Source organism: Bos indicus x Bos taurus, chromosome 19 (genome assembly GCF_003369695.1).
Source record: "Bos indicus x Bos taurus breed Angus x Brahman F1 hybrid chromosome 19, Bos_hybrid_MaternalHap_v2.0, whole genome shotgun sequence".
Classification (NCBI taxonomy): Eukaryota; Metazoa; Chordata; class Mammalia; order Artiodactyla; family Bovidae; genus Bos; species Bos indicus x Bos taurus.
Window position 1 is genome coordinate 799,878 of NC_040094.1, and position 63,929 is coordinate 863,806.

At 38.0% G+C, this 63,929-nt stretch overlaps 2 pseudogenes; both read left to right on the forward strand.

Moving 5' to 3' along the window:
* Window positions 1-38,241: 38,241 nt before the first annotated feature.
* LOC113876984 lies at window positions 38,242-39,155 on the forward strand (annotated as a pseudogene).
* Window positions 39,156-48,851: 9,696 nt separating this feature from the next.
* Window positions 48,852-49,808, forward strand: LOC113878553 (annotated as a pseudogene).
* The last annotated feature ends 14,121 nt before the right edge of the window (window positions 49,809-63,929 follow it).

Genomic DNA, 63,929 nt, shown 5'->3' on the forward strand with positions numbered 1-63,929 from the left:
AGTGATATCAGGAACACTTTTGTTCATTTTTTTAAAAATAATAAACCTCCAAACTTTGGTAGGATGGAATAGAGGAAGTGTCACCTGACTAGCAGAAAGTAAAGTGGAAAAATAATCTTTATGTATTTCAATGTATGTTTCAAGACTACTTTTTGTGGAACTTGATGGTCTTACTTATCTCTTTTCTCAGATGGTTGTAACTTCTATTCTGCTAAATTACTTAGTTACCTACCACTCATATCTATGTTTCAAAAAATGTGAAAATCTTTTACCAACTGGTATTTCCTGTCTGATTCTTTCTGTCATGTGCTTTGACACATAATTTTATGATTTTTCCCTTATTTTAATGTGAATTTATAAGGAAAGGGAATATATGTTTAACAGAAACTTCTATTTTTTAAATATTTATTTATTAGTTTTGTTTCATATAATGACATATCAAGAAATCCAAAGGGAATAGAATGTCATAGCATAGATGACTTATTTACTGTAGCAGATGTGGTTAATAAAAACTGTGAAGGATTAGCCTTGAAATTCTCAGAATGTAAAAAAAAAAAAAAAAAAATGTGAATAGAAAGGTGCTAGAGTTCATTGCAGAATTTCCAAGTTTCCATTTCCACAGTGACCTTTTTCTCAAGATAGAGAAAGACTATAAGTTTCTGGGTACAATGAAAGTAAAACAAATTTAGTACTCATAATAATATCATCAACTTGTAAATAGAAATAGAAGTTCCAAATAAACAAAAATACTCATTGAATTTTCTATATGGGTAAAAATACAAATAATAAATCAGACAAATCAGAAAATTTCTTAATGACCATGTAATTAGAGATTTCAGTGATAATGAATGGTGAAAGAGGATATCCATCTCCACTGGATACATTTAATTTTCATCCAAATATCTCAGTCTTTCTTAAGTTACTCTACTTTCTATATTGTCTTAAAACTCACTAAAATAATTCATATACGTGGTATAAGAATGTTTCAAAGCCTAAATAACCTCCTCTGGATTATAATTTTTTTTATTCAATTAACTCTTATTTCTAAATTCCCTACCATTGACTACATGTAGACATTTCTTTAAAGCTCACATAAATATATATCCTTAATTTACAGCTTCTATGCTATAATCATAATAAAGTGATATTTAACATACTATTATAATTGGTATGATTAAAGAGAAAACTTAATAGATCCCTAAAAATAGAAGGAATCATTTTAATAGCAAAAAGTTTCTTTTTTTTTTTTTTAAAGAAAGAATGTCAATATGAGGTCAACCTCAACAGTCAGAACTCCTTAAGGAAAAAATACTACAAAAGGGTGAATTTTCTAATAATTTTCTGTCACTATTCTAGAACAATTATGCAAATATACAAAAACATTTTTTTGAACTATAACCCAAGAAAAAGAAGAGAGGTTTCCTAGATTAAACATTTTGTCTTTATAATATGTATATACTATTATTATTTGAACCCGGTGATTTATGTTGAAGTCAGTAAGAATAACCAAGTTGAAGGTCCATGATCAGACATTTATTCACAGTATTTAAGAAATAAACTCTTAGAGACAAAAATATGTCAGGCTGTAGATAAAACCATATCAGTTCAGTTTAGTTCAGTTCAGTTGCTCACTCGTGTCCAACTCTTTGCAACCCCATGAACTGCAGCACGCCAGGCCTCCCTGTCCATCACCAACTCCCGGAGTTCACTCAGACTCATGTCCATCGAGTCAGTGATGCCATCCAGTCATCTCATCCTCTGTCACCCCCTTCTCCTTCTGCCCCCAATCCCTCCCAGCATCAGTCTTTTCCAGTGAGTCAACTCTTGGCATGAGGTGACCAAAGTACTGGAGTTTCAGCTTTAGCATCATTCTTTCCAAAGAAATCCCTGGGCTGATCTCCTTCAGAATGGACTGGTTGGATCTCCTTGCAGTCCAAGAGACTCTCAAGAGTCTTCTCCAACATCACAGTTCAAAAGCATCAATTCTTCGGCGCTCATGCTTCTTCACAGTCCAACTCTCACATCCATACATGACCACAAGAAAAACCATAGCGTTGACTAGACGAACCTTTGTTGGCAAAGTAATGTCTCTGCTTTTGAATATGCTGTCTAGGTTGCTCATAACTTTCCTTCCAAGGAGTAAGCATCTTTTAATTTCATGGCTGCAGTCACCATCTGCAGTGATTTTGGAGCCCAGAAAAATAAAGTCTGACACTGTTCCCACTGTTTCCCCATCTATTTCCCATGAAGTGATGGGACCAGATACCATGATCTTTGTTTTCTGAATGTTGAACTTTAAGCCAACTTTTTCACTCTCCATTTTCACTTTCATCAAGAGGCTTTTTAGTTCCTCTTCACTTTCTGCCATAAGGGTGGTGTCATCTGCATGTCTGAGGTCATTGATATTTCTCCTGGCAATCTTGATTCCAGCTTGTGTTTCTTCCAGTCCAGCGTTTCTCATGATGTAATCTGCATATAAGTTAAATAAGCAGGATGACAGTATATAGCCTTGACATACTCCTTTTCCTGTTTGGAACCAGTCTGTTGTTCCATGTCCAGTTCTAACTGTTGCTTCCTGACCTGCATATAGGTTTCTCAAGAGGCAGATAAGGTTGTCTGGTATTCTCATCTCTTGAAGAATTTTCCACAGTTTATTGTGATCCACAGAGTCAAAGGCTTTGGCATAGTCCATAAAGCAGAAGTAGACGTTCTTCTGGAACTCTCTCACTGTTTTGATGATCTAGCGGATGTTGGTAATTTGATATCTGGTTCCTCTGCCTTTTTGAAAACATGTGCTCCCAATTTATATGGGGAACACATGTATACCTGTGGCATATTCATTTCGATATTTGGCAAAACCAATACAATATTGTAAAGTTTAAAAATAAAGTAAAATTTAACATAAAAATAAATAAAATTAGATAAATTTTAAATAATTTAATCAGCTCCACAACCTGGAGTAGAACATGTTGTACTCATAACAGCACCACTTGGCCATGTAAGATTTTAAGACTTTGGCATGCCTAAGATGATCAGTGTGATTTTTCTACACTTTCCACATGAATCCTTGGCCCTTCAAGAATACAAGGATAGCCTTGATATTCTTCCTATCCTTCTAACATTGATGGATAGTTTTCTATATGTCTCTCTGTATGACCATATGTCGACTTTTCCCAGAAGTCAGATTCTCAAAGATATCTGACACAAAAATGAGTTGTAATAATCTAGAGACAAAACTGCACTGATAAAACAGCATTACCTTCTACTAACTACTGCAGTTACTTTAAATTTTCAAACAAGTTTAGCCAATTTTAGAATGGTTAAATTTCTCAAAACAGTAATAGAGAGTATGTTGAGCTGGGAGCTAAAAGAGACGAGCTGAAAGAAAGTCACACAGAAAAGGTGATGAAAAAAGAGAGTGAAAGACAAGGTGTCATGTTGATCTTTCTACCTGACAGGGTTGTGTGTGCATGCTTAATTATTCAGTCATGTCTGACTCTTTGCAACCCCGTAGACTGTAGACTGCCAGACTCCTTTATCCACAAGGATTCTCCAGACAGAAATATTGGAGTAAATTGTCATGCCATCCTCCAGGAGATCTTCCCAAACCAGGGATTGAACCCAGGTCTCCCACATTACATGCAAATTCTTTATGGTCTGAGCCACCAGGGAAGCCCTTCTACTTGACAAATCTGTTTTATTGCAGAAGACACAGTGAAAACTTTAGTTTCCTTAGGACTCTCTTAAACTATCTCACCTTCCCTGATGTATTTATCTTTCACTTTTATCTTTAGGAAAATCTCTACATTCATTTAATTTCTATGAAAAATGTACCTTTCTCTGTGAGAAGGTGAACAGATATACCCAAGGTTCTTTATCCCTCAAAAGCCTAAATTAGATAAAGATGGAAATTTCCCTCCCACATATATGGCATATTACCCTTCACCTTCATTATGCAGTTCTTAACCTCCACTTTGTTATGTTTCCTCTGAACCTTCCGTCAGGTGTAGTTATCCGCTGTTTCAAAATAAATCCAGATGCATGTCAACTACAAGTTATATTCTTAAAATATAATTTTAGAAACTTGCAAAGAGTAACACTTTTCATCTGTGATATACAGCTTTCTATTTAAAGCTGTCTCTTGGATATGGAGAAGTTGGCATTCTCCAAGAAGCTTATGCCACAGTCACTATCTGTATGAGTTTCTACTCCCTTCTTAAGGGGAAAAACACTTATGGAAATATACTTTTAAGTTTGCTGAATTATTCTGCATGATGCCTCTTCATTACAATCATGTGAGTAGTCTGACACCTGTTAGAACCCTCTAAATTAGCATCAAGGCTTTCCATCCCATTTTGAAAACAGCCTTCTCATAGAATGCTGAAAAAAATAGTACATTCTAAAGGGAATATTTTAAAACATAATAATGTTAGATATTAGCATCACAGAGAGTAGTATTCCCTAACATTTCCCTTTCTTTGCTCATCAGAAACATCCCCAATGTTGTAATACGTTTAAGTTTTGGTTTGTCCTCTTAGCCAGTAGAAGAGTGAATTGCCCCTCCTTATACTCAGGAACCAAATATGGAAAAGGGTTTGAAGGCATTAGATGCCTCAGACTGACCAAAGATACCAGGGAAAAAAGAGGAAATTTCAGATGGATGGCAGGGAGCGTGACAGAGGAGAGGAAGAAGGAAAAGGAAAAAAAAAAATGACTTTGGTAAAAAAATAAAATAAAAAGTGGATCACCAAGAAGCTACTCTGCTCCACCCAGTGGTCTAGGGTTCCCCTTTGTTCTTATTCTCTATCTCTTGTAAAGACTAGGTTTAATTACAATCTAGGGGAGGCACCATGGTGCTTGAAACAAGATTGCATTCTGTGCGCTAGAGCCTTCCCTCACCTAGAAACCACAGATTTGTAACAAGTAGTCTGAGGATTGATATGTATGTGAGCACTGAGTAGAAATCTCTCTCTTTTATTTTTTTTTTCTAATTCATTTCCATTTGTTTTGCTAATTAATAAAGATACACTTATTAAGGAAAACATCTTATTACAATATTTTTTATTCGCTATTGAAAAAAGTCACTATCTTTTTTTCCTAATAGAATTGCCGAAAATGTAGACTGGGAACTCCTGCCTAATTTTACCATAATGGAGACTCTGATTAAAAATGAAGTCAACAAAAAAGGAAGCAGAACCAACCAATAGAAGAAACCCATTTTTATAATAAGTTCTCAGTTGTAGAATTTATTCATTTCCAAACAATTTTACCATGTTTCATTTATTCTTTTTATGTTATTGCTTTTTGTGTGTGCATGTACGCCAGCTCAGGTGTGTCCACTCAGACATGTCCGATTCTGAAAGGTTGTTGTTGAGTCACACGAAGACACCAGGATTCTTGGCCCCTAGAGGAGAAGAATTCAATCCGGGGCCAGAGACGAGGCTTGATCACTCAGAACTTTTGTGTAATAGAGTTTTATTAAAGTATAAAGGAGATAGAGAAAGCTTCTGACATAGGCATCAGAAGGGGGCAGAAAGAGTACCCGCTTGCTAGTGTTAACAATGAAGTTATATAATCCAAAGAATGTCTGGAGGTTGTAAAGACCTCATCAGACCTACCCCCATAATTTACATTTTAAGATAACACTGTTCTCAGGCAGGATACATTATTGTTATATAATCCTAAGGAATGTAGAGAAGGAAAAAAAGTTTGTCCTTTCTTCCTCCTTGAGAATTCCAGACCCCTCTTTCTTTGGGGACCCCTAGACTCCATATCAACCTGCCTAGGAACTGACTCTCTTAATCCTTTGCAACTCCCATAGACTCTAGCCTGCCAGGCTCTTCCATCCATGGAATTTTCCAAGCAGGAATACTGGAGTGGGTTGCCATTTCCTACTCCACACTGTTTTCGTTTTTGTTTTGCACTTATGTAAATAATAAAATGAATTCTAGTAAACTTATTACCATCTCAATAACTAAAATATTACCCATAATTAAACATTTTAAACACTTTCCTATCTGCTGCCCACCTCTTAAAAGTAAGAAGTATTTTAAATTTGTGCTAAAAATAAAATACTTTTATCAATATATATTTTACCTGGCTTTGAATTTTACAGAACTTTACATCCTTTATGCAGACTTCTTGTAATTGCTTTTATTTTTTCATCCAACAATACTGTGTTTTATTTTGGTTGTTGAATTTAATTGTAAATTCATTTCCACTGGTATATCACACTCCATTGTGGGATTATTTCAAAATGTATTTATTCAATATCCAGTCAATAGATACTTGACTGACTACTATAAACAGTAATTATGAACATAAAAATATATTTCCGGGGAGTGTAATTAATAGGTTTCAGGATATGACAGTATTCAGGTTTACAAACTAATATAAATTTTAGTAAGGAGGCAGGAGATGCAATCTAGTTATGTGACAAAAAGGAAAACAAACAGAATGTTTGTAAACAGAGCTGAAAACTCACATTATTTGCAGAGAATCAAACAGAAGGGTGCTGTCTCTTCTGTGGTTGTTGTCTTAATTAAGAACATAGATAAAATTAAAATCCTCAAACAACCTGAGTCCATAGTTTTCAATGTCAGCCTTAAAAATGTCAATTCTTAACCTCTTTTTCCTTGTCATTTGTAAGATAATTTTTTTCAACACTAACATGATCAAGAGTCCTGTGAAGGAAATATAATTTCTTTGAGGCAGAAAGACTTATTCTTGTTTATTAAACATTTTTTAAATGTGTGATCTATACAATTAGATTAGAGGTTTATGATTATGTTTCTATCACTAAAGAATATATTTATAAAAGCATTTCCATCTTACTGCGTTTTTACATCAGTTAGACACCTTTTAGAATTTAAGAGACGAGGCAGTATAATGAAGGATCTTAATTAGAGTATTGCATAATATGAGTTCTTTGTTCAACTGAATATTGCCTGGATTCAAAACCCTAACCAAGTAGAATAATATATTCTGTTGTTTAAATGATGAAGAGATGTATCATATTTACTTTCCCATTGATTTGTTAAAGAGCTCTATAAATAGACTAACTTCCAGGATCTTGAATCCTAAGTAAGTCTAGTACTTAGTACCATATAACAGCAAGCACTGTCTGCAAGTACTTTAAACTATGACAGATTCCTTACATTGACAGATGGTCTAAAAATATATATTACCTTTATTCTATCTCATAATTTAGAAATTCAACATGAATTGGTGGGAATAGATGAAATTAATAGGTGAATAGATGAAATGCAGAGGTATTTCAGAGCAGTGAAAACACTCTGTATGTATGATAGCATTGATGTAATGATGGACACATATCATTATACTTTTCTCCAAATTCATGAAATATACAACAAGAGAGAACCCTAAGGTAAACTATGGTCTTTGGGTTATTTTGTGTCAATGTAAGTTCATCATTTGTAACAAGTTTGGAACAAATCAACTTTAGGAGAAGCTGATAATGGGAGACACTACATATGTGTAGGGGTAGGCTTACTCCTTGGAAGAAAAGTTATGACCAACCTAGATAGCATATTCAAAAACAGAGACATTACTTTGCCAACAAAAGTCTATCTAGTCAAGGCTATGGTTTTTCCAGTGGTCATGTATGGATGTGAGATTTGGACTATGAAGAAAGCTGAGCACCAAAGAATTGATGCTTTTGAACTGTGGTGTTGGAGAAGACTCTTGAGAGTCCCTTGGACTGCAAGGAGATCCAACCAGTCCATTCTAAAGGAGATCACCCCTGGGTGTTCTTTGGAAGGAAGATGCTAAAGCTGAAACTCCAGTACTTTGGCCACCTCATGTGAAGAGTTGACTCATTGGAAAAGACTCTGATGCTGGGAGGGATTAGGGGCAGGAGGAGAAGGGGACGACAGAGGATGAGATGGCTGGATAGCATCACCGACTCGATGGACATGAGTTTGAGTAAATTCTGGGAGATGGTGATGGACAGGGAGGCCTGGCGTGCTGCGATTCATGGGGTCACAAAGAGTTGGACATGACTGAGCGACTGAACTGAACTGAAATGTGGGGTAAATGAGAAACCTGTACATTCCTTTCAATTAAACTGTGAACCTTAAATTGTTCTTAAAAAAAAAAAAAAAGACTTAATTAAAATGTAATCCAATGTATTTACTCGCTGATGTAGAGGCTTCTACATGAAAATGCCAGGTGTTTCTCTAGAGTGTAATTTCTTGGAGCCATGAGCTATACTGAGGCAAGGACTATGACATATTCTTTAGATCAGCCTTACTTAGAGATGCCTTGGGACTCCATTCCCAGCCTTTGGCCCATGAAGCAGGGCAGGGAAAAGTGCATTCTCAGAGGTATGTGGCAAACCGTGGTCACTGCCTCCTTCCAGGGCAGTCTCTGGTGTCCATGGATGATGCAGTGCTTTAATTAGTCAGAACACTCGGTGTCAAACAGCCACCCACTCTAATAGGCACTTTGGTCTATCAGCTCCCCAGTGACAACTTCTTTTATAAACAGTAACTTCTTGACAAGAAGCTTTTGACTTAATCCTACTATCGAGCTACTGAAAATGGCTCCTATTAGCAGCCTGCAATTCCTCCGAGGTAATGAAAGTTTCTCTGAAGATATTACATCAGCCACCTTGAATGATGCTTCTGTCTCTAGTGCCCTGTGCAGTCAGGGATGGAGACTGAGGCCAGTTTCCTTTCTGCCGATCTATAAGTTCATGCCAACTCTCTGCTTTTACCCAGAGCATCTTCGTAAAATCACTTTTCTCCCACTTCCTGTCACTCAGAGCATGGTCATAGGGCCATCTCAGCATTCAAGACTGTGCATCCCTTTGGGAAGTTTTTGTTTGTTTGTTTGTATACATGGAACCTAATAGTACCTTTTCAATGTGTAGCCAATTATTTCTCAAATTTGAGTATTTTTTAAAAGATTGTTAAATAGGTAAATTCTGAAGTTCAGTTTCATGCCTGGTCTTCACCTAAAATTTTTTATCAACTTAGAATTCAGCATTTGAAAGGTAGAAGAACTAAATGCCGACATTAGAGTCATTTGTGACCTCTCTGCCCCTCTGGGATATGACTGTATAATTTACTGTCATGTACAATCTCCATAATGATGCTATTACAACTCAGTCACAAGATTCAGATTCATGGTTAATACACACATGTATGTGTGCTCAGTCTCTCAGTCATATCTGACTCTTTCTGGCTCCATGGACTCTAGTCCACCAGACTCCTCTGTCCGTGGAATTCTCCAGGCAAAAATACTAGAGTGGGTTGTCATGTCCTACCTCAGGGATTTTCCTGACCCAGGGATTAAAACCATGTCTCTTTTGTCTCCTTCGTAAGCAGACAGATTCTTTATTACTGTGCTCTCAGGAAGCCCTAAGATAACATATTTACTCTCAAATATTGGTGAACATATTAGGTGTGACTAGGAGACAATATCTCTTTATTCATTTCATTTTATTCACTTCAGTTTCTTACTGCAAATTAATTAGCAAAATTACAAAATGGGACTTTACAATTCTGTGATATTTAACTGGGTGTGTGTGATTGTTGAAGAAGCTGAAGTTGAATAGTTCTATGAAGACTTACAAGACCTTTTAGAACTAACACCAAAAAGAGATGTCCTTTTAATCATAAGGGACTGGAATGCAAAAGTAGAAAGTCAAGAAATACCTGGAGTAATAAGCAAATTTGGCCTTGGAGTATAGAATGAAGCAGAGCAAAAGCTAATACAGTTATGCCAAGAGAATGCACTTGTCATAGCAAACAGCCTCCTCCAACAACACAAGAGAAGATTCTACACATGAACATAACCGAAATCAGATTGATTATATTCTTTGCAACCAAAGATGGAGTAGATCTATACAGTCAGCAAAAACAAGACCAGCAGCTGACTGTGGCTCAGATCATGAACTCCTTATTGCCAAACTAGATTTAAATTGAAGAAAGTAAGGAAAACAAATAGACTCTCAGTCCGTAAAGAATTTGCCTGCAGTGCAGTAGACCCGGGTTTGATCCCTGGGTTGGGAAGATCGCCTGGAGAAGGAAATGGCAACCCACTCCAGTAACCTTGCCTGGAATATCTCATGGGTGGAGAAGCCTGGTGGGCTGCAGTCCATGGGGTCGCAAAGAGTCGGGAACAACTGAGCGACTAACACTTACTTACTTATCCAGGTATGATCTAAATCAAATCCCTAACAATTATACAGTGGAAGTGAGAAACAGATTTAAGGGACTAGATCTGATAGACAGAGTGCCTGATGAACTATGGATGAGGTTCGTGACATTGTACAGAAGACAGGGAGCAAGATCATCCCCAAGAAAAAGAAATGCAAAAAAGCAAAATGGCTGTCTGAGGATACCTTACAAATAGCTGTGAAAAGAAGAGAAGCAAAAAGCAAAGGAGAAAAGGAAAGATACACTCATTTCAATGCAGAGTTCCAAAGAATAGCAAGGAGAGATAAGAAAGCCTTCCTCAGCAATCAATGTAAAGAAATAGAGAAAGACAATAGAATGGAAAAGACTAGAGACATCTTCAGGAAAATTAAAGATACCAAGGGAATATTTCATGCAAAAATGGGCTCAAAAAAGGACAGAAATGGTATGGATGTAACAGAAGCAAAAGATATTAAGAAGAGGTGACAAGAATACACAGAAGAACTGTACAAAAAAGATCTTCACGACCCAGATAATCACGGTGATGTGATCACTTACCTAAGCCAGATCCTGGAATGTGAAGTCAAGTGGGCCTTAAAAAGCATCACTACAAACAAAGCTAGTGGAGGTGATCAAATTTTAGTTGAGCTATTTCAAATTCTAAATATAATGCTGTGGAAAATGATGCACTCAATAAGCCAGCAAATTTGGAAAACTGAGCAGTGGCCACAGGACTAGAAAAGGTCTGTTCTTAAGGTCATTCCAATCCTTAAGAAAGGCAATGCCAATGGATGCTCAAACTACCACACAATTGCACTCATCTTACCCACTAACAAAGTAATGCTCAAAATTCTCCAAGCCAGGCTTCAGCAATACATGATCCGTGAACTTCCAGATGTTCAAGCTGGATTTAGAAAAGGCAGAGGAACCTGAGATCAAGTTGCAAGCATCAACTGGATCCTCAAAAAAGCAAGAGAGTTCGAGAAAAACATCTATTTCTGCTTTATTGACTATGCCAAAGCCTTTGACTGTGTGGATCACAATAAACTGTGGAAAATTCTGAAAGAGATGGGAATACAGAACCACCTGACCTGCCTCTTGAGAACTCACCTTGCAGGTGAGAAAACAACAGTTAGAACTAGACATGGAACAACAGACTGGTTCTAAATAGGAAAAGGAGTACATCAAGGCTGTATATTGTCATCTTGCTTATTTAACTTGTATGCGGAGTACATTATGAGAAGTGATGGGCTGAATGAAACACAAGCTGGAATCAAGATTCCTGGGGGAAATATCATTAAGCTCAGATATGCAGGTGACACCACCCTTATGGAAGAAAGTGAAGAAGAACTAAAGAGCCTCTTGATGAAAGTGAAAGAGGAGAGTGAAACAGTTGGCTTAAAGCTCAACATTAAGAAAAGTAAGATCATGGCATCCGGTCCCATCACTTCATGGCAAATAGATGGAGAAACAGTGGAAACAGTGACAGATTTAGTTTCTTGGGCTCCAAAATCATGGCAGATGACTACAGCTAAGAAATTAAAAGGTGCTTATTCCTTGGAAGAAAACTTATGACCAACCTAACCAGCATGTTAAAAAGCAGTGACATTACATTGCCAACAAAGGTCCATCCTGTCAAGGTGATGGGTTTTCTAGTGGTCATGTATGGATGTGAGAGTTGGACTATAAGAAAAGCTGAGTGCAGAAGAATTGATGCTTCTTTTAAAAATTTAAATTTATTTATTTTAATTGGAGGCTAATTACTTTAAAATATTGTATTGGTTTTGCCATACATCAACAAGAATCCTCCATGGGTGTATACGTGTTCCCCATCCTGAACCCCCGTCTCCCACCTCTCTCCCCAAACCATCCCTCTGGGTCATCCCAGTGCACCAGCCCCAAGCATCTTGTATCCTGCATTGAACCTGGACTGGCGATTAGTTTCTTATATGATATTATACATGTTTCAATGTCATTCTCCAAGATCATCCCACCTTCTCCCTCTCCCACAGAGTCCAAAAGACTGTTCTATACATCTGTGTCTCTTTTGCTGTCTCGCATACAGGGTTATCATTATCATCTTTCTAAATTCCATATATATGCGTTAGTATACTTACATTGCCAACAAAGGTCCGTCTGTTCAATGCTATGGTTTTTCCCGTGGTCACGTATGGATGTGAGGGTTGGACTGTGAAGAAAGCTAAGTGCTGAAGAATTGATGCTTTTGAATTGTGGTGTTGGAGAAGAATCTTGAGAGTCCCTTGGACTGCAAGGAGATCCATCCAGTCCATTCTAAAAGAGATCAGCCCTGGGTGTTCTTTGGAAGGAATAATGTTATAGCTGAAATTCCACTACTTTGGCCACCTCATGTGAAGAGTTGACTCATTGGAAAAGACTCTGATGCCGGGAGGGATTGAGGGCAGGAGGACAAGGGGACGACAGAAGATGAGATGGCTGAATGGCATCACTGACTCGATGGACGTGAGTCTGAGTGAACTCCAAGAGTTGGTGATGGACAGGGAGGCCTGGCGTGCTGCAATTCATGGGGTCGCAAAGAGTTGGACACGACTGAGCTGAACTGATACTGTTTTGGTGTTTTTCTTTCTGGCTTACTTCACTCTGTACAATAGGCTCCAGTTTCATAGACTTCATTAGAATTGATTCAAATGTATTCTTTTTGCTGCTACTGCTGCTGCTAAGTTGCATCAGTTGTGTCCGACTCTGTGCGACCCCATAGACGGCAGCTCACCAGGCTCCCCCTTCCCTGGGATTCTCCAGACAAGAACACTGGAGTGGGTTTTCATTTCCTTCTTCAGTGCATGAAAGTGAAAAGTGAAAGTCGTCGCTCATTCATGTCCGACTCCTAGCGACCCCATGGACTGCAGCCTACCAGGCTCCTCCATCCATGGGATTTTCCAGGCAAGAGTACCAAAGTGGGTTGTCATGAGTAATACTCCATTGTGTATATGTGAATTGATGCTTTTGAACTGTGGTGTTGGAGAAGACTCTTGAGTGTCCCTTGGACTGCAAGAAGATCCAATCAGTCCATCCTAAAGGAAATCATTCATGAATATTCATTGGAAGGATTGATTTTGAAGGTGAAACTCAACACTTTGGCCACGTGATGCGAATAACTGACTCAGTGGAAAAGACCCTGATGCCGGGAAAGATTGAGAGCAGGAGGAGAAGGGGACGACGGAGGATGAGATTGTTGGATGGTGTCACCAACTCAGTGGACATGAGTTTGAGTAAACTCTGTGAGTTGGTGATGGACAGGGAGGCCTGGCGTGCTGCAGTCCATGGAGTCGCAAAGAGTCGGACACGACTGAGCAACTGAACTGAACTGAACTGAACTGTGTGCTTGCACACACACACACACACACAGAAAATTCTTTAAAGTATATGACATTTATCTTTAAAAATAAATTTTTTGTTTGTTTTGGAGATATTTATATAATGATGATTATTTGAAGGGGTCTCTGTGGATTCTTATAATAAGGTGCTGGTAATGAGTTAGCACAACAGACAGGAAGAGGAAAAAGAAAACTTAGGATGTAGGATTGATCAGATTAAAAATGCATGGGCTTTTGAAGGAGGGAAGATAAGTTCTTCATGGAACTAACTGAGGATGGCAGATGCTCTGGGTACCGCTTCTGTACCCACAAACGTTTTGAGAATGATCTTTCTGCATTGATTCTCACCAGGGCATTCTGTAACATAATTGGCCAGGTGTTCCCAGCAACTGAAATATGAGTGAGGAACTGGCAACTGCCAGGGTTTTCATTCTTGCTGCATGGTGTCAGAGAAGGATTCTGGCCCATCTGAATATTTAGGGAGATTGCTGTGGTATCAGTGGTGTGTAGTAAAGCTAACTCATCAGGGGTGATCATATGAACCAGATCTGAGGAACATTTTGTGTTACCCCAGCCTTCTGGGAACATGTGAGCAGAGCTCCTTCCCCCGGTTGGCTCATAAAAAATCCGTAGTAAAGTGTGCCCTCAGATTAGAGTGGCTTTAGATTACGTTTGATTGGTCATTTTGATGCTAGCTCTGGTGGACTCTAACCTCAGGGCCTATAAGATCCATGTATGTTGGCATTCCTGTTCCCATCTCAGTTGTCTAAGGCTGGCTGGATGCAAACTGGATCAATGACTTTAGCTACCTTATTTTCTTTAATATATTTTCCTTTATACTCTCTTTATTATTTACTGTGTCTTCATTTTTAAAACTATGATTTACCATGTATGCTATTGTACATTTTGGGAAATTTCCTCCTCCTGATACTTTGAGCTGGCCCAGAAGATATTCTGGTTTTGTTTTTGTTTGTTTGTTTAATTTTCCACTATCTAAGTGAAGAATTTCCAGAGTGCTTTTTCTGTTTTGTTTTTTCTTGAAGGATCCCTGACTTAAATGAATTAAATAATTTTAAATGAATTAAAGTTCTTAAAAGTTACTTATGTTGCTGTTATACATGCTAGAAATCAAACTCTCACATAATTATAATTCTGATATACTCTAACCACTAATATTTTTCCCAATTTTTTTTTTACTTTTTATTTTATTTTTAACTTTACAATATTGTATTGGTTTTGCCATATATCAACATGAATCTATCACAGGTATACACATGTTCCCCATCCTGAACCCTCCTCCCTCCTCCCTCCCTGTACCATTCCTCTGGGTCATCCCAGTGCACCAGCCCCAAGCATCCAGTATCGTGCATTGGACCTGGACTGGTGACTCATTTCATATATGATATTATACATGTTTCAATGTCATTCTCCCAAATCATCCCACCCTCTCCCTCTCCCACAGAATCCAAAATAAGTTACTTGTGTTGCTGTTATACATGCTAGAAATCAAACTCTCACATAATTATAATTTAGACATACTTTAACCATTGATATTTTTCCCAATTTTAAAATGATTTAAATTTTTGAGGACATTTCTTAGTTCAAAAAGGCAAAAACAGACTTCCCCATATATAGCCAATGAACTCCAAATATTCACATAAATTATCAACCTATTTTCCTATTTATTTAATTATTTAAGACATCATAATTTTCTTTGAGCTATTTAATTCTCACAGCTTTCATGACTGACACTCATCTTGGAGAATTTTGCCCTTGCAAAGATAAGTGTATATATATATATATATATATATATATATATATATATATATATATATATATATACACACACACACATACATACATACATACATACTTCAAAGTGAAAGTGGAAGTGTTAGTCCTCAGTCCTGTCTGACTCTTTGCCACCACATGGACTGTAGCCTGCCAAGCTTCTCTGTCCGTGGAACAACCTGGGAGACCCCAACTTGACCCTTGGGTCAGGAAGGTCCCCTGGAGAAGAGAATGGACATTTTAATATTCTTGCCTGGAGAATTCCATGGACAGAGGAGCCTGGCTGGCTACAGTCCCTGAAGTAGCAAAAATTAGGACATAACTGAGTGACTAACACTTTCATTATGTATACCTCAACTTGCATATAAAATGTCAACACACAGAAGATGCATGGAGGCTCAGATTCCCAGAAATTTTCCAGCTACTGTCTTTCTCTACTTGCTGAATGCAACAAACTTAGTGGATAACCAGAGCAGCAACTGCCACAAATGCCCAGGAATCCAACCACCACCCTACCCCATAATCATAGAGTTTTGAATAATCTAAGAAAAGACGAGTTTCTGTGCTCACTGAAATCCTCAAACACATTGGATCATAGGAAACTGAACTCTCCTGAGAACATGAAGCTAGGTTCCTTGATTATCCATGCCTTTGCCTAAATACTCACACAGCTAGAAGCATTTCCAAAATACAAAGCACAGGACCTTCTTCTCGCTATCAGATCAGATCAGTCACTCCGCTGTGTCCAACTCTTGGCGACCCCATGAATCTCAGCACGCCAGGCCTTCCTGTCCATCACCAACTCCCGGAGTTCACTCAGACTCACCTCCATCGAGTCAGTGATGCCATCCAGCCATCTCATCCTCTATCGTCCCCTTCTCCTCCTGCCCCCAATCCCTCCCAGTATCAGAGTCTTTTCCAATGAGTCAACTCTTTGCATGAGGTGGCCAAAGTACTGGAGTTTCAGCTTTAGCATCATTCCCTCCAAAGAAATCCCAGGGCTGATCTCCTTCAGAATGGACTGGTTGGATCTCTTGGCAGTCCAAGGGACTCTCAAGAGCCTTCTCCAACACCACAGTTCAAAAGCATCAATTCTTCGGCGATCAGCCTTCTTCACAATCCAACTCTCACATCCATACATGGCCACAGGAAAAACCATAGCCTTGACTAGATGGACCTTTGTTGACAAAGTAATGTCTCTGCTTTTGAATATGCTATCTAGGTTGGTCATAACCTTCCTTCCAAGGAGTAAGCGTCTTTTAATTTCATGGCTGCAGTCACCATCTGTAGTGATTTTGGAGCCCAGAAAAACAAAATCTGACACTGTTTCCACTGTTTCCCCATCTATTTCCCATGAAGTGGTGGGACCAGATGCCATGATCTTCGTTTTCTGAATGTTGAGCTTTAAGCCAGCTTTTTCACTCTCCATTTTCACTGTCATCAAGAGGCCTTTGAGTTCCTCTTCCCTTTCTGCCATAAGGGTGGTGTCATCTGCATATCTGAGGTTATTGATATTTCTCCCGGCAATCTTGATTACAGTTTGTGTTTCTTCCAGTCCAGTGTTTCTCATGATGTACTCTGCATATAAGTTAAATACACAGGGTGACAATATACAGCCTTGAGGAACTCCTTTTCCTATTTGGAACCAGTCTGTTGTTCCATGTCCAGTTCTAACTGTTGCTTCCTGACCTGCATACAAATTTCTCAAGAGGCAAATCAGGTGGTCTGGTATTCTCATCTCTTTCAGAATTTTCCACAGTTTATTGTGATCCACAGTCAAAGCCTTTGGCATAGTCAATAAAGCAGAAATAGATGTTTTTCTGGAATTCTCTTGCTTTTTCTATGATCCAGCAGATGTTGGCAATTTGATCTCTGGTTCCTCTGCCTTTGCTAAAACCAGCTTGAACATCAGGAAGTTCATGGTTCACATATTGCTGAAGCCTGGTTTGGAGAATTTTGAGCATTGCTTTACTAGTGTGTGAGACGAGTGCAACTGTGTGGTAGTTTGAGCATTCTTTGTCATTGCCTTTCTTTGGGATTGGAATGAAAACTGACCTTTTCCAGTCCTGTGGCCACTGCTGAGTTTTCCAAATTTGCCTACTTTTATCATTCTTATTTCCTTCTTCACTTGTTCTCATTCCTTAAACTTTTCCATTTTTCTGTATCTCCAGATTTTGAAAGAACTTAAATCTGGCAGAAAGCTATTATTACTCCCCTAAGATAAGTCCTCAGAACACTATTTATTCTTGATTTTATTCCAAATATTTGTTGCTAACTATTCTTATAATGAAGGCTCTCCTTGGTGGATCAGACAATAAGGAATCTGCCTGCAATGCAGGATACCAGGGCTCCATCCCTGGGTCTGGAAGAGCCCCTGGAGAAGAGAATGGCAACCCACTCCAGTATTCTTGCCTGGATAATTCCATAGATAGAGGAGCCTCGTGGGCTAAAATCCATGAGGTTGCAAAGAGTCAGATATGACTGAGCAACTAACTCTCTCACTTTCATGCCGATAATAGCCAGATTCTATTGGACTTATAATTGCAAATGTGGTTCAAGTCAGTTTTCCTGGTATAGGTTGTTAAAAGTGCTTATCTTTATAGGTTCAATTCAGTCGCTCAGCCATATCTGACTCTTTGTGACCCCATGGACTGCAGCATGCCAGGCACCCCTGTCAATCACCAACACCCAGAGCTTGCTCAAACTCATGTCCATCAAGTTGGTGATGCCATCCAACCATCTCATCCTCTGTTGTCCCCTTTTCCTCCTGCCTTCAATTTTTCCCAGCATCAGAGTCTTTTCCAATGAGTAAGTTCTTCTCACCAGGTGGCCAAAGTATTGGAGTTTCAGCTTCTACATCAGTCCTTCCAATGAATATTCAGGACTGATTTCCTTGAGGATTGACTGGTTTGATCTCCTTGCAGTCCAAGGGACTCTCCAGAGTCTTTTCCAACACCGCAGTTCAAAAGTATCAATCTTGGTAAGTAACCCTTCCAATTCCATGTTCCTTTTCACCATTATTAAGAAAACTTTCTATACTGCACAGTCATAAAATAGTTTTGCCATAGTATTCTCTGCTACTTTGACAGGTACTTTCCATTTAAAGTTATCTACTTTTATTCACCATGGTAAAAAGAATGTGTTTCAGATCGTTACATATTTTCCTAGCAACATTTTTGAATGGTTTATATTTTTTCCAGTAACTTGAGATACTGCTTTAACCTTATTAAAAAATCTCTTATCCACTGTCTTTTTTTAAAAAAAGCTTTTTTGTTTGTTTGTTTGATGCAGACCATTTTCTAAAGTTTTTATTGAACTTTGTTCCAATATTTCTTGTTTTATGTTTGGGGTTTTTGGCTCTAAGGTATGTGGGATCTCAGCTCTCCAACTAGGGGGAGCTGGTTAGACTCACACCCCATGCAGGGGAAAATGAAGCCTTAACCTCAGAGCCATCAGGTAAGTCGTTTATCCATTATGTTCAATTTCAGGGGTCTGTTTTCAGTTTAAATGATATGTCTATTCTATGGTTAATACCACATTTTTATAGTCATTGTAGCTGTCTGCTATATTTTTGGTATCTGGTAGGGTTTCCCCTCATTTTTGTCCAGAGTTACTAGCCCATATTTTGGATATTTATTTTTCAACATGAATAAACTTGTTTAACTAAAAAATGTATTATTAATGATTTTACTGGAGAACAACTTTTTAATATGTAAGTAACAGAGGAGAGTGAAAAAGTTGGGTTAAAGCTCAACATTCAGAAAACGAAGATCATGGCATCCGGTCCCATCATTTCATGGGAAATAGATGGGGAAACAGTGGAAACAGTTGCAGACTTTATTTTTTGGGGCTCCAAAATTACTGCAGATGGTGACTACAGCCATGAAATTAAAAGATGCTTACTCCTTGGAAGGAAAGTTATGTCCAACCTAGATACAATATTGAAAAGCAGAGACATTACTTTGCCCATAAAGGTCTGTCTAGTCAAGGCTATGGTTTTTCCTGTGATCATGTATGGATGTGAGAGTTGGACTGTGAAGAAGGCTGATCGCCGAAGAATTGATGCTTTTGAACTGTGGTGTTGGAGAAGACTCTTGAGAGTCCCTTGGACTGCAAGGAGTTCCAACCAGTCCATTCTGAAGGAGATCGGCTCTGGGATTTCTTTGGAAGAAATTATTCTAAAACTTAAACTCCAGTACTTTGGCCACATCATGCAACGAGTTGACTCATTGGAAAAGACTCTGATGCTGGGAGGGATTGGGGGCAGGAGGAGAAGGGGATGACAGAGGATGAGATGGCTGGATGGCATCACTGACTCGATGGATGTGAGTCTGAGTGAAGTCTGGGAGTTGGTGATGGACAGCGAGTCCTGGCGTGCTGCGATTCATGGGGTTGCAAAGAGTGAGACATGACTGATTGACTGAACTGAACTGAATTGAACATTACTAGTAGTATATTTGTCAAAACTGTAGAATGAACATTGATTATATTACTCTTAAAGAAGCACAAGATTTTAATCATGTTTCACTAACATTTCCACTTCTATCATTTTTCTGTTCTAGGGGTCAATCAGGACAGCACAGAATGTTTAATTACCTTTTAAATAATTTCTAATCATAGACCTTGTGATCATAAACTCTGAGGAAACTGTCCTCTCCATTACCTAAGTATTAACAGTAATTTTGGAAATTCCTTTTATCTAAAAAAAAAAAAAAACAAAAAAAGGCAGTTTGATTTGTTCATAGTTAATGAGCATTTGATTCTAAAATAGTATTTCTTAGAAACTTCCCAGACTAGGGAAATACAGAGCCTAAGAATTACTTGCTAGATTAATACAGAGCCTTGCTCTTTCTCTCTACTGTTTGTGTTATTTGATTTTCTTTGTACAATGACACTACCTGAAAAAGATTTGGACTCTGAGCATCTGGGCTTCCTAAGTGGCATTAATGGTAAAGAACCTGCCTGCCAACCCAGGAGATAGAAGAGGTGAAGGTTTGATCCTTGGGTAGGGATCAAAGTACCCTGGAGAAGGGCATGGCAGTCATTTCCAATATTCTTGCCTGGAGAATCCCATGGACAGAGGGGCCTGGCAGGCTACAGTCCATAAAGCCACAAAGAATTGGACACACTGAAGCAACTTAGCACCCACACATGCACACATAAGGGTCTGAAGACTATAAAATTGTATTCAGGGATTATTAAAGACTTAAAAGTGTTTCAAATTTAAATGATACCATATCTTCATTATGGTAACCAAAAAACTATTTTATATTCTTGAATATGTAAAAGGATGAGTAAAGATATTTGTAAGCCTAGATCATGGTAAAACGTAAATTAGGAGTAAAAGGATTGTCATTTCTGCTCTTTGTCAAAGGCCCTGGGAGTCTGTTCACACTTATGGCACTTTTCTCCAGTGCATCTAACTGCATTAATGGTTTCATCAATATCAATATTGCCTTATCTGATTCTTCCAAGATGTTATCAATAGGTATTTTTATTATACAGAATTACAGAATAGAATCTGAGCTCCTGAGAATTTTAAGTAACTTTTCTAATCACATAATATAACTTAGTACAAGAGCTTTGATTTGAACATAGGTCTCTATGAATCTCGACCTGATGTCTTTATTTCATTTAATTGTCTCTGTATATATTGATAGTCTTTACTCTTTAATACAGTCATTAACTGATCCAATGATCTTATAAGGTTTGTTTCATGTTATTGTTTTCTTGATGACATAGCTAATATGGAGTTCAGAGTTCAGGCACTGTTTAGGAATGACTAGTACCTGGAAACAATTTGATTTAAAGTAAAAAGACATGTTGTATATACATGTGTATATTTGCTGCTTTTATTCATATTTTCAATAATTTTTGTTAGCAGTCAGTGTCATTTATAAAAATCAATCCCACTGCTGGGCATACACACTGAGGAAACAAGAATTGAAAGAGACACGTGTACCCCAATGCTCATCGCAGCACTGTTTCTAATAGCCAGGACATGGAAGCAACCTAGATGTCCATCAGCAGATGAATGGATAAGAAAGCTGTGGTACATATACACAATGGAGTATTACTCAGCCATTAAAAAGAATACATTTGAATCAGTTCTAACGAGATGGATGAAACTGGAGCCTATTATACAGAGTGAAGTAAGCCAAAAGAAAAACACCAATACAGTATATTAACACATATATATGGAATTTAGAAAGATGGTAACAATAACCCTGTATCAGATCAGATCAGTCACTCAGTTGTGTCCAACTCTTTGCGACCCCATGAATCGCGCATGCCAGGCCTCCCTGTCCATCACCAACTCCCGGAGTTCACTCAGACTCACCTCCATCGAGTCAGTGATGCCATCCAGCCATCTCATCCTCTGTCGTCCCCTTCTCCTCCTGCCCCCAATCCCTCCCAGCATCAGAGTCTTTTCCAATGAGTCAACTCTTCGCATGAGGTGGCCAAAGTACTGGAGTTTCAGCTTTAGCATCATTCCTTCCAAAGAAATCCCAGGGCTGATCTCCTTCAGAATGGACTGGTTGGATCTCCTTGCAGTCCAAGAGACTCTCAAGAGCCTTCTCCAACACCACAGATCAAAGGCATCAATTCTTCGGCGCTCAGCCTTCTTCACAGTCCAACTCCCACATCCATACATGACCACAGGAAAAACCATAGCGTTGACTAGACGAACCTTTGTTGGCAAAGTAATGTCTCTGCTTTTGAATATGCTATCTAGGTTGGTCATAACTTTCCTTCCAAGGAGTAAGCGTCTTTTAATTTCATGGCTGCAGTCACCATCTGTAGTGATTTTGGATAAACAGCAAAAGAGACACTGATGTATAGAACAGTCTTTTGGACTCTGTGGGAGAGGGAGAGGGTGGGATGATTTGGGAGAATGTCATTGAAATACGTATCATATCATATATGAAGCAAGTCACCAGTCCAGGTTTGATGCACGATACTGGATGCTTGGGGCTGGTGCACTGGGACGACCCAGAGGGGTGGTTTGCGGAGGGAGGAGGGTTCAGGATGGGGAATACATGTATACCTGTGTCGGATTCATTTTGATATTTGGCCAAACCAATACAATATTGTAAAGTTTAAAAATAAAATAAAAATTTAAAAAATCAACACAGTTTTCATTTTTCAAGAAAGCCCAATTATTCTTTTACTTCCCTATTTAACAAGCATAGATAATATGTGTATGCACACACACACACACACACACACAATCACTTCCCACTTGACTGATGAATTTCTCATATGTACAAGGAAGGACACAATCATATTTCCCTGGTTGTTTAGCAGTAAATAATCCACTTGCCAATGCAAGAGACTTGGGTTCAAACCCTGCATCAGGAAGATCCCCTAGAGAAGGAAATGACAACCCACTCCAGTGTTCTTGTCTGGGAAATCCTATGAAGAGAGGAGCCTGACATGCTACAGTCTATGGGGTCACAAAGAGTCAGACATAACTGAGCTACTAAATAACAACAAAGGACAGTCATTCTTCAAAGCTGTGTCTTGCTATAAGAAATGAAATCAAAAGTTGAAGTAATATCTGGATGATAATGGTAAAGCTTTCTATGAGTAAGCTGTTTGGCTTTTTAAGTGAGAGAAGAGTCACTAAAATCAATAAGGGCATTTTATAAGAAGCAGCAATTTCACATTTTCCAACTTGACCTTCATTATAATTGTAGGACACAACTGAGCCACTGAACTGAACTAAACTGAACTGTAGGCCAGCTTGGCAGAAGTTTCTCTCTTGGGGAGCTCCTGGTTCAAAGTCTATGTTCAGAGCTGATGCTTCTGGGACAGAGTATGACATTGGGCTCCACTTTCTACACAGCTGGGTTTTCAGGATCCTTGACAATCCTTGCTGCTGCTGCTGCTAAGTCACTTCAGTCGTATCCAACTCTGTGTGACCCCATGGACTGCAGCCCACCAGGCTCCCCTGTCCCCGGAATTCCCCAGGCAATCCTTGTGATGTAACAAAACAGAAGTCTCTCTTTAATTGGGGTAAACGATGGTGTGGTTGTTCAGAAAGAAAGAAGCTGAACTCTAGGATGAAATATCTGATAAAACAACTCTCTCTAGGGTGTTTGCTCTCCTTTCCACTCTTTGTCTTTCTATATCCCATCCCCGACTCTTCTTTCCCTGATAAATGCTCACTCCTCTCTCCTGTTCTGACTGCATTAGTCTGCTTCTTTCCTCCTCTTCACAATTATCCAGTCAGATCTTTATTTATTTATTTATTTATTGCTTTAATATTAGTCTCAGCATGAAGTTTAATGCTCTTGGTTTTGGAGTCTGGACAGACATTTAAGATATCAATTTCTATCCTTCTCTCATGACTCATGATTTTTCTTTTCTAAGATGCAATCTATGTGATGATTAGAATTTGATATTTTATATGAGATGAGGGTGAATGCTGAGAAAGAGACTATGTAGTAACATCCTTTTCTAGTTCTAGCCTAAGTACCTTAATTAAAACACTCTATATCACAGGTCATACTTTGTAACTAGAAATGGGTGAATCACATGGCCAGTTCAGTTACCTTGCAAAAAAAAGTGTATGTCAAATGAAATAGCACAAGCAAAAACTTGTTTGAATGATAAGGTTATGAAAAAAAAAATATTCAATTATATATATATATATATATATATATATATATATATATATATAACATAGGAGATAGAGGCAGATGGTTATTCAGTTTAAGAAGAATGGAAAAAATTTGGCACCAAATAGATTTTAATCAGTTAACAATGCAGTAGGTAAAAGTAAAATGTAAGGATCAAGGAAGGAAAAAGACCTTCTACTACCATAATGCCCTCCCAAATCAAATAGGCAGGTTGGTCCAGAAAAGTTTGGAGATAATAGCTGAATTCAACAATAAAATTCTCAGGTAGTATTGATTTAAACTAACGTATCAGTTCAGTTCAGTTCAGTCACTCAGTCGTTTCTGACTCTTTGTGACCCCATGAATCGCAGCACGCCAGGCATCCCTGTCCATCACCAACTCCCGGAGTTCACTCAGACTCACATCAATCGAGTCAGTGATGCCATCCAGCCATCTCATCCTCTGTCGTCCCCTTCTCCTCCTGCCTCCAATCCCTCCCAGCATCAGAGTCTTTCCCAATGAGTGTGTTGCATCCTCTATGAGCAGAGGTGCCTTTGAGAAGTAGTGCAGCTATTTGCTGGGTCCAGGGAAGGCCTAGGAAGCCTGAACCACCATAATTCTTCATTGGTAGAAACACTCCCCAGGAGCTTTGTGGTTTGTTAGAAGACACACTGAGAAGGGAGGAGCTAAGATGGCAGAGGAATAGGATGGGGATACCACTTTCTCCCCCATAAATTCATCAAAAGAACATTTAAACGCTGAGTAAATTCCACAAAACAACATCCGAATGCCAGCAGAGGACATCAGGCACCCAGAAAAGCAACCCATTGTCTTCGAAAGGAGGTAGGAAAAAATATAAAACACAAAAAAAGAGACAAAAGAGGGAGGGACGGAGCTCCATCCTGGGAATGGAGTCTTAAAAAGAGAGAAGTTTCCAAACACCAGGAAACACTCTCACTGCCGAGTCTGTGCTGAGCCTTGGAAGCACAGAGGGCAAGATAACAGGGAGGAAAAATAAATAAACAATTAAAACCCACAGATTACAAGCCCAGCGGTAACTCCCCCAGTGGAGAAGCAGCGCAGATGCCTGCACCCGCCACTAGCAAGCGGGGGCTGTGCAGGGAGGTGCAGCACAGGCTGCATTGCTTAGAGTAAGGATCTGGCCTGAATGCCCTGAGTGCTAGCTGAGCGAACTTATTTGGGCTAGCAAACCAAACTGTGGGATATCTACCACGCAAAAAGCCAGCCCTAACCTAAGACACCACCAGGCCCGTGCACAAAACAAAGGACTGAACAGAGATAGCCGACTGCAGACTACCCACCTCCGGTGACAGGCAGCCAGAGCCAGAAGGGGTCAATCGCAGCCCCAGAGAGACATTATCTACAAAAGTGTAAGCAGGCTTCTTTGCTAACTAAGACTTCTTGGGGTTCTGGACGGTCAACATCTGCCTGAGAAGGTGTGCCGGTTGTACACCCAGAAAACCAAGCGGTGGGGAGGCGATAAGTCGCAGCAACTGCGCTCACCAAACACCTCATCACCTGAGCTGCTTGGACCTGGGAAGGGCACAAAATGCAGGCCCAACCGAGTCTGCGCCTCTGAGGACTACCCGAGTGCCTGAACCTGAGTAGCTTAGACCTAGGAGATGCAAGCAGCCAAGGGCCGGCCTCGGATGGTTCCCGGGAGAGCAACCTAGAGCCTGAGCAGTGTGGGCAGGGAGGTTACACGTGCCATGAGCAGGGCCAGGCCCAGTGTGGCTGAGGCACTGCAAGCACACACCAATGTTATTTGTTTGCAGCGTCCCTCCCTCCCCACAGCATGACTGAACAAGTGAGCCTAAAAAAAAAAAAAAAAGTGTCCACCACTGCCCCCTTTGTATCAGGGTGGAAATCAGACCCTGAAGAGACCAGCAAACAGAAGAAGCTATAACAGAGGGAAAAAACCATGTTGTTAGTACCAACTACATAGGAAGGGGCCTATAGCTCTTGAGAAATATAAGCCAGACCAAGGAACTAACCGAAAATGAACTGACCCGACAATAACCACAACAACACCAGAGAAAGTCCTAGATATATTTTTACTATTTTTACGATCATTCCTTCTTTCTTTTTTTTTTTAATTTTTAAAAGTTTTTAAGTCCTCTATTACTCCTTCAATTTTCACTTTTATAACCTACTATTACTTTGCAAAAAAAGACCCTATTTTTTAAAAAGAAGCAAACTTCATATATATATATTTTATAATTTTTGTGACCTTGTATTTTTTTTCTTTTTCTCTTTCTTTCTTTTTCTTTCTTCTTTTCTTTAACATTGTAGTTTTGAAATTCCAAACTCTACTCTAGATTTTTAATTTTTGCTTTTAGGTATTTGTTACCAATTTTGTACCTTTAAGAACCCAATCTTCAGTACCCATTTTTTACTTGGAAGCGAGATTACTGGCTTGACTGCCCTCTCCCCCTTTGGACTCTCCTTCTTCTCCACCAGGTTGCCTGTGTCTCCTCCCTAACCCCTCTCTACTCTACCCAAATCTGTGAATTTCTGTGTGTTCCAGATGGTGGAGAACACTTAGGGAACTGATTACTGGCTGGATCTGTCTCTCTCCTTTTCATTCCCTCCTTTTATCCTCCTGGCCACCTCTGTCTCCTTCCTCCCTCTTCTCTTCTCTTTATAACTCCGTGAACATCTCTGAGTGGTCCAGTTGTGGAGTGCACATAAGGAAGTGATTACTGGATAGCCCTCTCTCTCCTCTATTGATTCCACCTCATCTCATTTGGGTCACCTCTAACTCCCTCCTCCCTCTTCTCTTCTCCATGTAATTCTGTGAACCTCTCTGGGTGACACTCACAGTGGAAAAAATTTTTCATCTTTAACCTAGATGTTTCATCCATGATGCTATATGGAAGGAGAAGTTTTGAGACTACTGTAAAAATAAGACCAATAACTGGAAGCAGGAGGCTTAAGTCCAAACCCTGACTCCAGGGAACTCCTGACTCCAGGAAATTAATTGACAGGAGCTCATCAAACGCCTCCATACCTACACTGAAACCAAGCACCACACAAGGGCCAACAAGTTCCAGGGCAATACATACCAAGCGAATTCTCCAGCAACACAGGAACACAGCGCTGAGCTCCAATATACAGGCTGCCCAAAGTTACTCCAAAACCATAGACATCTCATAACTCATTAGTGAACACTTCATTGCACTCCAGAGAGAAGAAATCCAGCTCCACCCACCAGAACACAGACACAAGCTTCCCTAACCAAGAAACCTTGACAGGCCACCTGTACAAACCCACACACAGTGAGGAAATGCCACAATAAAGAGAACTCCACAAACTGCCAGAATACAGAAAGGACACCCCAAACTCAGCAATTTAAACAAGATGAGGAGACAGAGGAATACCCATCAGGTGAAGGAACAGAATAAATGCTCACCAAACCAAACAAAAGAGGAAGAGATAGGGAATCTGCCTGATAAAGATTTCCGAATATTGATAGTGAAATTGATCCAAATTCTTGAAATCAAAATGGAATCACAGATAAATAGCCTTGAGACAAGGATTGAGAAGATGCAAGAAAGATTTAACACGGACCTAGAAGATATAAAAAAGAGTCAATATATAATTAATAATGCAATAAATGAGATCAAAAACACTCTGGAGACAACAAATAGTAGAATAACAGAGGCAGAAGATAGGATTAGTGAATTAGAAGATAGAATGGTAGAAATAAATGAATCAGAGAGGAAAAAAGAAAAACTAATTAAAAGAAATGAGGACAATCTCAGAGAGCTCCAGGACAATATTAAATGCTACAACATTCGAGTAATAGGAGTCCCAGAAGAAGAAGACCAAAAGAAAGACCATGAGAAAATACTTGAGGAGATAATCCTTGAAAACTTCCCTAAAATGCGGGAGGAAATAATCACTCAAGCCCAAGAAACCCAGAGAGTCCCAAACAGGATAAACCCCAGGTGAAACACCCTAAGATGCATATTAATCAAATTAACAAAGATCAAACACAAAGAACAAATATTAAAAGCAGCAAGGGAAAAATAACAAATAACATACAATGGAATTCCCATGAGGATAACAGCTGATCTTTCAATAGAAACTCTTCAAGCCAGAAGGGAATGGCAAGACATACTTAAAGTGAGGAAAGAAAATAACCTATAGCCCAGATTATTGTACCCAGCAAGTGTCTCATTCAAATATGAAGGAGAAAGCAAAAGCTTTACAGACAAGCAAAAGCTGAGAGAATTCAGCACCACCAAACCAGCTCTCCAACAAATATTAAAGGATATTCTCTAGACAGGAAACACAAAAATGGTGTATAAATTCAAACCCAAAACAATAAAGTAAATAGCAATGGGATCATATTTGTCAATAATTACATTAAACGTAAATGGCTTGAATGTCCCAACCAAAAGACAAAGACTGGCTGAATGGTTACAAAAACAAGACCCCTACATATGTTGTCTATAAGAGACCCACCTCAAAATGGGACACATACAGACTGAAAGTGAAGGGCTGGAAAAAGATTTTCCATGCAAATAGGGACCAAAAGAAAGCAGGAGTAGCAATACTCATATCAGATAAAATAGACTTTATTTCTTTTTTATTTTTATTTTTTTTATTTTTTTGATGTTTGCAAAGCTTTTAATTTTATTTTTAAACTTTACATAATTGTATTAATTTTGCCAAATATCAAAATGAATCCGCAGCTGTGAAAAGAGACAAGAAGGTCACTACATAATGATCAAAGGATCAATCCATGAAGAAGATATAACAATTATAAATATATATGCACCCAACATAGGAGCACCACAATATGTAAGACGAATGCTAACAAGTATGGAAGGAGAAATTAACAATAACACAATAACAGTGGGAGACTTTAATACCCCACTCACACCTATGGATAGATCAACTAAACAGAAAATTAACAAGGAAACACAAACTTTAAATGATACAATAGATCAGTTAGACCTAATTGATATCTATAGGACATTTCATCCCAAAACAATGAATTTCACCTTTTTATCAAGTGCACATGGAACCTTCTCGAGGATACATCACATCCTGGGCTATAAATCTAGCCATGGTAAATTAAAAAAAAAAAAAAAAAAAGAAAGAAATCATTCCAAGCATCTTTTCTGACCACAGTGCCGTAAGATTAGATCTCAATTACAGGAGAAAAACTATTAAAAATTCCAACATATGGAAGCTGAATAACATGCTTCTGAATAACCAACAAATCACAGAAGAAATAAAAAAAGACAGCAAAATTTGCATAGAAACGAATGAAAATGAAAACACAACAACCCAAAACCTGTGGGACATTTTAAAAGCAGTGCTAAGGGGAAAGTTCATAGCATTACAGGCATACCTCAAGAAACAAGAAAAAAGTCAAATAAATAACCTAGCCCTACACCTAAATCAACTAGAAAAGGAAGAAATGAAGAACCTCAGGGTTAGTAGAAGGAAATAAATCTTAAAAATTAGGGCAGAAATAAATGCAAAAGAAACAAAAGAGACCATAGCAAAAATCAACAAAGCCAAAAGCTGGTTCTTTGAAAGGAAAAATAAAATTGACAAACCATTATCTAGACTCATCAAGAAACAAAGGGAGAAAATTCAAATAAATAAAATTAGAAATGAAAATGGAGAGATCACAACAGACAACATAGAAATGCAAAGGATCATAAGAGACTACTATCAACAATTATATGCCAATAAAATGGACAACTTGGAAGAAATGGACAAAGTCTTAGAAAAGTAAAACTTTCCAAAACTGAATCAGGAAGAAATAGAAAATCTTAACACACCTATCACAAGCACAGAAATTGAAACTGTAACCAGAAATCTTCCAGCAAACAAAAGCCCAGGTCCAGACGGCTTCACAGCTGAATTCTATCACAAATTTAGAGAAGAGCCAACACCTATCCTACTCAAAATCTTCCAAAAAATTGCAGAGGAAGGTAAACTTCCAAACTCATTCTATGAGGCCACCATCACCCTAATACCAAAACCTGACAATGATGCCACCAAAAAAGAAAACTATAGGCCAATATCACTGATGAACATAGATGCAAAAATCCTTAACAAAATTCTGGCAATCAGAATCCAACAACATATTAAAAAGATCATACACCATGACCAAGTGGGCTTTATCCCAGGGATGCAAGGATTCTTCAATATCCGCAAATCAATCAATGTATTACACCACATTAACAAATTGAAAAATAAAAACCATATGATTATCTCAATAGATGCAGAGAAAGCCTTTGAAAAAATTCAACATCCATTTATGATAAAAACTTTCCAGAAAGCAGGAATAGAAGGAATGTACCACAACATAATAAAAGCTATATATGACAAACCCACTGCAAACATTATTCTCAATTGTGAAAAATTAAAAGCATTTCCTTTAAAGTCAGGAACAAGACAAGGGTGCCCACTTTTACCATTATTATTCAACATAGTTTTGGAAGTTTTGGCCACAGCAATCAGAGCAGAAAAAGAAATAAAAGAAAGCTAAATTGGAAACGAAGAAGTAAAACTCTCACTGTTTGCAGATGACATCATCCTCTACATAGAAAACCCTAAAGATTCCACGAGGAAATTACTAGAACTAATCAATGAATAGAGAAAAGTTGCAGGATATAAAATTAGCATACAGAAATCCCTTGCATTCCTATACACTAGTAATGAGAAAAGAGAAAGAGAAATTAAGGAAACAATCCCACTCACTATTGCAAGGAAAAGAATAAAATACTTAGGAATATATCTACCTAAAGAAACTAAAGACCTATATATAGAAAACTATAAAACACTGGTGAAAGAAATCAAAGAGGACACTAAAAGACGGAGAAACATACCATGTTCATGGATCAGAAGAATCTATATAGTGAAAATGAGTATACTACCCAAAGCAATTTATAGATTCAATGCAATCCCTATCAAGCTACCAATGGCATTGTTCACAGAGCTAGAACAAATAATTTCACAATTTGTATGGAAATACAAAAAACCTCAAATACCAAAGCAATCTTGAGAAAGAAGACTGGAACTGGAGGAAGTAACCTGCCTGACTTCAGTCTCTACTACAAAGCCACAGTCATCAAGATAGTATGGTACTGACACAAAGACAGAAATATAGATCAATGGGAAAAAAATAGAAAGCCCAAAGATAAATCCACGCACATATGGACACCTTATCTTTGACAAAGGAGGTAAGAATATACAATGGATTAAAGAAAAACTCTTTAACAAGTGGTACTGGGAAAACTGGTCAACCACTTGTAAAAGAATGAAACTAGAACACTTTCTAACATCATACACAAAAACAAACTCAAAATGAATTAAAGATCTAAACGTAAGCCCAGAAACTATAAAACTCCTAGAGGAGAACATAGGCAAAACACTCTCCGACATACATCACAGCAGGATCCTCCATGACCCACCTCCCAGAATATTGGAAATAAAAGCACAAATAAACAAATGGGACCTAATTAAACTTAAAAGCTTCTGCACAACAAAGGAAACTATTAGCAAGGTGAAAAGGCAGCCTTCAGAATGGGAGAAAATGATAGCAAATGAAGCAACTGACAAACAACTAATCTCAGAAATATACAAGCAACTCCTACAGCTCAATTCCAGAAAAATAAATGGCCCAATCAAAAAATGGGCCAAAGAACTATATAGATATTTCTCCAAAGAAGACATACAGATGGCTAACAAACACATGAAAAGATGCTCAACATCACTCATTATCAGAGAAATACAAATCAAAAGTACTATAAGGTACCATTTCACGCCAGTCAGAATGACTGCGATCCAAAAGTCTACAAGCTATAAATGCTGGAGAGGGTGTGGAGAAAAGGGAACTCTCTTACACTGTTGGTAGGAATGCAAACTAGTACAGCCACTATGGAGAACAGTGTGGAGATTCCTTAAAAAACTGGAAATAGAACTGCCTTATGATCCAGCAATCCCACTGCTGGGCATACACACTGAGGAAACCAGAATTGAAAGAGACACGTGCACCCCAATGTTCATCGCAGTACTGTTTATAATAGCCAGGACATGGAAGCAACCTAGATGTCCATCAGCAGATGAATGGATAAGAAAGCTGTGGTACATATACACAATGGAATATTACTCAGCCATTAAAAAGAATATATTTGAATCAGTTCTAATGAGGTGGATGAAACTGGAGCCTATTATACAGAGTGAAGTAATCCAAAAGAAAAACACCAATACAGTATACTAATGCATATATATGGAATTTAGAAAGATGGTAACAATAACCCTGTATACGAGACAGCTAAAGAGACACTGATGTATAGAACAGTGTTTTGGACTCTGTGGGAGAGGGAGAGGGTGGGATGATTTGGGAGAATGACATTGAAACATGTATAATGTCGTGTGTGAGAAGGGTCGCCAGTCCAGGTTCAATGCATGATGTTGGATGCTTGGGGCTAGTGCGCTGGGACGACACAGGGGGATGGTATGGGGAGGGCAGGGAAGGAGGGTTCAGGATGGGGAACACGTGTGTACCTGTGGCGGATTCATTTTGATGTATGGCAGAACCAATACTATGCTGCAGAGTTGGAGAACAGAACAAAATTTAAAAGAAGAAGAAGACACACTGAGTATAGATTTCAAGAGATCGGTGTTTAGGGCTCATGTGGTAAAGAATCTGTCTGCAATACAAGAGACCTGGGTTCAATCCCTGGGTTGGGAAAATACCTTGGAAGTGTGCAACACCCTCCAGTATTGTCGCCTGGAGAATCTCATGGACAGAGGAGCCTGTCAGGCTACAGTCCATAGGGTCACAAAGAGTCAGACATGACTGAGAGCCTAAGCACAGCACAGAAGAAAACATTTCAGACAGATTGAGAAACTTACCTCTTTGCTTACAACCAAACAGATGACTCCAATACAGTGTATTTTTCATATCTTCAACTTTCATTTACTTTGAAGGTGAATTATGTGAATTTGAATAAAACACACAAACTATACTTCATTGAGATTTATCATTGCCTTCTATCACAAGTTATGATGGAATGTAAAGAGTTTATGGAGAAAGGGAGCTCTTCATGTAACCATAATTCACACAGCTCCTTTCTGGCAAAGTACTGGTTCGGACAGGACAACAAGGTCTGTTCTGGAGCAGAGAGAATGCTCTGAAAATGGAGTGAATTCTTAATTCGGTTATTGAAAACTTAATTGGAGTAAACTATTCATACACTCTGAGACATCAATGCCTCTGTGACCAGCTTCCTTCCCACTGTATCTCTCTCTCTCTCTTTTTATTTATTATTATTATTATTTTGTGTGTGTGTGAAAAATCATGAGGCTAAGTGTTTTATTTTTGGTGTACTGGATATTTATAGAAATTCACACAAGAGTTTGCAAAGGCTTAAGGTAAGCTTTAAGCCTCAGGAGCTCCAAGGAAACTATTTCTTCCAAACCAGTCCCGAGTGATATGCAATGAACTACCTAGCTCAAACAGTCCAAGGGCAAAATCAAGCCTTAGGGACAATTGGTTAAACTTCAAATCATATGACTTGATTTGAGGAAATTCTGTTCTCTTTCCCAAAAACTTTGCTTAAGTCCATCTCTTCTAGAGGCCTGGAAGTCTTTGAAGGCAATTGAAAGCCTGTAAATGAAATATGTGTGGTTAAATTCTCTTGTTTGTGTTCTATCAATGTGTTAACTGGTTTTCCTTGTAGCTCAGATGGTAAAGCATCTGCCTGCAATGAGGGAGAGCAGGGTTCAATCCCTGTATCAGCAAGATCCCCTAGAGAAGGAAATGACAAGCCACTGCAGTACCCTTGCCTGGAAAAGCCCATGGACAGAGAAGCCTGGTAGGGTACAGTCATGGGTCACAAAAGAGTTGGACATGACTGAGTGACATCACTTTCACTTTCAAAGTGTGAATTATAGTTATCACCAATATCAAAGGGCTACTGTCAGCAATAATTATCATTCTTTGGCAAGTCTGAAACATTAATATGTTAATGTTTTTAATTCTATTGTTTATTTATTTTTTAAATAGTTGATTTACAATGTTTTGTTATTTTCAGTTGTACAGCAGATACATTAGGTTGGGCAAAAAGTTCATATATATGTAAAACCTAATTTCTAATACAATTTTGTCTTCTCTTCAGAAATATTTTCCAAAATATCAAATGAGTAGCAAGAAGTGAGAATAATTTTTTTCATTCTTTTTTTTTACTTTTAGATTCTAACTAAGCATAAAATTCAAGTATTTTTAATTTTCATTTGAGGATATCGAATTGTCAAATCACAGTTCATAAGTGATCTAAAAATTAAAACTAAATTATTTCCTAGAACTTATGCTATTTTTTCTAATATTACATTACTATCAGTTCAGTTCAATTCAGTGGCTCAGTCGTGTCCGACTCTTTGTGACCCCATGAATCACAAACGCCAGACCTCCCTGTCCATCACTAACTCCCGGAGTCCACCCAAACACATGTCCATTGAGTCAGTGATGCCATCCAACCATCTCATCCTCTCACATTCCCTTCTCCCCCTGCCTTCAATCTTTCCCAGCATCATTGTCTTTTCCAGTGAGTCAGCTCTTTGCATCAGGCGGCCAAAGTATTTGAGTTTCAGCTTCAACATCAGTCCTTCCAATGAACACCCAGGACTGATCTCCTTTAGGATGGACTGGTTGGATCTCCTTGTAGCCCAAGGGACCTCTCAAGAGTCTTCTCCAACACCACAGTTCAAAAGCATCAATTCTTCGGCTCAGCATTCTTCACAGTCCAACTCTCACATCCACACATGACCACTGGAAAAACCATTGCCTTGACTAGATGGACCTTTGTTGACAAAGTAATGTCTCTGCTTTTCAATATGCTATCTAGGTTGGTCATAACTTTCCTTCCAAAGAGTAAGCGTCTTTTAATTTCATGGCTGCAGTCACCATCTGCAGTGATTTTGGAGCCCAGAAAAATAAAGTCTGACACTGTTTCCACTGTTTCCCCATCTATTTCCCATGAAGTGGTGGGACCGGATGCCATGATCTTCATTTTCTGAATGTTGAGTTTTAAGCCAACTTTTTCACTCTCCACTTTCACTTTCATCAAGAGGCTTGTGAGTTCCTCTTCACTTTCTGCCATAAGGGTGGTGTCATCTGCATATCTGAGTTTATTGATATTTCTCCCAGCAATCTTGATTCCAGCTTGTGTTTCTTCCAGTCCAGCATTTCTCATGATGTACTCTGCATATAAGTTAAAGAAACAGGGTGACAATATACAGCCTTGACGAACTCCTTTTCCTATTTGGAACCAGTCTGTTGGTCCATGTCCAGTTCTAACTGTTGCTTCCTGACCTGCATACAAATTTCTCAAGAGGCAGATCAGGTGGTCTGGTATTCCCATCTCTTGAAGAATTTTCCACAGTTTATTGTGATCCACACAGTCAAAGGCTTTGGCATAGTCAATAAACCAGAAATAGATGCTTTTCTGGAACTTTCTTGCTTTTCCCATGATCCAGCAGATGTTGGCAATTTGATCTCTGGTTCCTTTGCCTTTTCTAAAACCAGCTTGAACATCAGGAAGTTCACGGTTTACATATTGCTGAAGCCTGGCTTGGATAATTTTGAGCATTATTTTATTAGCGTGTGAGATGAGTCCAATTGTGCAGTAGTTTGAGCATTATTTGGCATTGCCTTTCTTTGGGATTGGAATGAAAACTGACCTTTTCCAGTCCTGTGGCCACTGCTGAGTTTTCCAAATTTGCTGGCATATTGAGTGCAGCACTTCCACAGCATGACCTTTCAGGATTTGGAATAGCTCAACAGGAATTCCATCACCTCCACTAGCTTTGTTCGTAGTGATGCTTTCTAAGGCCCACTTGACTTCACATTCCAGGATGTCTCTAGGTCAGTGACCACACCATCATGATTATCTGGGTCGTGAAGATCTTTTTTGTACAGATCTTCTGTGTATTCTTGCCATCTCTTCTTAATATCTTCTGCTTCTGTTAGGTCCATACCATTTCTGTCCTTTATTGAGCCCATCTTTGCATGAAATGTTCCCTGGGTATCTCTGATTTTCTTGAAGAGATCCCTAGTCTTTCCCATTCTGTTGTTTTCCTCTATTTCTTTGCACTGATTGCTGAAGAAGGCTTTCTTATCTCTTCTTGCTATTCTTTGGAACTCTTCATTCAGATGTTTATGTCTTTCCTTTTCTCCTTTGTTTTTTCACTTCTCTTCTTTTCACAGCTATTTGTAAGGCCTCCCCAGACAGCCATTTTGCTTTTTTGCATTTCTTTTCCATGGGGATGGTCTTGATCCCTGTTTCCTGTACAATGTCACAAACCTCCATCCATAGTTCATCAGGCACTCTATCTATCAGATCTAGGCCCTTAAATCTATTTCTCATTTCCACTGTATAATCATAAGGGATTTGATTTAGGTCATACCTGAATGGTCTAGTGGTTTTCCCTACTTTATTCAATTTCAGTCTGAATTTAGCAATAAGGAGTTCATGGTCTGAGCCACAGTCAGCTCCTGGTCTTGTTTTTGATGAATGTATAAAGCTTCTCTATCTTTGGCTGCGAAGAATATAATCAATATGATTTCAGTGTTGATCATCTGGTGATGTCCATGTGTAGAGTCTTCTCTTGTGCTGTTGGAAGAGGGTGTTTGTTATGACCAGTGCATTTTCTTGGCAAAACTCTATTAGTCTTTGTCCTGCTTCATTCTGTATTCCAAGGCTAAATTTGCCTGTTACTCCAGGTGTTTCTTGACTTCCTACTTTTGCATTCCACTCCCCTATAATGAAAAGGACATCTTTTTCAGGTGTTAGTTCTAAAACGTCTTGTAGGTCTTCATAGAACTGTTCAACTTCAGCTTCTTCAGCATTACTGTTGTTACAAAGAGTCAAACATGACTGAGTGACTAACGTCATGTTTATTTATAATTGCTAAGTAGATAATTACACTAGAAGTACAGTTTAGCTAACATAGAAAAGGCTTTTAAATTAAAAAAGGAAAATCAGAAAATATAATAAGATGATTGAACTTATATAGATACATGTGTATAAGGAAAAAGTAAAGGAGAGCAAGGAGATGTATTTTTATGTTGAATTTCTGAAATACATTTTTAAACTTACATTTAAAGACATAAAAGTTGAAAGAATGCAATCTTCTGGATGACAGTGGTAGGAGAATCAGATATGAAAGAGGTTAATACACAGGTTACAGAAATAAACATGTATAATATCATATATGAAATGATTCGCCTGTCCAGGTTCGATGCATGATACTGGATGCTTGGGGCTGGTGCACTGGGACAACCCAGAGGGATGTTATGGGGAGGGAGGAGGGAGGAGGGTTCAGGATGGGGAACACAGGTATACCTGTGGCGGATTCATTTAGATATATGACAAAACCAATACAATATTGTAAAGTTAAAAAATTAAATTAAATTAAATTAAAAAAGAAAGAAATATAGAAACTGAAATGTCAGGTTGAGTCCACAGAATGTGAAACTTACTAGCACGCATCTAATATATGTAATGTATATGTATCAAATATATACCAATTTTCCAAAATATTGCTAGCCTCAATGATCTGCTCAAATATCTCATGTGCCCTAACTGTCAATGAAGGTAAAGTTATAGCTGCAATGAACCTAAAAATGGAAAAATAAGCATTTTTTCTTAAGTATAACCCAACAAATATACTGAAGAGATCAGGAATAATGGCTACTAACTGTTGTTCAAATCAAGGAATGTATTTGCTCAGGAAAGAATCTCCAAACGTATGATTTCTAAATTATATAAGGATATTATTATCAGTAATTGATATGCATACACATTATATGCACATATATGTATCATATACATATGCATATGGTTAATAATGTATCTATTAGATTCTCTGTCATATAAAGAAGGAGTGTCAAGACATTAAAATGATCTGATCAAGATCATAAAGCAAATTCACTAGTTTTCAGGCAATGGCAGAGTGCACAATCACTTGAGAGCTTTTTTCCCCACACACACACACAAATTGGCAACCCATAAGAAGACCTTGAATCAATGCCAATGATTAAAGCATGTTGACATTAAAAAAAAAAAAAATCCTGAGTAAGTATAGTGTATGAAAACTTTGAGAAATACTAAGTTATATGTTTGATAAATTTAGACCTCTAAAAATTACAATTCTGCATCCAAATACACTGCAACTGCCAAGTCACCATTTCTCCAATTTTTTTTTGCAGATGAACCACTTCCCACCTATGTCTGTTCTATATTCACCATAACCATGGAGGTGGAAAGCAGTGTCAATGAGTTCATTCTGCTTGGGTTAACACAGAATCTACTAAAGGAGAAAGTAGTGTCTGTTATCTTCTTTTTCTCTACCTTGGGACTCTGTTGGAAAGCTTCTTAATTGTGATGACTATACGAAATAGCCAGAAACTTGGGAGCCCCATGTACTTCTTCCTTTTCTACTTATCTTTTGCTGATGCCTGTTTTTCATTGACCACTGCCCCTAGGTTGATTGCAGATTCTGTATCTGAGAAGAAAGCCATCTCCTTCAATGAGTGCATGACCCAGATCTTCGCGTTTCACTTCTTTGGGTACCTGGAGATCTTGGTACTTGTCCTCATGTTCTTTGATCACTATGTGGCCATTTACAAGCCCGTGCAGTACACAGCCATCATGAGCCAGAGTGTCTGTGGCACACTGGTGAAACTGGCCTGGATGGGGTCTTGTATTCATTCTTCAGCACAGATTCTCTTGGCTTTGAAAATACCCTTCTGTGGCCCCAATGTTATTGATCATTATTTCTGTGATATGCAACCTTTGTTGAAACCTGCCTGTGTGGATACTTATGTCATCAACCTGCTCATAGTGTTTAACAGTGGGACCATATGCATGGTGAGTTTCCTGTTGCTGCTTATCTCCTATATTTTCATCTTACATTCTCTAAGTAACTATAACACAGAAAGAAGAAGGAGAGCCCTTTCCACATGAACCTCCCACATTATTATTATTGTCTTATTCTTTGTTCCGTGTATATACATATATGCTTGCCCTCTAACTGTATTTCCAGTGGACAAGATGGTGGCTGTGTTTTACACTATTGTGACACCCTTGCTCCACCCCCTGATTTTCACTCTGAGGAATGCAGAAGTCAAACAGGCCATGAGAAAGCTATGGTGCAACAAAGTCTGACTCAAGATGGCAAAGAGCAGAAGATGCCAACTGCTAATTCTGTCAGAGTTTAAGTATAATTGGATCGATGGAAAAGAGAAAATGTTCTCATTCTATTGTGGACAGTATAAATGTGTTCCAGTGGGGCATTTAGGGGAACAGGCAGAATGAGCACCCAGAAAAATCTGTATTATTTTAACCAATGTCTCAGAGAAAGAACCTGAAGTTCCATCATCTTTGTGGGGACATAAGCCCACTCCTCACCTCTGCCATCTGCTTTGATGGTTCTGCTTGTGAACCACATCCTGTTCTTTCCATATATTTACCTTCTGGTTTTGTGCATCATTTTTTGTTTATTTATTTATGTTTCTTATTCAAGTTTAATAGTCTGTCCCTGATATCTATCATCCATTTTGTTGGTAAACCAGCTCTGGAATCACTGTGTCTATATCTTATACTTTCTGGCTTAAAAGTCAATAACATAATGTCACACCCAGTAACCTATGATCCCCAAGGAGCATAAATATCAACTAGTTAAGCCTCTATTTGGTGCTTGTCTCCCCTCTTTAATACTCTTAAAAATTAACTTCTCCTTTGCCTGAGTATGTACAGGGAAATAACACCTCACTTCCTATTCAAATCAGATAATTCTAGTTATAACAAAGATATTCACAGTATTGATACATAATTTTTCTATGTATACATTAATATGTTTTGTTTATCATGTTGATAATTATTTTCATATTTCTTAATTTTTTATACATATCTGTTTTTGTATTTTAAGTTAATGGACACTTGCCCAATATGGTTACTTCTGAATAGATGACCATTTTATAAAGCTGTTAGACTTATATTATAAAAACTAACATCTCATGGATGCGATCATACATATGAAAAAGGCAATAATTGACAAAATAGAACTAATGTCATAATGTGTGTGTGTATGTGTGTGTGCTCAATCGCTCAGTCATGTCTGACTGCTTTGAGACCCCATGGACTGCACCCTGCCAGGCTCTTCTGTCCATGTGTTTCTCCAGGCAAGAATACTGGAGTGAGTGTTCATCTCCTTATCTAGGAGATGTTCCTGACCCAGTGATGAAACCTACGTTTCTTGCATATCCTGCATTGGCAGGCAGATTCTGTTCCACCTAGGAAGCTCATATTTTTCATGTATCTCACTAAATTTGCATTCTTGCTTGACTACTGTTAACTAATGAGTATCAACAGTAGGAGCCAGCCCACAAGGGAACAGACATTGAGTCTATCTTTGAGAATAAATATGATCAAGACTATTTTGCTATAGCTGAAACTCCAATACTTTGGCCACCTGATGGGAAGAACTGACTCATTGGAAAAGATGCTGATGCTGGGAATGATTGAAGACAGGAGAAGGGGATGACAAAGGATGAGATGGTTGGGTGGCATCACAGACGCAGTGGACATGAGTTTGAGCAAGCTCTGGGCGTTGGTGATGGACAGGGCAGACTGGTGTGGTGCAGTCCATGGAGTCACAAAGAGTCAGACATGACTCAGTGACTGTACTGACTGATTTCCCTATAGATCTGAAAACTGGACTGTAAACTGTGGCAGATGAACTCATATGATGCCACTTTGTGATGTTTTGCATTAGCTTGTCTCTTTGGGAATCTCAGCACTCATGGAACTTCAGATTCTAACAATTAAAGTGTGGAAGATCTGATTATATTCTCTTCTGTTAACTTTTTATGGTTAAAGATAGTAACTGGTCTTCTTGCTGTAATCATTTCTAAGGATCTTTGCAAGCCTGTTTTCTGTCTCCAATTATTCTTCCTCTGGGTATATTCATAGCTTATCTCCTCAATACTTTTGATTTATTATTAAAATGTATCCTCTCAATACTGACTTTTCAGACTACTTCATAAAATTGCAACACCCATCCAGTAACCTTCTGTATCTCCTATTCCTTCATCTTTGCTTTATTTTTCTCCTTAGCACTTATCATTCTCTAACCTGTCATACAGTTTATTCATTTTATTTTCTGGTTATGATGGTAGGAATGTGTGCCTTAAAAATAATATTACATCTTCAGTGCCTAGAATAGCACTTGGCATAGTCTAAATGGTCAAGTACCTGTTGAGCTAATAAATAGATAATTGTAGAAACATATATAAATCACCAGAGGCTAGAGAGGGGCATGGAACCGATTGTCCATCTTACTTCAGAATGAACCATATTATATTACCAAATAATAAAGAGCAGAAGGAAAAATAAAGAATATAATTATGAAGAGAAAACACACAGAAAGCCATAATCTGGTCCTTTGACCAGAAGAACAAAATTAATAATCCCCTGTCATGTGGTGGCATTTACATGAGTGTATTTACTGTATATTTAAAATTGTGCATTCTATTGTATGTAAATCATACTTTAAGAAGTTCTTTTAATATAAAAGTATGTAAAAACATTTTTTCCATTTTTCTCTTCTTCTTTCCTTTATCTAGTGACTGATTTCAAAATGCTATAGGAATTATAGAAATTTAAATTAGTAGTTTTCATTGTCATTAGTTATATTTCACTGGTATAATCAGGAGTTATATAATAATTAATATATCTAACAATAACAGTTTCTAGAATATGAAACTAGGAGAAGTTAAGAAACTTGCTTAAAGCCACAGAAACATAAGTCATGAAGCTAGAATTCTATTAGATCAGATCTATCTGAACCTTTCCTACACTCAGAGATTCTTCTGTCATTGGGAAAGATTTGACTTAAAGGACAGAGTCTTTGGTAACTTTTCATAGTCTATACTTCCAGGTGACTTTGAAAGTGTGTGTGTGTGTGTGTGTGTGTGTGTTTTTCTTTAGAGTAGGATACATGAGTGGAGCTCTTGGTAAATGAAATGGAAGGTGTCCTTGCCATTCATTAAGACAGAATAGGAGGAGAGGAGGGCTCTCTGGGCAGAATCTCCCGTTTGACAATCTTGTCTGGGATTAATTAGCCTCACGGTTTACTGTGATTCTTGATTAACTGAAGTAAATAGCTCATTTAGCAAATCATTCAGGGTTGGGTGGGAAGGGTGAAGACATTTTTCCTTCAAAGCCTCGGCAAATACCTTTTCATGAAATCCCTATAAATACCTATTGGAGGAAGAGGAAATGTTTAATTAAAATGTTCTGCCAGGGAATGATTTGGGGTAATGGATCTGGCTATTTAGAGACAGTTTTATCACAGACTAGTGAGAATATTTCCTATTTATTCTAGAAATTTATAAGAGCAGAGTAAGAAACCTTCTGCCAGTATTACAGACAGTTTTGAAGAGTCTAACTCAGGCTTTCTAGGAAGGGTTGGTATCTATGGAGTGTCTTCTCTTCCCATAGGTCCCGGGACAGAAAGCAGAGTGGATCTATTTGGAATACAATGTACATGTTGCAAATACTGAGCATGATTAATCTTCATAGTAAATCAGAATTGAAGGAGCAAGAGCTCATAGCTCTATACTTCTTTCTTTCTTTCTTTCTTTTTTTTTTTTTTCCACAAAGAAAAAGTAAGTTTTCAAGACCAACTGAACAATTCCCTTTTTCTTGCCTCCCATTCAAGACTGGTTTTAGGTCAGTTGCCTCTGTCCAGTTCTGTCTCCTGAGAAACCTCAAGTTCCAGAAATATATTTCTCTGGAGATGAGAGGATTCTAATATTTGGCGGATTCTCTTCTTTTACTGGTCTCTGCTTAATGCAACATTGGTTCAGGCCCAATTCTTATCCAAAAAGGGGACATACTGAAGGAAGCAGAGGCACAGTATTCTATATCTGCACATTTATTTATAAAGCATAGGGATAGGAAAAGGACAAGAGCACAGATTAATGATATGCAGTGGGTATACACTGATACTGGTGATGCTGTGATATTTATTGCCCTAATTATCACACTAACATTTTCTGTCCAGGACACACCATCACCCCTACTTACAGCCTCAAATTGCATTATCTTCTGGGATTGGAATAAGGGATAATATGAGGACTGGAGAATAGAAAGATCAACTCTCTAGTGAAACCTTGGGATAAACTACTCTTTATCCCTAACATGGGTTTTTGCTCACCCTTGCCTAGTGAGATTTGCCCTGTCTCATCCCCTGGTTCTTCTTTTTCTGGATCTTTCCCACAATCAAAACTTCCCCTTTTGCTCTGATTCCTGCCACCATTCTCTAATCTCTCTATCCCTTACTCCTCACTATTATTTTTCAAATATATATCTAAAATGCTGATCTCTTTGACCCATCCTGAAGTTTCACCCATTTACTCATCAGAACATGCACTGAACATATCAGAGATGTTTACTTCTTTACCTGCTTGTGATTTTCTGGCTTTATGATGGCTTCTCCTGGATGGCTGGAGACTGATATTTTATGTACCAGTGTGGAGCAGAGTCACCAAGAATCGCCATGGAGTACAAACCCTTCAGTCCCAGTCCTGGTTCCCCTCTGACTATTCTCTGCTAAATCCTGCCTCCCAGTTTAACTTGAAGTAAACAAAATAGAATAATATGAACTTGTCTCGGTGAGAAAGTCTCTTGGTCCATCTACATCTCTGCAAATGGCATAATTTTGATCGTTTAATGGCTGAGTAATATTCTATTGTGTATATGTGCCACATCTTCTTTATCCATTCCTCTGTTAATGAAGGCTGCTTCCATGTCCTGACTATGGTAAAAAGTGCTGCAATACACATTGGGGTGCATGTATCTTTTGGAAATATGGTTTTCTCATATAGTAGAAAATAATACAACTTTGTAAAACAACTCTGCTCCAATTAAAAAAAAAAAAAAAAACATGAACTTGCCTTATGAGATGGTAAAATCAAATGAAGAAAAAATATTAAAGCAAATCTGAAAGGATTGCATAATTCAGTAAATACAACACACACACACACACACACACACACACACACACACACACACACACAAGCACGCAAACATGCCCTTTAAAATGGATAGCCATTAGCAAGCACGTTGACAGTGCCAGGCTTGGCTGCTGCATGCAGAAGCACTGGCACTGAGTTAGAGGACTCTGAGAGCCACAATGAGTATTTCAGTCATTGTTCTTAAAAACTATAGTAATCATTTTATTGCATTTGTGATGTGTCATATCTTTAAAATGTTCACTTTTCTTTTTCTTTCTTTTTTTCTTTGGCTTTGTCTAATGGCATGCAGGATCTTAGTTCCCTGACCAGGGACTGAACCTGTGCTCCTGCAGTTGGAGCACTGAGTCTTAACCACTAGACGACCATTTGTAATACTGATGTTTATGAAATATCAGCCTGACTTTATGGTATGTAAGAGCTAATAATTCTTACAATCAAAACACACAGAAAGATCTCACTCAAAGTGTTATTTTCATCCACTAAATTTTTGTGTGAGACATTTTATTTAGAATTGAATGAAAATGAAGTGCTCAGTGAAAAGACTTACTGTGTTCTATGTTTTAGAAATATAAAAATGATCATGTTTTAGGGCACTGAACATATTCTCTATAATATTATAGTAATAGATACATATCATTGCACATTTATTCAAATTCATAGAATGTATACCACCAAGAGTGAGCCCTGTGCTAAACCATGGATTTCAAGTGATTGCAATTGCAATGTGTCAATGTAGTTCGTCAGTATAACAAATGCATCACTCTGGTGAGATAGTTGATAATGGGGTGGAGGTTATATATGTGTTAGGCAGGGACTGTATGGGAAATCTCTGAACCTTTCTCTTAATTTTATTGTGAACCTAAAATCGCTATAACAAATAAAACCTTAGAGGGAGGGGAGGGGAGGGAGGAGGGTGGAGGGTTCAGGATGGGGAACGTGGGTATACCTGTGGCGGATTCATTTTGATATTTGGCAGAACTAATACAATATTGTAAAGTTTAAAAATAAAATAAAATTTAAAAAAATGATAACAGTGACAGCACATGATCTTATTAAATATAACAAGATATAATTAATTTTGCTATTTTGCATGAGACTAATAAAAAATGAACATTTAAGATCCTTCTCAAAGAAGTGAAAGTTGCTCTGTCATGTCCAACTCTTTACAACCCCATGGATTATACAGTTCATGGAATTCTCCAGGCCAGAATACTGGAGTGGGTAGCTATTCCCTTCTCCAGGGAAGGAAGTAAGAAATCCAAAGTGACCAACGAATCATATCTGGGGTCACTGAGGGTCCAGACTTTATTTCATTGGAACCACAGTGGATCAACTTGTATGCTTCCAACTTAGTTTCTTAGTGTAGTGGATAGAAAGATGTATCTCCCCTGGAAGCTGCAAATCTTCAAGAAGGTAGGCATTTCTTTGCAGATGAGCTTAAAGTCCAATTGGATTTTTTTTTTTTTTTATGACAATTTTGTTAAACAACTTAGTTATTTCTGTTCTTAGGTAATGAGTAAATCATAATAAAAACAGTTCACATCTTTTTAGGTCTCTACATTTCATATATCCCTACAAAAACATATTCAAACAATACACTCTTGTTTTCATGGCCTGTGGCTAGGTAGAAAACCTTGTTTTTGAAGTTTTTCTACTATGCCTTTGTTGTTGTTCAGTCGCTATGTCATGTCTGACTCTTTGCCACTCCATGGACTGCAGCATATCAGGCTTTTCTTCCCTCCATGATCTCCTGGAATTTGTTCAAATTCATGTCCATTAAGTCAGTGATGCTATCTAACCATCTTGTCCTCTGCCACCCCCTTCTCCTTTTGCCTTCAATATATCCCAGCATCAGAATAACCCAACTAAACTCAAAGTTTCAATTTGATTTTTTTATTTGATTGATAAAGGATTTGCCTTATCATGTCCATTTGGAGAAGGAAATGACACCCCACTCCAGTACTCTTGCCTGGAAAATCCCATGGATGGAGGGGCCTTGTAGGCTACAGTCCATGGGGTTGCTAAGAGTCGGACACCACTGAGCAACTTCACTTTCACTTTTCACTTTCATGCATTGGAGAAGGAAATGGCAACACACTCCAGTGTTCTTGCCTGGGGGATCCCAGGGATGGGGGAGCCTAGGGGCTGCCATCTATGGGGTCACACAGAGTCGAACACGACTGAACCACTGAAGTGACTTAGTAGCAGCAGTATCATGTCCATTAAAATCTTGTCTTCCTCTCTCCTTCCGAAGCCCTCACTCGGAGGTTTATTTCTGGATTCTAGACTTTTTCACATCAAAGGCCCTATGTTCCTTCTACTTTCCTCTTATCATGGGACCATATTACTGAAGGTGTTATGTACTTTTATTGATTTATATTTAAATACATATTAAAATTTCTCAAAGCATCATTCCTAACTTCTGGTCACCATGAGAAAACTGGTGTGATACACAGTGCCAATGTAATTTCTGCTACTTAGAAAAGGAACTTAATGTTTAAAACAGTTGTGCAGTTGTTTTATAGGTAAATAAAAATTTGGAATGGGTACTTTTGGAAAATAAAGAACCCCTCTTGGAAAGCTAACACTCATAATCATAATGGAAGTAACCACTGCAATTGAAGGTACTGCATACCTGCATCTTCCATATGTTTTGCACATACTGAATTATCCAACCTTCATAGCAACTCTGAAAGGTAGATTGCATTGTCATATATTTTCACAGCTGGAGAAAATGAAATGCATAGAATCAAGGAATTTGTTAAATATACACCTTCATAGGCAGCAGATGGAGTGTGAATCTAAGCAGTGTGGCCTCAGATTCTATGCTAACTGCCTTCTCAGACCTGATTTAAAACCTGACTTTCTTCAGTTACAGTTCATCTCTTTAAAAAATTCTGAATTTTTCACTGATCAATGTACTCTTTAGGAATTTATACTTTTCTCTCTGTAGATTGTTTCTATTCTTATAACACCAATCGTATGATGACTTACATAATTAGTGATCTTATCTACAAGTACCTTAAAACTCATATTAAATTTTTAGGAACAGGGAGGATGTTTTCCACATTCCTCACAGTAACTTCAGATAATTTCAATTAAATATTTAAAGTGAAAGATAATTATTTAATTATGTAAGGTAAGTGGATAATGTATTTCTATTTTAAAGTTTTTTTCAAAATATAGACTACATTAAAATGGGAAAATTGACAGCTTGTATTTTATAAAAAGGAACAAAGTCACAGAAGAAGAAAAGAAGCAAAGTCATAAAAGTGCAAGTGGTAGAGACTGACTTACATAGTTCTTACTATGAGCCACATCATTCTTTATTTTATCTGCATAGTAACCATGATTAAGTCTAAAGTGATTTTCCCAAGATCTTGCAACTAGTAAATAGTGGATCTGGGATTTGAACCCAGATCCAGACAAACTGACTTCAGCAACTGTATTCTTTACCAAGAAATATCATTTTGCTAGATTAATATTAATTGCAAATAAAATAACAAGATTGCAAAATATAAGACAACAAATGATAAAAGATACTCAGGACAATATGTTTTCATAAAGATGTGGTAAAAAATAAAATGTGGCTTATAATATAATTTAATATACATATAATAAAAATACATTTTTGCTAACCAAGTGAGATAATACAATAAGTTTTTTTTGCTTTGCTTGTATGTGCATTAATTTTTTGCAATATTCTAAAACACTATATATCATTATATCATTAAGTAAAATAATTAAACTATGGGAATTATAGTAATTTGTGAAAATTGTTATAATAATTCTAAGTGAAAGTCAGAAACTATAATGATGATTTCAGTCAAACTATATATGATATTAACAAATATCTGAAATAGAAAAATTGCATTATTGTATATTGGAACTGCAGGATTTTTTTCAAACAATATTTTTAGGAAAGTATTCTGGAAAATTTAGAGTAAAGAGAGACATGTGTAAGTAAGATCATATATTAGATTATACACATATTGGAAATTTTACAAGTCAAATCCATAGGAAGAAAGGGTCAGTAATTTAATGGGGTAAGTTCAGAAGTATAGTCCTGAGGGTAAATAGTAGTTTCCTAAATTATATAAACCTTAGTGTATTATCCACACATTTGTTATATTATGACCATCAGTGAAGCTGACATCTTGAACACAAGAGGCATAGGTAAAAATTGTCAAAGCATATTTCAACCAAGATTCCAATGGAGTCAGGTATAACAGACACAAAAATGAGCCATACTAAGAATGGTTTCTTCAGCAGAGACTCTAATAATATTAGCACTTAATATTGAAATAGTGCTATTTAGCTTCTAGGGAACATAGAAAAGATACATAATGCCTGGAATATACATGTGTATATTGATGTCTATGTGGATACAAAACCGTCTTCAAATTTTTAGGAAAACTCAGAATACGATATGGCAAGTATTTGCACTCCATTTCTTGTCTGAAGGCTAAATTTTGAAGTGTTAAAGTCATTTTCCCAAGGAAAGTACTAGTTCTGGAGTTTGTAATCTTGGTTGGAATAAGAAAAAAAAAATTAAAGGCCATTCATTCTGATATTATCAAAACGCAAAAACTTTGATCCAAGGCAGCTAACTTCTGAATCAATAGATAGATCTGGGAGAGATTAGGACATGTGCAGATTTCCAGAGATTCATATTGGATCAAAGGCATTTGGAGCAAACAAAGAATGAAACAGAAACTGGGACTTCAGAATTCAGTCCACTTATCTTCCCCGCATGTCTAATTATTTTCTTCTTTCTGCAGATTAAACCTTTGTCAACTACCTCTTATCTATAGTCATTACCATGTCAGTGAATAAGAGTGTGACTGAATTAATTCTTTTTGGCTTGACACAGGATGTAGGAAAGCAGAAAGTAATACTTGGAGTCTTCTTGGTCCTATACTTTGCAACACTGTTGGGGAACTTTCTTACTGTTGTGACTATTAAGACAAGCAGGACACTTAGGAGTCCCATGTATTTCTTCCTATTCTGTCTGTCCTTTGCTGATGCCTGCTTCTCTACAACCACAGCCACCAGGTTAACTGTGGATGCCCTTTCTCAGGAGAAAACAATTTTCTACAATGAGTGAATAACCCAGGTCTTTGCAGCCGATTTCTTTGGATGCATAAAGATCTTTGTGCTCATCATGGCCTTAGATTGCTACATAGCCATCTGTAAACCCTTGCAATATACAGCCATCATGAGCTGGCTCCTTTGTGGTGTATTGGTGATTCTAGCCTGGGTGCAGTCTTAAATTCTAGCCTGGGTGATTCTAGCCTGGGTGGGGTCTTGAATTCTAGCTGGGGTGAGATCTCAGCACAGATTTTCACAGATTTTCCTGGCTTTGAGGTTGCCCTTCTGTGGCCCCAATGTAATTGGCCACTATTTCTGTGACTTGCAGCCCTTGTTGAAACTTGCCTGCATGGACACTTCTGTGATAAATTTGCTTGTTGTTTCTAATAGTGGGCCCATATGCATGGTGAGTTGCATAATCCTGTTTATCTCCTATGTTGTCACCTTGTACTCATTGAGAAACCACAGTGCAGAAGGAAGGATAAAAGCCCTTTTTACATGCACCTCCCACTTCATTGTGGTTGTCATATTTTTTGGCCCATGTATATTCATATACACACGCCCACCAACCACATTTCCAATAGACAAGGTGGTGACTGTATTTTATACAGTTGGGACACCCTTGCTTAACCCACTGATCTATAAACTACAGAATGAAGAAGTGAAAAATGCCATGAAAATGTTATGATGTAGCAAAGCATGACTTCAGTTGATAAGTGTATATACTGGAATCCTTGTGTATATTTCCTTAATGATGTAGTTCTGCTTTACGGAAAGAAGAAATAGCATATAGCATATTTTTGTCCAGAAGCAAGAGTAAAGAAATACATGGATATAAAGACAGAGATACACAGTATCCTTATTCTGAGAGGCTTGCATTAGGAAATAAAACCCATAACAATTTCGAACAACCTCTGATGACTCTTACTTTAATTCTATCAACATCAGAAAATATTCACATGATAATTTAGTTTCCTGTACAAATATTTCTTCAGAGAGAAATAGACTGACAGAATGTGTGTGTGTGTGTGTGTGTATGTGTGTGTGTGTGTGTGTGTGTGTGTGTGTGTACATTGATTCTTTTTCTAGATTTTGTTCTAGTTCTTATGAAGGTGATCATAAGAGCTTATCCATAAGGGACTGGAACTTTACAGAATCATGGTTTCTGTTTTGACAACCTAACAATTAGAGAAAATTCTCTGAGAAAATGTTACTCTAGAAATTAATGCTGAATCCACCTTACTAGTGTATCTATACTGATGACCCTCAAACTCCTATAAAACCTGGAACTATCAGTGAAAACCTAGACTATCACTGAAAAACATCTTAAAATGTGCATAGTTAAGAAGATGAAGGATCTTATATTTGATTTAATAGGAAATAACAGCCAGTCAGTCAGTTGCCCTTCAGAGTCTTTCACATTGCTCTTCATGAAGGAGAGGGAAGAGGAAATAAGAGTTTGGCAGCACCAATGTGCAGAAAGGAGGCTAACGGTAAGGAGGGAGGACAGAAAACGGTGCTTTATAAGGAGAGAATAAGTGAAAGGAAGTGGTCATTTTATCCAAAGAGGAGAGAAGAAGCTTCATCTTCCTTATACTTTGAGAATCACTTTTAGAAATATGAACATTTTCAGGAAATAATGAAATTTCAGGCTATTCCCATATCATTAAGTTTTCTCTGTTATATTGATTTGTGTACAGAAAAGAAGCATTTTTGTTCTTTTGCTTCCCCGTAACATCTGAAAACTCAAGTTTCAGGATTCTGGGAAGAACCCGAAATTGAAAGCTTCAGCTCAGTCACTCAGTCAAGCACTTCTCAAAATTTGATCTTTTATTTTACATGAGGTTATTCAAAAAAATGTGTATTTGAAGATAGCTTAATATATAAATAATGTTAGCTCACCACTCCCACTACCACAATCATTATATAATCTCATGATAAAGTACTGTCATGCTATTTTAGAACCTGAGCCTATAATTCCAATTCAAATTGGCACCAAAAGTATTATTTTGTGATATTTAAGTATCATTTAATACTCAAGTACTTAATATTGCTTTAAGGGAAGCATTTCTGTCAAATGAAGACAAAACGTTATTATGTTGCACCTAAGATCCCCAATAGCTCTAATATAACAAGTAGTGACAGGAGGGAGGAGCTAAGATGGTGAAAGAGTAAGATGGGAACACTTTCTCCCCCACAAATTCATCAAAAGAACATTTAATTGCTGAGTAAATTCCACAAAACAACTTCTGAATGCCGGCAGAGGACATCAGGCACCCAGAAAAGCAACCCAAGACTTCAAAAGGAGGTAGGGAAAAAAATAAAAGACCAAAAAAAAGGGATAAAAGAGGGAGGGATGGAGTTCCATCCTGGGAAGGGAGTCTTAAAAAGAGAGAAGTTTCCAAACACCAGGAAACCTTCTCACTGCCAAATTTGTGCCGAGCCTTGGAAGCACAGAGGGAAACATAACAGGGAGGAAAAATAAATAAACAATTAAAACCTGCACATTGCGAGCCCTATGGTAACTCCCCCAGTGGAGAAGCAGCGCAGACGCCTGCATCTGCCATTAGCAAGTGGGGGCTGGTCAGGGAGGCACGGCGCCGGCTGCATCGCAAGAATCTGGCCTGAATACCCCAAGCGCTATCTTAGCGAAATAATTTGGGCTAGCAAACCAGACTGTGGGATATCTACCACGCGAAAAGCCAGCCCTAACCTATGACACTGCCAGGCCTGCGCACAGAACAAAGGACTGAACAGAGATAGCCAGCGGCAGACCATCCCCCTCTGGTGATAGGCAGCCAGAGCCGGAAGGGGACAACTGCAGCCCCAGAGAGACATTATCTATAAAACTGTAAGCAGGCTTCTTTGCTAACTAAAACTTCTTGGGGGTCTGGACTGTCAACATCTGCCTGAGAAGGTGTGCCGGTGCACACCTAGATAACCGAGCGGAAGGGAGGCGATAAGTCGCAGCAATCGCGTGCGCAAAACACCTCATCACCTGAGCTGCTCGGATCTGGGAAGGGCACAAAACGCAGGCCCAACCAAAAGTCTGCACCTCTGAGGACTACCTGAGTGCCTGAACCTGAGCGGCTTGGACCTGGGAAGTACAGGCAGCCCAGGGCCGGCCACGGATGGTTCCCGGCGGAGCAACCTAGAGCCTGAGCATCGTGGGCAGAGAGGCTACACGTGCCATGAATGGGGGGCAGACCCAGTGTGGCTGAGGCACTGCAAGCACACGCCAGTGTTATTTGTTTGCAGCATCCCTCCCTACCTCCCCTCAGAGCGACTGAACAAGTGAGCCTAAAAAAAAAAAAAGTGTCCTCCACCGTACCCTTTGTGTCAGGGTGGAAACCAGACACTGAAGAGACCAGCAAACAGAAGAAGCTATAACAGAGGGAACCGCCTTGGAAGCTACAGGCAAGAGATTAAAATCTTGTGGTTACTACCAACTACATAGGAAGGGGCCTATAGATCTTGAGAAATGTAAGTCACACCAAGAAACTAGCCAAAAATGAACTGAACCCTCAATACTCACAACAAAACCGGAGAAAGTCCTAGATATATTTTTACTATTTGTACGATCATTCTTTCTTTCTTTTTTTTAATTATTTTTTTTAAATTAAAAAAAAAAATTTAAGTCCTATATTATTCCTTTAATTTCCACTTTTATAACTGATTACTTTGCAAAAAAAAAGACCCTGTTTTTTTAAAGCAAACTTCATATACATATATTTTTTATAATTTTTTGACCTTTTTTTTCCCTTCTTTTCTTTGACATTGTATTTTTGAAATTCCAAACTCTACTCTAGATTTTTAATTTTAGCTTTTTGGTATTTGTTATCAATTTTGTACCGATAGTTTTTTTTTTTTTTTATATATATATATAATTCCTGTGACCCTTTTTTCTTTATTCTTTTTCTTTTTCTCTGTTGTTTTTCTCTTCTTCTTTTAAATAACATTGTATATCTGAAATTCCAAACTCTACTCTAGATTTTTAATTTATGCTTTTTGGTATTGGTTATCAATTTTGTACCTGTATTTTTTTATAATTTATGCGACTTTGTTTGTTCTTGTTTGTTTGTTTTTTTTCTCTCTCTCTTTCTTTTTCTTCTTCTATTTTTAACATTGTATTTTACACTGTTGGTGGGAATGCAAACTAGTTACAGCCACTATGGAGAACAGTGTGGAGATTCTACTCTAGATTTTTAACTTTTGCTTTTTGGTATTAGTTATCAATTTTGTACCTATATTTTCTTTATAATTTTTGCAACCTTGTTTGTTATTGTTTGTTCGGCTTTTCTCTCTTTCTTTTCCTTCTTCTTTTCTTTAACATCGTATTTTTGAAATTCCAAACTCTACTCTAGATTTTTAATTTTTGCTTTTAGGTATTTGTTACCAATTTTGTACCTTTAAGAACCCAATCTTCAGTACCCATTTTTCACTAGGGAGAGAGATTACTGGCTTGACTGCTCTCTCCCCCTTTGGACTCTCCTTTTTCTCCACCAGGTCGCCTGTGTCTCCTCCCTAACCCCTCTCTACTCTACCCAACTCTGTGAATTTCTGTGTGCTCCAGACGGTGGAGAACACTTAGGGAACTGATTACTGGCTGGATCTGTCTCCCACCTTTTCATCCCCCCCCCATTTATCCTCCTGGCCACCTCTGCTACATTCCTCCTTCTTCTCTTCTCTGTATAACTCTGTGAACAACTCTGAGCAGTCCAGTTGTGGAGTGCACATAAGGAAGAGATTACTGAATAGCCCACTCTCTCCTCTCTTGATTCCACCTCATCTCATTTGGGTCACCTCTAACTCCCTCCTCAGTCTTCTCTTCTCCATATAACGCTGTAAACCTCTCTGGGTGAAACAAGTTTCAGGGCAAGACATACCAAGCAAATTCTACAGCAACAAGGAACACAGCCCTGAGCTCCAAGATACAGGCAGCCCAAAGTCACCCCCAAACCATAGACATCCCATAACTCATTACTGGACATTTCATTGCACTCCAGAGAGAAGAAATACAGCTCCACCAACCAGAACACTGACACAAGCTTCCCTAACCAAGAAACATTAACAAGCCACCTGTACAAACCCACACACAGTGAGGAAATGCCACAATAAAGAGAACTCCACAAACTGCCAGAATACAGAAAGGACACCCCAAACTCAGCAATTTAAACAAGATGAAGAGACAGAGGAATACCCAGCAGATAAAGGAACAGGATAAATGCCCACCAAACCAAACAAAAGAGGAAGAGATAGGGAATCTACCTGATAAATAATTCCACATAATGATAGTGAAATTGATCCAAAATCTTGAAATCAAAATGGAATCACAGATAAATAGCCTTGAGGGAAGGATTGAGAAGATGCAAGAAAGGTTTAACAAGGACCTAGAAGAAATAAAAGAGAGTCAATATGTAATGAATAATGCAATAAATGAAATTAAAAACACTCTGGAGGCAACAAATAGTAGAATAACAGAGGCAGAAGATAGGATTAGTGAATTAGAAGATAGAATGGTAGAAATAAATTAATCAGAGAGGATAAAAGAAAAACTAATTAAAAGAAATGAGGACAATCTCAGAGACCTCCAGGACAATATTAAACGCTACAGCATTCGAATCATAGGGGTCCCAGAAGAAGAAGACCAAAAGAAAGACCATGAGAAAATACTTGAAGAGATAATAGTTGAAAACTTCCCTAAAATGGGGAAGGAAATAATCACCCAAGTCCAAGAAACCCAGAGAGTCCCAAACAGGATAAACCCAAGGCGAAACACCCCAAGACACATATTAATTAAATTAACAAAGATCAAACACAAAGAACAAATATTAAAAGCAGCAAGGGAAAAACAACAAATAACACAAGGCAATTCCCATAAAGATAACAGCTGATCTTTCAATAGAAACTCTTCAAGCCAGAAGGGAATGGCAAGACATACTTAAAGTGATGAAAGAAAATAACCTACAGCCCAGGTTATTGTACCCAGCAAGGATCTCATTCAAGTATGAAGGAGAAATCAAAAGCTTCTCAGACAAGCAAAAGCTGAGAGAATTCAGCACCACCAAACCAGCTCTCCAACAAATACTAAAGGATATTCTCTAGACAGGAAACACAAAAACGGTGTATAAACTCGAACCCAAAACAATAAAGTAAATGGCAATGGGATCATTCTTATCAGTAATTACCTTAAACGTAAATGGGTTGAATGCCCCAACCAAAAGAGAAAGACTGGCTGAACGGATACAAAAACAAGACCCCTACATATGTTGTCTACAAGAAACTCACCTCAAAACAGGGGACACATACAGACTGAAAGTGAAGGGCTGGAAAAAGATTTTCCATTCAAATAGGGACCAAAAGAAAGCAGGAGTAGCAATACTTATATCAGATAAAATAGACTTTAAAACAAAGGCTGTGAAAAGAGACAAAGATGGTCACTACATAATGATCAAAGGATCAATCCAAGAAGAAGATATAACAATTATAAATATATATGCACCCAACACGGGAGCGCCACAATATGTAAGACAAATGCTAACAAGTATGAAAGGAGAAATTTACAATAACACAATAATAATGGGAGATTTTAATACCCCACTCACACCTATGGATAGATCAACTAAACAGAAAATTAACAAGGAAACACAACCATTAAATGATACAATAGACCAGTTAGACTTAATTGATATCCAAAGGACATTTCATCCCAAAACAATGAATTTCACCATTTTCTCAAGCGCACATGGAACCTTCTCCAGGATAGATCACATCCTGGGCTATAAATCTAGCCTTGGTAAATTAAAAAAAAAAAATAAATAAAAATCATTCCAAGCATCTTTTCTGACCACAATGCAGTGAGATTAGTTCTCAATTACAGGAGAAAAACTATTAAAAATTCCAACATATGGAGGCTGAACAACACGCTGCTGAATAACCAACAAATCACAGAAGAAATAAAAAAAGAAATCAAAATTTGCATAGAAACGAATGTAAATGAAAACACAACAACCCAAAACCTGTGGGACACTTTAAAAGCAGTCCTAAGGGGAAAGTGCATAGCAATACAGGCATACCTCAAGAAACAAGAAAAAAGTCAAATAAATAACCTAGCCCTACATTTAAAGACAACTAGAAAAGGAAGAAATGAAGAACCCCAGGGTTAGTAGAAGGAAAGAAATCTTAAAAATTAGGGCAAAAATAAATGCAAAAGAAACAAAAGAGACATAGCAAAAATCAACAAAGCCAGAAGCTGGTTCTTTGAAAGGATAAATAAAATTGACAAACCATTAGCCAGACTCATCAAGAACCAAAGGAGAAAAATCAAATAAATAAAATTAGAAATGAAAATGGAGAGATCACAACAGACAACACAGAAATGCAAAGGATCATAAGAGACTACTATCAACAATTATATGCCAATAAAATGGACAACGTGGAAGAAATGGACAAATTCTGAGAAAAGTACAACTTTCCAAAACTGGACCAGGAAGAAATAGAAAATCTTAACAGACCCAACACAAGCACGGAAATTGAAACTGTAATCAAAAATGTTCCATCAAACAAAAGCCCAGGTCCAGACGGCTTCACAGCTGAATTCTACCAAAAATTTAGAGACGAGCTAACACCTATCTTGCTCAAACTCTTCCAGAAAATTTCAGAGGAAGGTAAACTTCCACAGTCATTCTATGAGGCCACCATCACCCTAATACCAAAACCTGACAAAGATCCCACAAAAAAAGAAAACTACAGGCCAATATCACTGAAGAACATACATGCAAAAATCCTTAACAAAATTCTACCAATCAGCATCCAACAACACATTAAAAACATCATACACAATGACCAAGTGGGCTTTATCCCAGGGATGCAAGAATTCTTCAATATCTACAAATCAATCAATGTAATACACCATATTAACAAATTGAAAAATAAAAGCCATATACTATCTCAATAGATGCAGAGAAAGCCTTTGACAAAATTCAACATCCATTTATGGTAAGAACTCTCCAGAAAGCAGGAATAGAAGGAACATACCTCAACATAATAAAAGCTATATATGACAAACCCACAGCAAACATTATCCTCAATGGTGAAAAATTAAAAGCATTTCCTCTAAAGTGAGGAACAAGACAAGGGTGCTCCCTTTCACCATTACTATTCAACATAGTTTTTGCCACAGCAATCAGAGCAGAAAAAGAAATAAAAGGAACCCAAATTGGAAAAGAAGAAGTAAAACTCTCACTATTTGCAGATAACATGATCCTCTACATAGAAAACCTTAAAGACTCCACCAGAAAATTACTAGAACTAATCAAGGATTACAGTAAATTTGCAGGATATAAAATCAACTCACAGAAATCCCTTGCATTCCTATACACTAATAATGAGAAAAGAGAAAGAGAAATTAAGGAAACAATTCCATTCACCATTGCAACGGAAAGAATAAAATACTTAGGAATATATCTACCTAAAGAAACTAAAGACCTATATATAGAAAACTATAAAACACTGGTGAAAGAAATCAAAGAGGACACTAATAGATGGAGAAATATATCATGTTCATGGATTGGAAGAATCAATATAGTGAAAATGAGTATACTACCCAAAGCAATTTATAGATTCAATGCAATCCCTATCAAGCTACCAATGGTATTCTTCACAGAGCTAGAATAAATAATTTCACAATTTGTATGGAAATACAAAAAAACCTCGAATAGCCAAAGCTATCTTGAGAAAGAAGAATGGAACTGGAGGAATCAACCTACCTGACTTCAGGCTCTATTACAAAGCTACAGTTATCAAGACAGTATGGTACTGGCACAAAGACAGAAATATTGATCAATGGAACAAAATAGAAAGTCCAGAGATAAATCCACGCACATATGGACACCTTATCTTTGACAAAGGAGGCAAGAATATACAATGGATTAAAGCCAATCTCTTTAACAAGTGGTACTGGGAAAACTGGTCAACCACTTGTAAAAGAATGAAACTAGAACACTTTCTAACACCATACACAAAAAATAAACTCAAAATGGATTAAAGATCTCAACGTAATACCAGAAACTATAAAACTCCTAAAGGAGAACATAGGCAAAACACTCTCCGACATACATCACAGCAGGATCCTCCATGACCCACCTCCCAGAATATTGGAAATAAAAGCACAAATAAACAAATGGGACCTAATTAAACTTAAAAGCTTCTGCACAACAAAAGAAACTATTAGCAAGGTGAAAAGGGAGCCTTCAGAATGGGAGAAAATGATAGCAAATGAAGCAACCGACAAACAACTAATCTCAGAAATATACAAGCAACTCCTACAGCTCAACTCCAGAAAAAATAAATGACCCAAACAAAAAATGGGCCAAAGAACTCAATAGACATTTCTCCAAAGAAGACATACAGATGGCTAACAAACACATGAAAAGAATCTCAACATCACTCATTATCAGAGAAATGCAAATCAAAACCACTATGAGGTACCATTTCACGCCAGTCAGAATGGCTGCAATCCAAAAGTCTACAAGCAATAAATGCTGGAGAGGGTGTGGAGAAAAGGGAACTCTCTTACACTGTTGGTAGGAAGGCAAACTAGTACAGCCATTATGGATAACAGTGTGGAGATTCCTTAAAAAACTGGAAATAGAATTGCCTTATGATCCAGCAATCCCACTGCTGGGCATACACACTGAGGAAACCAGAAGGGAAAGAGACACGTGTACCCCAATGTTCATCGCAGCACTGTTTATAATAGCCAGGACATGGAAGCAACCTAGATGCCCATCAGCAGATGAATGAATAAGAAAGTTGTGGTACATATACACAATGGAGTATTACTCAGCCATTAAAAAGAATACATTTGAATCAGTTCTAATGAGATGGATGAAACTGGAGCCTATTATACAGAGTGAAGTAAGCCAGAAAGAAAAACACCAATACAGTATACTAACGCTTATATATAGAATTTAGAAAGATGGTAACAATAACCCTGTGTACGAGACAGCAAAAGAGACACTGATGTATAGATCCGTTTTATGGACTCTGTGGGAGAGGAAGAGGGTGGGGACATTTGGGAGAATGGCATTGAAACATGTATAATATCGTGTATGAAACAAGTCGCCAGTCCAGGTTCAATGCATGATACTGGATGCTTGGGGCTGGTGCACTGGGACGACCCAGAGGGATGGTATGGGGAGGGAAGAGGGTGGAGGGTTCAGGATGGGGAACACAGGTATACCTGTGGCAGATTCATTTTGATATTTGGCAAAACTAATACAATTTTGTAAAGTTTAAAAATAAAAAATAAAAATTAAATTAAATTAAGTTTAAAAAAAAAAGAATAAGTAGTGACAGGAAAAGAAAAATATTTAAGACCAAAAATGACATCTGTCAGAGTCTTTAATATCATATTCACAAGTTGTAAACTTATTATACACTCCCTCCAAATAAACACTCCCCATTTTTCTAATTTTATGTCTAAAGTTCTGTTTTTAAAGCTTTTCCATTTGATCTTATGCTGTGCTGTGCTTAGTTGTTCAGTCATGTGTGACTCTTTGCAACCCCATGGACTCCATGCTCCTCTGTCCATGGATATTTTTTAAGCAAGAATACTGGAGTGGGTTGCTATGCCCTCCTCCAGGGGACCTCCCCAACCTAAGGATTGAATTCAGGTCTCCTGCACTGCATGCTGATTCTTTACCAGCTGAGCCACTAGGGAAGCCCAAGAATACTGGAATGGGTAGCTTATCCTTTCTCCAGGGGATCATCCCAACCCAGGAATTGAACTGGGGTCCCCTGCATTGCCAGCAGATTCCTTACCAGCTGAGCTACCAGGGACACCCCTGGTCTTATAAGGATTACATTAAGTGTTACTGGTTCTTAAGTTGTTATTGTTCAATCGCTCAGTCCTGTTTAACTCTTTATAACCCCATGTCAGGCTTCCTTGTCCTTTACTATCTCCCAGAGTTCACTCTAACTCATGTCCATTGAGTTGATGATGCCATTCAACCATTTCATCCTCTGTCACCCCCCTGTCCTCCTGCTCTCACTTTTTCCCAGCATCAAGGTCTTTTCCAATGAGTCAGCTTCTTACATCAAGTGGTCAAAGTATTGGAGCTTAAGTTTCAGCATCAGTCCTTCCAATGAATATTCAAGACTGATTTCCTTTAGGATTGACTGGTTTGATCTCTTTGCTGTCCCAGGAATGCTCAAGAGTTTTCTCCAATGCCACAGTTCAAAAGCATCAAGTTTTCGGCACTCAATCTTTATGGTCCAACTCTCATATCCATACATGACTACAAGATAAACCATAGATTTGACTACACATACCTTTGTCATCAAAGTGACATCTCTGACTTTTAATACACTCTCTAGATTTGTCATAGCTTTCCTTCCAAGGAACAAGCATCTTTTAATTTCATGGCTGCAGTTACCATATGCAGTGATTTTGGAGCCCAAGAAAACGAAGTCTGTCACTGTTTCCATTTTCTTTCCATCTATTTTCCATGAAGTGATGGGACCAGATGCCATGATCTTCTTTTTTTCAATAGTGGGTTTTAAGAGAGATTTTTCACTCTCCTCTTTCACTTTCAACAAGAGGCTCTTTAGTTCCTCTTTACTTCTCCTATTAGTGTGGTGCCATCTTAAGTAAACAAGACATAATCCAAATATAACTTTCATTCTTTTTTCTTGTTGTTTACTCAGATTTAATATACTGGGGAAGTTATTTACCCATGCTAGAATAAAACCTCAGAGTTATCAGCATTGCATACATGATCTGAGTCCCTGATACATTTTTGATCTTGCTTCTGGCCTCTCTCTTCTGGGATCACTATGTTCCATTCACTCGTTATTTTACATTTCCTCAAAAACAACATGATATTTCTTGAATTAGCATTTTCTTTCTCTAGAATCTTTATCTCACTAATCCTCACATGACTCTTTCCTTCTGACCATTTTGTAACTACTCAGCTCATTGGTATTGAAATATTAGTACAGCTCACACCTTTTTTTCCTAAGGTAATATCAACAGAATTATAATCAGTTTAAAAGATACATGCTAATATAATCCTTTTCTGACTGCCCATTATGAAGTACCTTCCATGAAATAATCACAGCCTTTCATTTCCATTAACTCTATTATAACATTCACTTTCTGCTTTCTTGTTTCAGTTACTTTTAATTTTAGTGTTTGTTTCTTTTTATGCCTCAACCATCTGAATTGGGCTATTTGAAAAATATGGGCTCTTGTGTTTTATATCCAACAGATATTTATTGAAAAATGAATCCTTGGGAAAGATAAATAAAAATCCCTTCTGGGCTTCATTACTATTTCAGTGGTAAAGAATCCACCTCCCAATGCAGGAGACACAGGTTCCTGATCTGCAAAGTCACACGTGTCACAGAGCAACCAAGCCCGGGTACCACAACTATTGAGCCTGTGCTCTAGAACCTGTGAACCGAATCTATTGAAGCCCACAAGGTCTAAGATCCATGCTCTATGACAAAAGAAGTCACCACAGTGGGAAGCCCATGTACAGGAACTAGAGAGTAGCCCCTGCTTGCCACTATTGGAGAAAAACCCAAGAGCCAATGAAGACCCAGCACAGTCAAAAATAAATAAAATATTTAAAAAAAAATCCCTTCCTGGAGACTTGTCCAGTCTAGACCAGCATGGAAAGTAATGAAAGTCAGATGATAATTATATGAAATATACTTGCTTTTGGTCATTGATACTAAGAAAATGAAAACATTGACATAGAAAATAATGGGGAGAATATAAGAACTATTGAATAGAGTCACAGAGGAAGGCTCTCTAAAGTAATGACACTTCATCTAGTACCAGAAGTTGGAAAGAAGTAGTCACCTAAGTAGGATTAAGGCTTGTTTTCATAGAGAGAGAAGCAAAATCTTTCATAAATCTAAGAAGTGAAGTGAAGTGAAGTCACTCAGTGGTGTCAGCCTTTTTGTGACCACATGGACTGCAGACTACCAGGCTCCTCTGTCCATGGGACTTTCCAGGCAAGAGTACTGGAGTGAGTTGCCATTTTCTTCTCCAGAGGATCTTCCTAACTCAGGAATCGAACGCAGGTTTCCCACATTGTAGGCAGATGCTTTACTGTCTGAGCCGCCAGGGAAGTCCTGAGGACAAATAGCAAATCTCAGGGTGTCTGATGCACACCGAGGGGTCAGGTAAGGCACTCAAGATATGACTTGAGATTTAGAGGAAGTAGAAAGATTAACCAGAAAGTTCTGGTAAAAGGCAAGGAGATTCTAAATAATTGGTAAACAATAAATAAAATGGTTAAGTAAGATCTTAAAACTGTGTACACTGCACTTTCAAGAATCAGGGGGTCACTAAGAGTGAGTTTTAGAAAAACATCTAAATTTGATACTAAACTTTGGTTATAAAAAGTTCACTTTTTCACAAAAAATAATCCATCAGAAAACATTCCTATCTGGAAGTAGTTCTGCTGAGAGATGGCTATATTTTCTCATTACTGATAATGAAGTTTGTTCTGATAATGCTGTACTGATAATGATAGTTTGTTATCCAGCTTTGTGATAGAACTATCAAAATCCATTTGGAATTATGTTAATGAAAATTAATTAAAAATAAAAATAGTAAAAATAGGAATAATAGCAAGAAATTTGACAATTTTGTTGGAATGAACTTTTCCATCAATTCTCCTTTCTCACATTATTTCTTTTAAATAATTTCATTTATTTTCATTTTGATTTAAGCAATTGAGATATTTTCTGAGATATCATGTAATTGTAATTTAAAAACTAAACAGGAAAAGTGAAAAAAAAAATAGGAAGGCAATGGGAAGCTAAAAAAAAAAGAATAGAAAGCAGTAAGAGTACCATAATCCTTAAATTGCAAAGACTATAAATCAAAAGTCAGATTTATATTTTAAGACAATATAAATATATTTTAAAGAAAATCCCTCTAGTTGTTAGTGGAGAATGGATAGTTTTATTATCCCCACATTTCTGAAAGAACAGAGTTCTATTTAATAGAAACACATGTCATTCTGAGCATGACAGTCACTTGCCAACCAAACTCCCCTGTTTCATCCAGTTTTCTCATTGCATTTTTCACCTCTGTATTCCTCAGGGTGCAGATCAAGGGATTTCACATGGATGGGATGATGGACTCAGACATAGATATCACCTTGTCTATGGGGTAGGTGGCCACAGGCCTGACATACAAAAACATACAAGGCACAAAGAACATGATGACCACAGTGAGGTGGGGGCCACAGGTGGAGAGGGCTTTATGCTGCCTTTCAGAGTGCCAGGACTTCAGGGAGCAGAAGATGACCACATAAGAAGTGATGGGGATGAGGAAGATGGCCACACACATCAACCTTCTGTTGAGGATGACTAAGAGACCCAGGGTGTGGGTGTCCATGTGGGCCAGTTTCCACAGTGGAAACAAATCACATATAAAGTGGTCTACTGTATCAGGACCACAGAAGGGTATTTCATACATGAAGAGAAGCTGTACTGTTGCATGGAAAAAATCCCCCCACCCAGGCCCCTCCCAGCAAGACACAGCACATCCAAGGCCTCATGATGGTCATGTAATGAAGAGAATTACAGATAGCCACGGAGCAGTCATGAGGCATCATGGTGAGGAGGATGATGCCCAGTCCACCAAAGAAGTGCTCAGCAAAGAGCTGGACCATGCAGCTTTCCAGGGAAATGCCACAGATCTCAGAGAGGGAGTCCACAATCAACTTGGGTGCAATGAATGGAAGAGAAAGTGGCATCCAAAGGGACAAGGACTGAAGAAAAA